At 39.4% G+C, this 51,150-nt stretch overlaps 1 protein-coding gene across 12 annotated transcripts; it reads left to right on the top strand.

Annotated features, from left to right (window-relative positions):
* The first annotated feature begins 6,820 nt into the window (after positions 1-6,820).
* On the top strand, positions 6,821-38,125 carry LOC107783287 (OVARIAN TUMOR DOMAIN-containing deubiquitinating enzyme 12). Of its 12 annotated transcripts, XM_075222041.1 has the most exons (13): positions 7,016-7,200; positions 10,320-10,544; positions 10,756-11,115; positions 11,194-11,366; positions 12,488-12,561; positions 13,148-13,202; positions 14,085-14,159; positions 14,243-14,316; positions 14,399-14,447; positions 14,980-15,064; positions 15,848-15,904; positions 17,370-17,456; positions 17,550-17,886. In XM_075222041.1, the coding sequence occupies exons 3-12, from the start codon at positions 10,788-10,790 to the stop codon at positions 17,447-17,449; spliced, it is 1,050 nt and encodes a 349-aa protein (XP_075078142.1). In that variant the 5' UTR covers positions 7,016-7,200; positions 10,320-10,544; positions 10,756-10,787; the 3' UTR covers positions 17,450-17,456; positions 17,550-17,886. The 12 variants fall into 12 exon arrangements, 8 of the variants coding, with proteins under 8 accessions (XP_075078145.1, XP_075078144.1, XP_075078146.1 ...); XM_075222043.1 differs by lacking the exon at positions 10,320-10,544 and having other exon boundaries at positions 6,822-7,200; positions 17,547-17,886; XM_016604263.2 differs by lacking the exon at positions 10,320-10,544 and having other exon boundaries at positions 6,823-7,200.
* Positions 38,126-51,150: the final 13,025 nt, after the last annotated feature.

Below are 51,150 nucleotides of genomic sequence, written 5' to 3'. Positions count from 1 at the left end.
GCTGCTTCTATAGAGTCGAGAACCAAAATGACGTTTCTTATGTGCTTGGTGTCACATAAATCCTGTAATTGTGCCACCTCCCAATCTTATTTAAGAGCCATCAAAGGGGTAAAAGGGGTGTTGCCACGTTATCCCAAGTCTTTAATTAATCGCCCATAAATTCTTAATTAACTAGTTAATTCCCCCATTAACCAATTATCTCAACTTACTTAAAATACTACTCACTTTTAACACACTTTATATAACTTACTATCATAGTCATGTGGTACCATATAAAATAAATACATACACTATTATTTCATTAAAATATCCATATAAAAATACATATATTTTCTCAACTTCAATTTTTCCTAATCTCATATAAAGAATAAATATTTTCGTATGCTTAATTCTTAAAATGGTAAAAAGATATCCTTCTTTTCTTGTGAGAAAATAATTTCTACCCTTACAATAAAGAAAATCTCATAAACTTTCTCATATTATATATGTGTAAAATTTAAAACATATTCGAAAGTAGTAATAACTATATAAAATCATAATTTTCAAACTTTTTCGGACCCTTGAACTCCCAGACCCCTCAGAAGTTCCTGTACTAGCTGATGCCCTAGCCTGTTGCTGGGTAGCTACCAACTGTGTCAACAAATGCACCGCACTCCTCAAGTCCTGATCTGATGGAAGTGGAGGGGGAACTGGATGTGCGATATCCCTAGGAATCTCCTCAGGTGGTGGAGGAGCAGGTAATGGTTGAGTAGGCATCTTGCCCTGGGTCTCAGACTGAGACCCATCTACTGGGGTACCCTACTGGTCCCCTCACCTACTGTTGTATCTCCCCTCTGGCTAGTCGTAGTCTTCCTAGTCACCGTCATCTGTGTATGCAATACGAACACATAAGTTTAACTCAAATTTTCTATAACTCAGTTCTACATCACGATTTAGATTTGAAAGAAGGGTAACCAACTCCTAAATGCCCTGTAGTTCCCTGTTTATATAATGTGGCGCACACCATATCTATAAAATAAGACCCTACTAGACACAACTTGTAGACTCCCTAGAATAGAACTGCTCTTATACCAAGTTTGTCACGCCCCGAACCTGGGGGGCGAGACTGACACATGATGCCTCACCTAACCTAGCGTACCAACTTGCGACTAAGAGACTCTGAACATATAATGTCATAATTTGACCATGGGGCCACATTGCAAGACACTTTGCGAAGCAAAATATAAAACTGAATGGAACTAGCGCTGACTAAACATCAATATAAAGCTTGGACGATAAGGCTGTTATGACTACTATAGCTGACAAACCAACAAATTATACATACCAGCTCTACAAGCCCAACATATTGCACTAGCTGACAGGATATGTCTACAAGCCTCTACTGATGGATGTATTGTGATCGGAATAAGATCCCGACCTACTCATAACATATATACATACATACAGAAAATGTACATAAAACCCTAGACCCGTCAACTCCGAAGGACGTGGAGCTTACCGATCAGGCTGAACTCGGGAAACACCTACCGAGGAGGTCTACCTGTCTGTCTATCTAAACCTGCACGCATGAAATGTAGCATCCCCAGAAAAGGGACGTCAATACGAAATAATGTACCGAGTATGTAAGGCAATAACATAACTGAAACTGAACTGATAATATAATAACTGGGAGTCAAAGATGATTTGGAGATATACTTACCTGCTGATACTGACTCAACTCCTTCAATATAGTAAGTAAAATAAATGTCCAGCCTTATAAGGCTCGGTACGTGTAACTGCTCGGTCGTAGTAGGCTCACTCATAGGCGCTCAGCCATACTAGACTATGTATCTCGGCCATCCTGGGCTCGCTTATAGGCGCTCGGCCACAGTAGGCTCGGTATATAACTTACCATCTGATCAGAGGTTGCCCAATAGAGGTCTGCCCATCGATTATAGCTCGATGGTAATGAAAATACTTTAATATTGTATATATATATATATATATATATATATAGACCCTCTACTATCTTGACTGGAAGAAGACAATACTCAATTGAATATAAAGTCCCGATAAGGGAGAATACTATAACTTCTAAGACTAGCATAATGTGAATAAATTCATGAATACGAACTTCTCTTTATGTCTCGTTGTCAAATATATGTAGTTACAGGATCATGCCATAATGAAGGAAAGGTTTAGCCTTAACATTCCTTATCACAATCTTTCCAATCACCAAGTTGAACTCGCCTCTTCGCACTTTAATCTACAACAACGATAATAATACTATCATTAAGTTACGTAAGGTACAAATATCGCACAACGAACGACAAGCTTATTTTGTATTAAAACGAGGAGCATCTCCCCTATAATCCTTACTTCCTCCAAATTTAAGATAACACCAACAACACAAGAACGCAACAATAGCAACCTATATACATTATTTTTCATCCTTATATACACCACAAAATACTACAAAATAGCCCAACACACCCCAATCTCTTCATACACAAAACGATCACCGTAGTAGTGTCAAACAACCCGAAAATGTTACGACGAGCGATCAGCCCACCACCCTGGATTTATGTGGTGTTTCTCCACACCCTCCCTCCTTCAAAACTCCACAAAATAGTAGTAAAACACGCAGCCTAACAGTAACACAAAACAATCCATAAAACAGTCCGCTACAAGTGAATAACTCGAACTCACGACTTTCGATCACCGTCACGTGAGTTCTTACAAATATAGAATGACTTACTATGCATATACAACAGAAGAAAATAGATGAAAGAGAGAAGTAAACTTACCTTATTTGTTGGATAACTCAACTCCTAACTTGGTTCTTCAAACTCTAGGCTTTACCTCCAATTAGAACTTGAAAGGGAGAGAAAATCAATTGAGGTTTGTGGGCAATTTTTGGAATTTTTTTTCCTGAGATTATGTCTGGTTATTTTGCTCTATTATAAGTCTAATATATGAAGGGGATATGCCTTTAAAAAGGCCTCTTTGGACGAGCCGAACTGGCCCATATTTGGATTCTCGTTTAAGCAAGTAGGTGACAGTCTGCGCAGTCTCGCAAAAATGCCCATATCTCTCTACTCCGATATCGTATTGACAAACGGTTTAATGCGTTAGAAAATAGACTCATAGATCTTTAATTTGATGGGTGGAATACCCCATAACTATAAGTATATTGGGAAAAAATTTCAGTTATATTTGACCCAAAGTTTCAGTAAAACTTATGAATGTAACTTGTGATGACTTTCATCGATTTTTGTTCCACCACTCGCTTGACTTCAAAACATAACACACGACTATCATACGACTAACATAACCTCCTTATCATGTTAAACACCTTGGTCTCACCCCAAAAGTACATGCTATAACATTCCCAACTTGTCGACTTTCGATGAAAAATTATTTTCTTCAATTCCTTTAGCTTCTGAACCTTCCAACCCTCTTTGTACTTGTTGTTCATGATCTTCAATATTTGTAACCTCCGAGGTAATATGATTAACTTACTTTATATATTTTCAAAGATGATCTCACTTTTGGTCCTACATTAATTTGCTCACGATGTAATTTTACATACGAAAATATTGGATGTAACACTACCGCAGTGGACTTGAATATTTTCTTAAAAAGAGCGAGATATTTACGCTTCAACTTGAAAAATATTTATTTATTTATTCCTCTTTCAAAATTGTTCTCTGGTAAGAACGCTTATTTAGCACCCTTATGGGAAAGAAAAATAAATAAAAAGGATAAGAAAAGAAAGAAAAAGGAAACAATAAAGAGGATGGTGCTTCTACTGTCAACTCAGCTTATATTTTTTTGTCTACATCGTCCATGTTTGGGCAAGATAAGATGGTCCACTTAGCCAATTGTTGACGTTTACTACATTTTTCATAGTACATAAATGACATGACAAGTGAAGCAAAAAATCACGTAGGAAGGAATCTATTGGGCCATACAGTTTTTTAATTGCTAAACTATTCAAAAAGAATTTAGTGCATGAGTTGACAGATTCCATTATATATCACATGTAAAAATAGGATGGCCAACTAGTTTTCGTACTTGTCCTTACAAAATAGTCAATGTTTGTCAAGTCATTAAAAAATAATCAATTTTTGTCAAGTCATTAAAAAATAACTATTATTTTGTTGTAATAGAGACCGATCCAGCATAATATACTGGAGATCGGTACACCTGTGTATGAACTTCCAACATATTATGCTGGAACTCCAACACGCGGAAAGTTCCAGCATAATATACTAGAGATTCGAGCACTTATGTATGAACTTCCAGCATATTATACTAGACCGGTATACTTTGCTGGAACTCCAGTATATTATGCTGAAACTCCAGTATAATATGCTGGAGTTCCATCCAGTATACTTATGCTGGAACTCCAGTATAATATACTGGAGTATTTTCCGGATTTTGAACAGTGTTTTCGTTCAGATTTATCTTTACATGAAAAGTGGCTAAATTTCGATTACTTTGAAATTGTGGATATTTTTGAATGACCACTCGTAAATCTGGCTATTTTTTAATTTCTCCCATATCACATTGGACAAATCCAACGGCGAGCCAGAGATTTTGTGAAGAGTTTTCAAGGTCTAATATTTTATGACAAGTAATTTTTGACATGTATATGTAGTATAATTTTTTATATATTCACTATAATTTTTTGACGAAAGATATTCAACTAAATACTCTTTATTCAATGTGGCTACGCCACTGGTCAAACTAAATAATGATCATATTGATTAATTTGTAAAATAATGAATTTAAAAGGTTCCTATTAAACTAGTAGAAAGACTAGAATTGCGTTAAGCAATCGAGTGATCTGATTAGTCTATGTCTTTTTGTCTGATATCGAAGTTCAAGTAATATAACCATCCAGAGATTTTGGCAATGGAAAGTATCATTTATTAGCTAAAGGTTTTGAGTTTGAGGCCTATAAAAGAAAAATCTCTAATATGGAGCGATTTCCCATATTAAAGTTCTACACGTGAATTTGAATTAATCAATGGAGTTAAATATGCATAGTTTGCACAACTTGAGACTAACACCAAAAAGGAAGAATGTATAAATGTGTGATCAATAATAATATGTGGACTTTAAGCGAAGATTGCAATATCAAATCAAGAAGTAACTTATCTTGGTATATTTGCATTGGTATTTTATATTTTATCACCTATAAAAAAATCATAAAATCTACATAAATAAAACTTATGCATGGTACGAATAGAAAAGATTTATAATAGACCATTTTTTTTAAGGAATAATTGAACATCTTATTAGCAATACATGGAGTAGCATTTTTTTTGGTTTTCCACTCGGTATTCGTATTCGGTACCCACATTGGAGTCCGATTAAATCCGGATTCGAGCCGGGAAATCCCACATTGGGGGTTAAAACGTTCCATAACAAAGATGACTCCATATCCAAGAACTCGAATCCGAAATATCTAGTTAACGATGAAGGAGTACTTACCACTCCGCAACAACCCTTGTTGGTACGGAGCAGCGTTAATATAACAAATCAAGCAAGTCTAATTCAAAATGGTACTAGTATTATGCTTCCTTGAAAAGGGGAAAAAAGGAGGAAAAAAGAGAAAACTTAGCGGCAGCCAAGGCATCTAGCATTTGAAGATCCGACAATATCATGATGATACGCGGTTATCCGTACCCGTAAACAGGAAATGAAAAACAGGAGAGAGAGAGAGAGATAAGGAAAAAATATCATAAGAAAAAGGATTTAATGCTCACTTTGTTCCGATTTAAGTTGCGCCATGACTGAACGCAAAGTTTTATAAAAACAAAATCTAAACGATGTAATATCAAACAAGTAATATTATAAATTATCTCATCAATTTAATTAAAATTTTTTATTATTAAATATTCTTAAATAAAAAGGTATGATAAAATTTTTTAATAGACTAAAAAGAAAAATATGGCCTACAAATTAGGATATATTAAGTAGTATTCAATTTTAATATAAAAGTTTTACTAACAATTTACTCAATTATACTTCTTCTGTCTCATATTTTCTTTGTGAATAACAGTGATAGCTCCAACATATCTTTTTTATGGATATGAGTTGAACTTTATATATATATATATATATATATATACTCCCTCTGTTTTAATTTATGTGAATCTATTTACTTTTTAGTCCGTGCCAAAAAGAATGACTTCTTTCCTTATTTGGAAACAATTTACCTTTATGCAATGATTTATAGCCACACAAAATATATGTGCTTCATTCTACACCACAAGTTCAAAAGTCTTCTATCTTTTTTAAACTCCGGACCCAGTCAAATGGGTTCACATAAATTGAAACGGAGGAGTACTAAAGTTGTCTTGTTCAAAATATAAAATTGGTCACTCGACGAAACTTATATATATATAGATAGATAGATAGATATATATATATATATTCCTGTAGGCATATAAATTTTAAATTCATAAAAGAATATAGTTTTCAAAAGTAAAATGTGTCATTCTTTTAAAACATATTAAGATAAAAAAAATAGTATGTCATATAAAATAAGACAATGGATATGAAAAAGTTAAAAGTACTCCATTTGACTCAAGTTATGTGGCATACTTTCATTTTTAATCTATACTAAAAAAAAATCATATTCTTATATTTAAAAAATTTAACTTTAAAATTTTTATGCTTAATAAAATAATTTGCAGTCATAAAATCATAGATTTGAAAAGTTATTTTTCTTAAGTTCTGTACATAAACGATTGTGCCGCATAAATTAAAAATAGCGTCAAACTTTCTTAATTCTTACAATATAAAAAGAGAGAATGAAATAAACGTCGAGGAAGCGGCCATAGTGCTGCAAAAAACTCCAAAGAAGGGGACTGAGGACTGAGAGAAGTCAGAAAGGGGTGCATTTGCAGAGTTTTGATTCCATTTCCATTGTCCATTTCCTCTCTCTCTCTCTCTCTCACACACACACACACACAGCCCTCGTGACATCCGTCCTTCTCCACTTTCCCCCAATCACCAAACACACACACACACAGCCCTCGTGACATCCGTCCTTCTCCACTTTCCCCCAATCACCAAGCATTTTACCATCCATATATTATTTGTGGCTTCTCGAATACGGTTTTCTTTTGTTTTACCGGCATTTTATTCTTTCTACTTTCTTCCTCACAAGTACGAGCTATTGCTTTCGGATCGGCGAAATTCACTGTAAGTTTAACGCGCATTTTGTGATTTCTCATTGTTTTCGCTAATGCCGTACTTGTAAGAGATGAAGCTACTGCTTCTCCGCTTCATTCAGTATCCGTGATTTTGAGTATTTTTTTTTTTTGTGTGTGTTGCTTTTAAGTGTATAATGAGGTGATAAATCTGTTTGAAATGGATCGCGTTGATCAAAATTCTCTGTGATTGATTTGGATAGCGGCTTTGCTCTATGTATGTTGTGTGTATATATTTGTTCTGCTTTGCGTGCATTTGTTGTTAGAAGTGCGTAATCGCCAAATCTAAAAATAAAAATATAGGGTATTTGTTGGTGATAAACTTGTGAAAATGGATTGAGGTGATCATAGTCTGTTGTAATTGATTCAGATGGTGTTATGTGCTGTTTTTGCTTTACCATAATCTTTAATTTGCTTATTGTCAGTACTTTCTTCTGCTTAATCTGAAAGATCCATTGGCATCAGTGATATCTGGCACGTCATAGCCAAAAATCTGTGTGTATTTTGCATTTGATCACTTAATAATTGAAAAGCTATCTAGAAGTAAATACAAGTAACTAGGCGTCAGTGTCAAAGGAAAAGAAAAGAAATGATGGTCCAGTGGAACTGGAGCTTGCTCTATGTATTTCTTTCTGTGTCTGTGTTATAAATGGTCTAAAATGTATTTGATCATTTAATTATTGAAAAGTTATCAAGAAGTAAATAGTAATTACACGTCACTGTAAAAGGGAAAGAAAAAGAATGATGGTACACTGAACTGGAGCTTGCTCTATGTATTTCTCTGTGTGTGTGTGTGTGTGTGTGTTAAATGATCTGAAATGGAATCAACTAATATTAATGTCCTCGGAATTCATAAGCTAGCTTAGAGGTTTTGGGAAGTTTATGTGAATTGCATGACCGTCTCATCTAAAAGCTTAAGTTGTTAAAAAGGGTACTTTTTAAATCAATTTATTTTAGGTCCGAATGAGTTTGTTAGGTTAAAAGCATAAGAGTTAATTCCCCCAAATCCCCTTAAACTATCACTTTTTTGTCAGTTTCCTACTTAAATTATTCGGTGTCCCCAAAACTCCCGAACTATATTGCCCTTCATATCTAAACTCCCTCGTTGCTTACGTGGCATAACGTGTATGTGCACACACTTGGGAGCGCGTGGTGGCGGAAAAAAGCCATCAAAATGGCCCACCTGACAGAATGTAATGGCTAATTAGTCTAACCCTCTTTCAACTTTGTTTTTGTTTTAAATATTCTCCTTATTTCCTTTATATCCACACTTCTTCCTTATTTTTCACCTTTATTTTTTTTTCACCTTCTCTTTCATTCTTTTCACCTTTTTTCTTCATATATCCATACGGGTTCCCTATGAAAAAAATTCTCCTTCTCTTGTTTCCTCTGAAATAATTTTTTTTCTTTGTTTTTAGTCTTTTTTCATGTCTTTGACACATATTGTTGAATGAACACCCATTTAAATCTTCTTATTAAACAAACACCTTGTTGTAGAGAATAAAGTTGAATCTATTAAACCTTGTTTGTGTAATTTAGAATTAGAAAATGTGGTTGTTGGCCGATTAGTTTCTTATTTGTAAAATTTTGTTTTGTGTAATCTTGTTTATATAATATAAGATGATTTTCATAAATGCAACACTATATGCCTTTTTTTATTGTGCTGTAAAGTGAATGTAAATAAGGAATTATTCAATTGGAGTCTAGTATAAAGCACAACCATAGTTAAACCTAAAATTAACTCATTACATTAGATACTATTTTGGCCAAATTAAACTCCTAGAATTAATCAGTCATCCGAGAGACCGAGAGTAATACATCATGAGTAAACTACATAAAAAATTTAGTACAAACAGTTAATAAAGTTAGACAGAAGCACCTCTAAGAATCCAACATATGATTTTAATATATAGGAGAATATAGTTTAGGGTTTTTTGGGGGCACTAGATAGTTTAAGTAGGTAACTAACAAAAAAGTTATAGTTTATGTGGGTTTTAGGTTGGGCTAAATAGTCACGTGTAGTGCCACATTGCATGTATTTTAGATAATTTGGAGCATGTACTAGATGCAGGGGCGGATTTACATTGAGTGAAGTGGTGTCACGTGACACCGCTTTGTCGGATAAATTAACTAAATAGATGTGTCAAAATGATGTCTTAGCATTTAAAGTTAAAATTAATGTGGGTGGCACCACTGGACAAAGACGCCTCTCTAGTGTAGCGGTTTGAGATGAAGCTTTATATCATGAAGGTCGCGGGTTCGATTCTCCGTGCTAATAATTCAGTTATTCTTTTTTTTCTTTTCATTTTAGCAAATCAATTTAAAAATGACTGGACTGGTCACCTCTCTGCAATGTACTACCCTAGCCTGAAAATAAACATATCTTGCTAAGTTCATCTTTACTTATTTGTGACAAAGGTAGCTTTTGTTTTTAGCCTTTTTTCTGAAATATTTTTTTCACTTTTTAGCTTCCGTTTGGACATAAAATTTGGGAGTTTTTTTTCAAATTTTATTTTTAATATCTGTTTGTTTATAGATTTTAATTATTTTTTGGCAGACTTTGAAAACAAAATTTTCAAATCCCCAAAACAGTTATAGAGTAGTTTTTGAAGTTTTCTACTCACAAAACTTCAAATTCTTTTCATGTAAAATGCATGTCCAAACAAAATTTCAACTTTCAAAAGTCATCTTCATCTCATCTTCAAAAATTTATTATTTCAAGTTTCAACCTAATCTATGTCCAAACACTAGCTTAGTGTCTTTCTTTTTTGAACAATGACAATTACATCAATGCATTTAAATTGCGATGATTTATTTGTGTGTTCATCTATTTAAATGTGTTGCGAAAAATTCTGCGTATGCCACTGACTAGATGCACCTTTAAGAATGCAACGAGGGGTTTTTAGTATGAAGGACGATATAGTTCAGGGGGGTTTTGGAGGAACCGGATAGTTTAAGTAGGAAACTGACAAAAATGTGATAGTTTAGGGGGATTTTATGGTATTAAATCAAAGCATAAATGTGCAAGGATTTATTCAAGGTACACTGAAACTCCTTGCATTGCATTATTTTAGTAGAGTAACATTTGTCATTTTCCCTTTTCTTCAAAAGTGTTGTCTATAGGTGCTGGTGTTCTGGATGATTTTCCAAGAGGGGTTGCCCTTCTGAATTGTAGTACTTTACTAAAGAATGTTGTTGAGGGCCCACATGAATATAGCAGAAAAAGTAGGTACACCTAATTCATGGTTGCCAGTCCCTTCAGAAAGCTTGATAGTTGATTCTCGAGCTGTACCTATGAAGCTGATCCAGTTTTGCTATTATAATCTTGAGGCATTTGTAAGCAATTGTCTGTGTAACCTTTTAATATTAGTTGATTCCATTTTAGACCATTTAAAAAAGAAAACACAGATGTATTAGCTATCTGCAGTGTTCTTGTAAGAAAGTTGGATATTCTGCTTCTGGCAGAGCACAGATAGTTGCTGTGTTTTTCTCTTGTTATCATTACTAACTACGAGGCAGCACTAATCTTCAGCATTCATTGTTGCAGGCATTTATCTGATAAAAATTAAAATTTCTCAGATGATTACGAGTGAGCAAGATCCAGATGTTGTCCGGTGGGGTCTCCAGTTGTTTGACAGTGATCCCTATTCTAATTATGCCTATAGTGGTGTCATACCCCAAAACAGTGTAGATTACTATCAGGACCACTACTTCAAGGATGATCATTTTAATACGGGATCTAGCAATGAGGAAAATCACAACTTCAGTGCACAGTGTCTCCAGGAAGAACTGTCTCAACTTTCAGTCGCTGAACCTCCCTCAAATCTCCATCCAATGGTAGAACATACACAAACACATTTTTATCCACAAGACTGGTTTAGTCAACCTATGGGAAACTACATTATTGGTATTGGAAATGCTTGATATTTCCAACCTTAATGCTCTTGGATTAATTTATTCTGACTATTCATACTATAATTTCCAGGAGAAAACAATTGTGATGAAGAAGAAACTAGTAATGGACCTTCCACTTCATGCTCTAGTCCGGGAGAAGAGTCATACACAGGGGAGGATTGGTCGTATTCACTTGAATTGATGGATGAATACGATCTTGATGGTGAAGTAGGGAAAAGATTGAACCAGATGATTCCAATTCCCGTAAGTATTCCATGTTCATATGTATAGTGAGTTAGCCGCTAAGGTTGTGAATTTTTCTACTTTCCTGGATCAACACAAGCATCTGAAAAATGTTCATTTATGTGCCCGAAGTTGTTGGAGACATGTCTTAACAACCAAAAAAAAAAAAAAAAAAAAAACCCAGTGTAATCCCACAAGTGGGGTCTGGGGAGGGTAATGTGTACGCCGACCTTACCTCTACCTTGTGAAGGTAGAGAGGCTGTTTCCGATAGACCCTCGACTTAAGAAACACTAAACAGGAAGAAAAAACTAAGACACTACGTGTAATAACAAAGATCTAAAAATAAGAAATACAAGAATAATACTTACAATACTGGTAAGAATGACACAACATGGAATAACAAAGATCTAGGTACACGAAAATGTAAGAAAATTACTAATACTTCTGGTAAGATTAAGAGAAATTCTCGACTACGTATCAACTTTCAACCCTAATTCTCGACCTCAACACCTTCCTATCGAGGGTCATGTCCTCGGTAAGCTGAAACAATGTCATGTCCTGCCTAATCACTTCTCCCTAATACTTCTTTGGCCTACCTCTACCCTTCCTCATACCCGCCATGGTCAACCTCTCACACCTCCTAACTGGGGCATCGATGTCTCTCCTTATCACATGCCTGAACTATCTCAGCCTCGATTCTCGCAACTTATCTTCCACCCGTGCCATTCCGGCCTTGTACCTAATAACTTCATTCCTAATCTTATCTTTCCTGGTATGTCCATCTCAACATCCTCATTTCTGCTTCTTATCTTCTGGACATCGGATTTCTTTACTGGCCAACACTCAGCACCATACAACATAGTACGGTATAATTACCACTCTCTAGAACTTGCCCAGACGCGAGCCTCCATTTCATCCACCCCGCTCCAATACGATGTGTAACATCCTCGTCAATCTCCCCGTTGCCTTGGATAACAGACCCAAGGTACTTGAAACTATAGCCGGAGACACGTCTTATTGTAGTTAATCTTCATTCTTCGTAAATGCTTGAGTAATATTCTTATTTATGTCTTCTAACCTATTTGTGTCTCTTGAAATCTTTGCCTTGATGCTCATGCAGTTTCTATGCCTACTTTTGCAGCATATTCCTAGAATCAATGGTGAAATACCATCAATTGATGAGGCAACCTTAGATCATCAAAGACTTCTTGACAGGTACTTTATAAGTTCTTTCGTAAAAGATGTTAAAATCCAGTCCAAATATAAACACACCTTTCACAGTTATTTTGATTTGAATTTATCTGCTACTTTTGATAAAATACTGATCAACAAATTATATTTTGGTAAAACATAAATATCATGTTGTTTTGCATCTTTTTAAAGGATTCGTCATTATTTCACCATCTTTTCACATGTTTTTCTATTAATTGAAAATTTTTGTCTTAATATTTGATGATAGAAATACTTCTTTGAACTCTTAAGTTCTGTTTACGAATTAAACAATGCGTGATATCTATCAAAAATGAAAAGAAAATAATAGGAAAGGAACAGATAAAAAACAAGTACTCCTTTCCTGTGCTGGTTGCTCTCTTTTTTCAACCGCAATTTTAGTATTTTCTTCCATCATCACTATTATATTTTATAAGTCAAATTAATATCTTAAACTCCGTGCCAGTTAAACACCTTCACATAAAATGAAACCGAGGGAGTACATGTGAAGACTCTGTGAGTGTATTTCTTATTTGATTCTCTTCTGTATCATTCTTTTGTTTAAGGTACCGAAGTTTGTTTATTTCTACAGATTACAGGTCTATGAACTAGTCGAATTTAAAGTTCAAGGTGATGGGAATTGTCAGGTTAGCTCTCTTACATTCTTACCCTCTTCTCTTCTAATTGGAAGTCTCAATTTTTTTCTGGAACAACTATTTGAAGGAGAGTTGAGCACATTTTATCGATTCTGTAAAGGAGGGTAGCTTATTATTTTAAATTCTTTAGGCATAAGGAAGTAATAAATCAAGTTAACGAAGTGTGGGTGTCTGGTAATTTTCTTGTTTTAAATGTTTGAGTTATGCAGTGTAGATAAGATAGATGGAACAACAAAATATTCAATTTTAGGAAACAAGACACTATTTTGAGATTGTCCAGTAGGGGAACTAACCGCCATTATGAAAATGGGAATAGCTGCTGTGTCGGAGTTACTAACTGCTACACCCAATTTTTGCAAGCTATGCAATGATAATATCATGTAAGCACACACTGTAAGATACACAATGGAAGGAATATATGCTGGAAGAAGACTGCATTTAACATTTGCTTCAGAAGCTCTGACCAAGAAAGCCATCTCATACAATTTTAGGATGCTATGCAGTTGTAATATGGAATTTCAATTTTAGAAGTCGAAACCAAAAGTAAGTGTATTAGCTAAATGTGCCCTATGAAGTGGAGGGGGGAAGGGAGATGGTGGGAATTGAACCCCTAATTATTGTGTAGAGATTTTTACTGGTACCACTAGATTACAAGCCTTTATAGTGTTTCACCATTTTCTTTAGGGTCTGGCTTTTTTTTCTTTTTTTGATACTACATCATATATGAATCTCAAGAATATATGTTTAAAAAAGTTCAGTTGGGCTTGAAGGCATATCTTCTTAATCAGGGTCTTATTCCCACCTAACTATTTCATCTATTATGACACGACACGCGATGTTCAATTCTGACTGGTATAACATGTATTTTTCTAGTTTCGTGCTTTGTCCGATCAATTTTACCGCACCCCTGAGCATCACAAATTTGTCAGACAGCAAGTTGTGAATCAGGTCAGTAAAGCTTTACTTCATAACATAAACAATCTCGTCTTATCATTCTTGTACTGTGACAATGATATCTTTTGGATTATCAGCTCAAGTCATGCCCAGAGATGTACGATGGATATGTTCCCATGGCCTATCATGATTACCTGAACAAGATGTCGAAGTATTTCTTCAACCTTTAGTTTTGAATTGATATCTTTGCATGGATTGCTTGTAAGACGCCACTTTTATGTAAATGAAATCAGGGATGGAGAGTGGGGTGATCATGTAACTCTACAAGCAGCTTCAGATTCAGTAAGTTTCTGGTCTTTGCTCTCTTCCACACCATGGGCTCTTCTTTCTTTTTCATTTTCCTTTCTCTTTTTTTTTTGTCGGTGAGGGAGGATTGGAGGTGGGGAGGAGAGGCATTCTAAGCGTCTTTCTCTTTTAATATTGTGATATGTCATGTCCAAGAATAAGGACAGGTGGGGTTGGAGCTGGTCAAAAAACTTGTACCCAAAAACTAAAATAGCCAACAACTGCAAATCCTCTTACACTGTCGACTCATTCTTGTTTAACCAACAACATGAGAATGATCATCAAATATCAGCTGAACGTTCAGAACAATATCATTTCTTTTTGCATGTTTGTGAACATCAAGCTAGAGTGCTGCGAGAAAGAGTTTGGAGTCTATTAGTGTTTCACTACTGATGCTCAAACTTAATATTCTAGCACCATAATCTTAATGAATTCAATTTAGTGTTGTTAAAACTCTCTATTCAATTGCAGTTTTCTAGAAGAGTCAAGAAATTTGTAAAATCTGACCTTTCTCAACGATTCACTGCAGTATGGTGTAAAAATATTGGTGATAACATCTTTCAGAGATACCTGCTACATTGAGATACTTCCCACCATTCAAAAGTCTGAACGAGGTACAAGATGTATTCTCGTTCATAAATTTGTTGTGTTCCTTATGTTGTTACTAGATTTAGCTGCAGCTTTTAAACATATTACTTATCATCTAATTAATCCTATAAAGTCCCACTAGCACTATGAAATTGTCAGTGTTGTTACTCATTGATTCCTCAGCCAAAAAAAATAATTATTTATTCGTCATACATCTGCTTTTTCAATCCATATATATTCTGTCGTCTACCCATACTATTGGATCGTACTTTGAAACTTCCGTAATTTCTCTAGGCGGAGCAACTATTTACATTGAGTGCATAAAATGGACAAAGCATCGATTAGTTATCTTGACCTTAGCTCTAATATTAACCTTGCCTTGTATTCAGAGCTATGTGTTAGCTATATCAAAATATTAAATGTAGGAGTAATGGCTCTACTGGCCTCCGTTGTCTACGGATAAGTCAAGATCCTTGGACTTTTGCCTACAATAACAAAACAGTCTGTTTTCGCTAGGCTTTTCTCTTCATTTTTTTCTTGTTTTGGTTTTGAAATATTAGTTTCAAGCACCTGAAGAAGTGCATTTTCTCCTTTTGGCGGTGGGTGGAATCATTTATTCCCTTTGTGCAATTTGAAAGGAGATCATCCTTTTCCCTTTGTAACATACCAAACTATTCTGAGGGGCCTGTCATTATTACTTGGCCAAATATCATGAAAAGGAGTTTACGTGAGATTGGGTTTAATTGTTGTTTCTCTTCAATTTTAACAAAGTTGGTATGACTATTTTATATGAACTTGCATTGTTGCAGTTATCTTCTTGAGTTTTTGGGCCGAGGTTCACTACAACTCAATATATCCTGAACGAGGTGAGATCATAATGTTATAATTTTGAATTAGTTATTTGTCTCTCAAGTCCACCTCATTTTCCACTTTTATCTATCTTAACTCTTGCACATATTGAGGCTGTGATGATAAACATCAGATGTAAGTTTAATAGTTATAATATTGAAAAAAAAACTCTTACACATATTCAATTTTCCAGTTGATAATTTATTTTGCCAATTTCCGCTATTTTCCAGAGTAGTCAAGTAGAGGTTGGTATAGGAATTTTTGGATAACTACGTGGCAATTGAAAGAGAAAAAGCTCCCACTAACATGAAGGAAAGCAAACAAGTCTGAGGTGGTTGTGCTGATTGACATAAAACAAAAATTATCCATTATCTCACCATTCACCACAGCCATCTTATATCGAGTGATGTATTAGATGTTGTTCAATGTCATTTCAATCGCCTTCTTCTAGCCCTCATTTGAAACCTGAATTTAACCAAAGAAAATGAATAGTATAATTTCATGGAATTTCTGTTCACATGTGTGGAAGTGAAAGAAAATATGAAGGAAAATAGAAGGGGTAAAATGGTAGGACAACATGGTTATATTTTGAAGAAGGTGAGGAAATTGAACGAAATTGATCCCACTTTTTACTCTCTTCTTTTTTCCAGGACATAGAGAGTTGTAAAGTTTGCTTCTTCTTTTCACTCTTCTTCTGCTTTTCACATCCACTTTACCCAGTTAGTGCTCAATCCTTAGAGAGTTGTACCTTTACTTTTCTTCTTCCCTTCATCCAAATCAGGGTGTCCAAAACTTAGAGAGTTCTACTTTCTGACTTATTCCTTTTTTCTTATTAAGAAAAAGAGAGTTGTACTTTCTAGCTTCTTAGTGCCTAAAGCTTACAGAGTTGTAACTTTACTTTTCTTCGCTACTCTTTTCCACTTGCACACCTCACCCAATTGATACCTAACAATTTTCCTTCCCTTCACCCATTAGCACCTAAAGCTTAGAGGTTATACATTTGTTTTTTCATTTTTGTCCTCTTTCAATTTTTCCGTTTCTTCCTTCCTCTATACCTCACCCAATTGATACACAAGAATAAAATGTATCAAAGATCATGATGAAAGTGGAGATGACATAAACAGGTAGGAGAATGGAAATTCAACAATGATATAAGTTGATAGTACATTAGTTCTTCTCTGTGTGCTTGTTCAGCGGACATTTCCTTACCTTTTTCCTTCTCCCCAATGATCCAAACAGAATCAGGAAATCTTGTTCCAAAAATATATGTACTCCTTTATTTTCATGCTATGGTGTACCTTGATACTTTGTTATTAATGAAATTACCTTACCATTATTAAAACTATATATTTCTTTCTTTCACATTCTTTCCTTAACACTAGGATCCAAACCGGGTGTAAATGTGTCTTCTTATTCCTGGATGTATCTATGTTCTCTTGGGTCGTTGTATAACAGCTGAAATTGTTTGTTTCCGCCTTCCAGATATCACAGCTATTGAGATGAAAAAGAAGTACTTAGCCATTTCAGATGAACAATTAGTATCTCAAGATGGTTACAGTTGATAGATTGGTATTAGACACTAAACGTATTCTGTTCCAATTCTTGATATTTCAGTCTTAAATTATTCTAAGACTTCTAATTATTTATTCCATTGCTTAGCAGTTAACACGTGATGTTTGCCACAATGCTTCTGCAAGTTACTGATAACCAGCTCTGTTCTGGGTGCTGCTCAGGGTGCAGCCAATTTTTTCATGACATTCTTTCCCTAGATCACTATGTGTTTTGGGGTTAAACTTGCACTCTTCATCTTTGCTAATCCAGCAGCAAGTCTAATATTACTCTTCCTTCAGTATGTCTACCTTGAATAATCTGTGATGCATACTCAGATGCATCATTTCTTCTCTTCTTTTCTTAACCTTTAATAGCCAGGTGTACAGGTGAATATTTGATTTGAGACGTATCATATTTATCTGATCCAAGTTAATAGCGATTATTACTATCTTCATTCCATTTCATTTGGTGGAGTTTGTATGGATGGTGAATTTGATGTTAATTTGACTAATGTACCATCATAGAGTTAGTAGATGAAAATATGGAGAAATAGTTATAATTTTTTTGATAGATAAAACTTCATATAAAATTAATGCTAATGAATTTGAATCTTGAAACTTGTGAAAGATGCATAATGTAATATTTTTTAGTCAGCTGGAGTTAAAGTATGAGTATTATGGTTTCCAAAGAAATGGTAGAAGTCGACCAATGAAGTCCTCATAGTTTGTTCTTTGGGTAGGACGAAGCATAAGGTTAGAGCTTCACCCAAAGAAGTACTATGCTTTTGAAATAAAAGGTAGAAGTCTGTTATTTTCAACTACTTGCTCCAGAAAAGTATCTCTGCGCGAAATCCTAATGCTTTACTCTTTGGGTAGCATGAAGCCAAGTAAAAATTATTTCCTGGTTCCCAATCGGCATCAGCATGGGTGGTCCTAAGATCTCCCACTTGTTGCCTCACTCTGTTAGCGAGGGCAAACAAAAAGAACTGCCATGCTATTTTAAGTGCACCCATGGGTGGTCCTAAGATCTCCCACTTGTTGCCTCACTCTGTTTGCTAGGGCAAACAAAAAGAACTGCCATGCTATTTTAAGTGCACCGGGGATTTCAACAATGCCTCGGGTCAAAAGGTCAACTTCCTTAAGTCTAAGGTCATTTTCTCGCCAACTGTAAAGTGCAACTCTATCATGGGTATCAAGACTGGCTTAGCCTTTGACAAATACCTAGATTTTTCCATTTTCCACAAAAGGCAAAACAAAGTTTCTCAACATGGCTGGTCGTACTACTCTAGCTAAAGCTAGTCTAAGTAGCATCCCCAGCCATGTAATGTGATACATTAAGCTGCCCTCTAAAATAACCAACTATATTGATAAGGTTCAAAGGGATTTTATTTGGGGCACTACTGATGAAAAAAGGAAACTTCACATGGTAAAATAGGACACATGACCTATACAAAAGAACATTTGGGGGGGGGGGGGGAGGGGGGGGGGAGAGGGTGGGTTTTCTGAGCCAATATGAAGAATAAATACAGTCATACTAGCCTAGTATGGAGAATGTACAACAACACCAACTCTATCTGGGCTAGAGTTCTCATGGAAAAACATTGTAGTGGGACTGAAAACAGGGGAAAGCCCAAGACAAAGGAGACACGATCAACTTTCTAGAATGCAGCTGGTTACCCAACTTGCAACCTCTTAACTCTATCCTAAGTGAGCCTTGGCAACAGACTGACTTGAATAGGAAAGTCAATATTATACACTGTAATGGGATCTGGGACCTCAACTCAATCAGCTACCTATCCCCCATGATATCATCACCATTATCTAAAGCACTTTCATCTCTCTTATTGCAAGGGCCAATGATAAACTAATTTGGAATCTCACAATCACCGGGATATTCTCCTCTAGGTCAGCCTATAATTTCATTGCCTCTAACTTGACCATCAATCCTGGTCAAGAGGACCTTTATGGTTGTATATGGAAATTGAAGGTTCCAAATAAGATCAAGTTCTTCACATGGTTGATGCATCAGAATAGACTTCCCCCTGAAAGTTACCTACATCACATTGGCTTGAATATTAACCCAAATTGCTCATATTGTAGAGTATAGGTGGAAGACATCAGCCACATTTTCTTTGAGTGTCTTAATTCCAAGGTATTCTGGCTCAACCTGGTAATGACTAGCACTAACAGTCAAGCCATTCCACCTGCTGCCTTCACTATGCAAAACTGGGAGGATGCTTAGCACATGCTCCAACATGAACCTTTTAATGCTTGTATTGATTGGAAGATGCTACTCCCCTTCTGTTTTTGAAGCATCTGAAAAACTAGAAACACCAACGTGTTTGAGAGGAGAAAGACCCACATCTCTATCCACCAAATAATTTCTATGGGATTTGAGTACTGTCATGTAGCTGTCAGTCAAAAACTAACTCCTGAAAAAGTAATCCTCCACCTCAAGTGGCAACCACCGGAGGCTGGGACTTTCAAACTTAACATTGATGGGGTTGCTTGTGCTTCAATTGGGCAAGGGGGAATAAGTGGCGTATTTAGGAACAATAGATGAGACTGGGTTATGGTTTACATGAAAGGGATGCCCTACACAAATAGCATTAAAGCTGAGCTTCAAGCTCTATGGCAGGGCCGAAGAATTGCTATTGATCAAATGCTTACTCCACTAGTGATAGATACAGACTACGCAAAGGTAATAAACATGATAAGAAATGGTAACTTGACTCACATCCTCATAATCTATGATTGCAGGTCAATGATGGAGCAGCTGGGGAATCCAGCCATAGGACATAGCTACAGGAAACAGAACCAAGTAGTGGATCTCCTCGCAAAGGAAGGAGCTAAAAAGGGAAGCTTTGAAAGAATACACTTTTGGCAGTTCCTCCGGTGTTTGCTAACGAAGCAGCGTGAGCAGACATCTTAGGAACTATTTTCAAAAGAAAAATCAATGTTTGTAATATTGATACACTGTCTGTTAATGTTATATACGGGTAAAACCGAGCCCACTGAACACCTCAATTTCCCGGTAAGCCAAACAGAGTAGGAACGTGACCTTAATGAATTGGAGTCAGAGCGAGGAGCCCTCGTATCGAGTCTCAGGCAAAACATCTGCCCTCGGGGGTATCGGGTCCATGTCCTCCGGGGCCAGTTTGAGGATTAAGACTTTAGAGGGCATTATCAACAACTACACACGACTAACAAAGGGCCGTGAAGTTCGTGCTCAACCGGATATCACAGCGTGAATCTCGGCCCGTATCGGCAGAAAATCAGTGATTAGAGAAACAAAAGATTTTTACCTTTCTTAGAATTATACTTAGGGTAAAACTCCTCTAGTATATATGAGGGGAGAGATTATTATTCAGGGGACACAATGTAACACACATATTATGGCAATTTATTTCTATTCTCTTTGTTGTTCAAAGTTCTTATTCTTGTTCCTAAGTTCTTCATAATCATAATCTTGGAATCGAGGGCATGTTCTTCATCGAGCCATCAACCGAGCTCAAAATCACTCTTATCATTGGTTTGGTCATCTGTTACGTTTTTCATTTGCTTAATCTAACATCATTAATAGTGGTAATTTGATACAAATTTTTATAACGCACTCTATTTTATACTTGTTCTTTGAGATTTTAATTTCAGGTCAAATTAAAAATGTTGAACTCTCAATCTGCTCATTTGAACGTTGATGCTGAGTCTAGCAACCATGGCGAGAACAACAATGTAGTGCCCAACAACGAGATGCCCCATATTGACCCCAACGGAGTTCCAGACACGGACCCGATTGATGCTACTCATATGTAGCTATCGACGTACACTTGCCTACCGACCTCGAAAATAGTGTTCATGGGGGAGCCCGATCGATAGCCCAGAGTACACACGGTGACGAAGGTGATGTGATCAATTTACGGGTGATCTTCGAAATGTTACAGGCTCAACAAGCAGCGATAGCCCAGTTGTAGAACCAAAGCCGCCCCCAGCAGAGTTGAGCCCGAACCATCTCGGGAAAACACTTGTAGAAATGAACCGCCACAGAAAGGCCAGGTGAAGTTGAACCCAGGACCAACCCCGAGATAATAAAGATGCTTGATGAACTGACAAAACGGGTGGATTCAGGAGAAAAGAAAATCGAAGCCAACGACAAAAAAATAGATACCTATAACTCCAGGGTTAATCAAATCCCATGAGCAACCTCAATATTGAAAGACTTGGATTCCAAGAAGTTTGTCCAAAAACCTTTTCCTCCGAGCGCAGCTCCGAAATCGATCCCAAAGAAGTTCCGTATGCCCGAAATTCTAAAGTATAACGGGACCACGGATCCGAATGAACACGTGACCTCCTACACGTGTGCCATCAAGGGAAATGACTTGGAAGATGACGAAATCGAGTCTATTTTACTGAAAAAGTTTGGGGAAACCCTGTCTAAAGGAACAATGATATGGTATCACAACCTGCCCCCTAATTGATTCGTTTGCTATGCTTGTGGATGCCTTCGTAAAAGCTCATGCTGGGGCAATAAAAGTTGAGACCAGAAAATCAGACCTCTTTAAAGTCAAGCAAAGAGATAACGAAATGCTCAGGGAGTTCGTGTCGAGGTTCCAAATGGAAAGATGGATCTGCCCCCTATTGCGGACGATTGGGTTGTTCAAGCATTCACTCAAGGACTCAATCCCCAAAGCTCTTTGGCTTCACAACAGCTGAAACAAAATTTGATAGAGTACTCGGCGGTAACTTGGGTTGACATCCATAATAGGTACCAATTGAAAATCAGAGTGGAGGATGATTAGCTCGGGGCCCCCTCTGGGTCCGTATATTCCATCAGAACTAATGACATGTCTAAAAGAGCCATCGATCATGAACCAAGACCGAGCAAAGATCGATACCAACCGTATAGTAGAGATCGAAGGGGCAATGGATCCGGACGTAACCTAGCGAGGAATGAAAAAAGAAGCGATCGAGGTTATAATAACAGTGACTCATGAGCAAAAACGACTTTGACAGGCCAATCGGGGCCAGGGAGGCACCGAGGTTATCAGAGTACAATTTTAGCGTCGATGATGCCGCCATCGTATCAGCCATCGGACACATCAAAGATACCAAATGGCCTTGGCCATTGCAGTCCGATCCTGCCCAAAGAGATCCTAACCTGATGTGTAAGTATCATTGCACCCATAGCCACAAAACCGAAGACTGTCGACAGCTAAGAGAAGAAGTGGCCCTTTATTGAATTGTGATTCAGAACACTTCTTTTTAAGTTGGATTTCATCATGGGAGACCAAACTTCCAACAATTCCTATAATTTGCATATTTTTATTAGTTTTGGGAACATAAATCAATACTATCGGACTAAAACAAAAGCAAAAAGGTGCTAATAAGTAGTCAAAATCTACACTTATCAACTCCCCCAAACTTAAGTCTTTGTTTGTCCTCAAGCAAATAAATTAGTTTCAACCTTCTAGAGTTAAAGGTCATTTCAGCGAGTCAAAGGTGAGCCATTCACACATAAGTTGGGACCGATAATTACCCACAATACTCATGCATTATCAACAAGATGACAAGTCAAATATTCATGCACATATAGTTCTAATGTGACATTTGAGCTTCAAGAATTGACTTTACTCATCAAGGACTCTTGTTCTATCATGTAGGTTATAGTGTAATCCAAACTCTTTCTCCTCTACTTTCCATTTGCCAAGTTCACTTAAGAAATTAGCACTCAATCTTAAGATTTATAAAAAGGTTCACTCGTCTCTCACAAGAAAATGTCACAAGTACGGCTTCAAGTACGATAGGCTTGCCCTTCATGTAGATCACCACTAATGTAAGTTCACTGGTTTTGAAATCAAGTAGGACTTCTTTCGGGTTGTAATGAAGGCTTTTGGATTAGGGTAGGATATCATATGGGTAAGTGGTTACACCTTTCCTTAAGCACTCCACACTTTCATTTCTCGGCTCACAATTGCCAATTCTTAAAGGCATTTTCTTTTCATTGGGGATTAGAGAGACTTAACATCACTCTTTCTTGTTCATTTCATTCTTTTTCTCCCCTTTTTTGCTTGCCCATGCTAGGGGTCATTACCTCTTTTTGAGCCCATCAACCCTTCCACTTATTCACATTTTGCATTTTCCTTTTTGTTCTTTTCTTTTCTTGCCTTCTCTTTTCATAGAGATCCTTTCTTTTCTCTTTTTGTGTCTTGATACCTTTTTCAAATTTCTCATCTCTCCCCCAAACTTATATTTTAAGCCACTTGTTTCACAAGAATGTTAAGGAAAGTTCGGGGGCCAAGAGAGGGTCACAACAAAACATGTAAAGGCTTACAACATAGTTATCAAATGAGAAAGGCTAGAAGCTCAAAGGGTTTGACTAGGGATAATGACATTGGTTGGAAATAAAAGGCTCAAACGAGCCAAGGAAAGCCTACAATCACTTCTCAAACCAAGCAAAACTTAGGATTTCGCCTTGAAACACATTCGGGGTAAGTTCTAGACCCTTCGCACGGATACTTGGACTAGCAACAATTCATCTCACCCCTCACGCAACTAGATTGTAAAAGAGGATAGAGTCGGGGGCCTACAACAACCACATTCAAGTTTAAAGATCACTATGGTCCAATTAAACCACGCGATGATTTCCAAAGTCAACTCAAGAGTCACAAAGTCACTAACTAGAGCTATTTCTTTCAAAAATCTTGTCTCTAACCATAAGCACGTAGTTAAGTGTATTGGTACCAATTGAAACATGGTTGACTCTTCGCGCATGACTTAATTAGGTATTTTTATTCATTACTACTACTACTGCTACTACTACTACTACTACCTAATTATAAAGACAGACTCATTCCCTTAAGAAGGTTGTCACGCCATCCATCGTTGGGACGAGTCACCCGGTTCACACAACTACTTTTGGAAAGAACCATGACGTTAAGAAAATCAAAGGCTTATTATCTACTAAAGCATAAAAAAAGCTACTTAACAAAACAAGAACTAATATGGAAAAGATAAAGAAGCTAATAAGCAAAAACAAAGATAAAGAAGCTAATGAGCAAAAACTACTAAAGATAGAATGAATATACATAATAAGAGAGAGAGAGAAGATAGATAAATACAAATAAGAAAAGAATGCATATCATCAAGTTATTGTAGACCAAATGTATTAAAGCATACCAATGTGTCAACCACCCCCCCCCCCCCCGAATAAAAGTAAGCATTGTCCCCAATGCTTAGCAAAATAAGAGTAAAAGAGGAGAGGGTAAAGAAAAATCCCTATATATCCTTGGATATCTCACTGTGCCCAGCAATGTCATCTCACTCAGGATCAACCAACTGAATCTCATCATCGTCAAATCTAGGTGTGGATGGGTTGGCAAACATCTCACGCAATGCCTCAGCAGTGTCGGCAGCAAGGTCTGGCTCGTCAGACTAGCCAGCTGGTGCTACCGGTATAGATGGTGCTGAAGGATCTGGGGCGGATTGGTGCGGGTCAAGCAGCATGACTAAGGGAAGGTCGCCAGCTGTAGCAAGTCTAGTCACCTCCCTTCGGAGCTTGTCTATTGATTTCTTTCTCGCTTGGGATTTCCTCATCTTTTTTACTTCCTTTCCCAGCTTCTCAATCACTGACCCGTGCTGTACCAAAGTGTCCACGATAGTCTTCTAGTTCTCCAGAATCTTCTTCAGTGTCTCCTCAATGTTAGAAGGATCCTGTGATGCCTGTGAAGTGGACTGCACTGCAACAGTACTGGATAAGTCAAACATCTTTGCAGTAGCTGTTTGTATCCAGTTGTTGAGACTCGCAATGTCTGGGAGACTCGCAATGCAAAATGTGGGGTAGTGGGCATGGGCACTGGCCTCAGAGCTGTAGTAGGACCTGTGAATGATGGCGGAGGCATAGCAGTGGCACTGGTGGAAGGCTCAGCAGAAGTGGATGGAAGATCAGCTGCCTCAGAAGCTACCACTGTCGGCTTATCAGACTGCATGTGGTGGTAGAAGGCTAAACTTTCTTCTTTGGGTTGCTCGCATCCATGAGAGAATGCTAATCGAAGGGCTTATTTGCCTTCACCTTAGTGTCAAAGTCCCTCAGCTCTACCTTTGCATCAATGAGATATTATGTAATAGTGTTGGGATAATGGTAGGCCAAGCTGTCCTGACGTGCAATCATTGAAATGTTGGCCGACATCACGACACCCACATTGATTGGGTAACCAGCCATGATGGAAGCCACAAGAACTGTCCGAGCAAGAGGAAGGTGAGTTTTGTTCTGGCATGGATCCAACCTGCTATAAATAAAGGTCTGCCACTCTTTTGCCTCAAAACTCAGAGTGTTCCGGTTGATGGGAACCCCAACGGCAATCCATGGTGGTGGTGGCCATGGTGGTGCCAGAATCTCAGCTAGCCAAGGACGGACTTCCTCCTTCAGTTCGCACTTCTCCAAATACTCCGTCGGCTCAACATCCTCAAAGCCCAAGTATGTGTTTAGTGTATGCTGATCAAACCTCACCTTGAGGTTGCGTACTTTGGTCACATTTGTCCCTTTATTTATATGAGCCACATTGGCATATAATTCATGAACGGGGTATTCTTTGGCATCCTCTACACTTTGGGTGAACCATATCCACCCCTTTCGTGCCCTGAACTGTCTCAATTTAGCTGGGTTATACTTCTCCAAATCTTTCAACATAAACTGTCACTCAAGAGTTAGCTACCTCACTAGCCACCACATACAGAAGCTAGTGAAGGCGGCCAGACTGACAAAGTGATCCTCCCAAACAACTTTCTTCTTTGATCTTTCAAGCCTTGAGGCTGTAGCATCGCCACCTATGCCATCATCGGGGATATCATATGTGACATGTGCCTCAAGGACTGGTGTAGCTGATAGCTCAGAAACCTAACTAGCACTCTCCGATCCGTCGGAAGTGCTCTGAGATGAAGACGTCTCATCCCTGAGCTGGTATCTCCCCTACAACCTTGACTTTGTGGCCGGATGCTCCTCTTGAACAGAGGCTGAGTTGCCCTCTGACACTTCCCTAAACGGGAAATATGAGCTAGCCTCGGAGAGGTCTGTACCTCTCCTTCTGCCGGCTGTTGCTTTCTTTCTTATCGTCTTTGGCTGGCCAAGGGGCAAGGCACTTTTGCCTCGACCGCGAGAAGATTCACCTCTCCCTTTTGATGTGTTGCCTCGTCCTCTTGATCGAACCATTGTCTGTATCGAATAGAGGAAATTCTTAGTTGCAATTTGATGTTCAAACACATACGGGAGATATGTAAGTAAAGGAGAAACCATAGGACACAGTGGGTGTTGTACAGTTTAGTCATGCCTATAGGGAAAGGGATCTGCGATCCACATAATTTAACCTGCGGTCGCAGATGGGGACTTGTGGTCCGCAAATATCTGGTGTGCGGCCGCAGAATGGAAGTACGGTCCGCACATTTTGACTTGCGGCGACACTTCTGAGTCCTAAAAATGGTGACTCTCTAATGACAGAGAATGGGTTGATCTGCGACTGCAAAGGGAATTTTGCGGCCCGCACATTTTAACTTGCGGCCACAGATTCCTTCTTCATTGAGTTGCCCAAATTCAACATCTGTGGACCGCACAAATTCAAGTGCGGCCGCAGATTTCAAAAGTTACGTACATACCAAATTTTTCTACTTAGGTTTTTCAATTTCTCGCATAATTAGACATGGCAACATTGTAAAAATATGAAATTGTACTAACCCAACCCCATTAGAGCATGTATCAAGTTTACCCAGTTCAGATCTACCCCACATGGACACACAATTAAACTCTAATAACAAATGGCCTAAGAACTAAAAGTCTAAAAATTATACTAACACAAAATATTTAACATGAAATTGAAGCATACCAGACAGAATGAGTGTAATGATTGAATGATCAAGGTGGTGGTGTGTGAGGACAGTCAGAAATCTTCAAGAAAATTCAACAGGGTGCATTGTTTTGTTCAGAGAGGGAACAGTGTAAAATGAGCCCTACTATTCTATTTATACCATTCAAAAAGACAAGGGGTTAGAGACAAGTGCGGCCGCATATTTTCATGTGCGGTCCGCACTTTTTAACCTGGAGATCACTTTTGGGAAACCAATCTGCGGTCCGCACGTTTTTGGGTGCGAACGCATATTTCTCGTGCGATCGGATCGACCTCCGCACTCACAAGCTTAAACTTCAAAGATTTGGTGTTTTTGACACTTCAATTCTACGGTCCGCAAGATAAATGTACGACCGCAATGCTCATCTGCTATGCCACCTAAAAATGTGCGGTCCGCACTCTTTTGAACATTTAGCCACATTTTCATACACAACTCCTGTAAGTCACACTCAACACTGTAGCACAATTCAAATCAAGTTAGAATAAAAATAGCACCTAACCACAAAAGAAAAAGGAAAGAAACATGGGTTGCTTCCCACGAAGCGCCTGATTTAACGTCGCGACATGACGCAAAATACCCTCAAGTGATATGAATGAGTGCCACCACGTGGCCATCTCTAACCTTTCCCAAGTAGTGCTTTACCTGGTGACCATTGACTCGGAATACTTCATTGTTTTTGTTTTTCAAGTCTAATGCACCAAAATTTGTCACACCCACAATTTCAAAAGGACCACTCCATTTGGATTTTAGCTTCCTGGGAAACATCCGCAACCTTGAGTTAAACAACAATAGAAGATCGCCCACCTTGAACTCTTTGTTCCAAATGTATTTGTCATGAAGATATTTCATCTTTTCTTTGTACAAGGACGAACTCGCATAAGCATGGTACCAGAACTCATCCAATTCGTTCTAATGTGCAACCCTCTAGTTAGCAGCTACATCCCAATCAAGATTCAACTTCTTTAGAGCCCACATTGCCTTGAGCTCTAGTTCTACCGGAAGATGACAAGCTTTCCCAAACATCAACCGGTATGGCGACATTCCGATAAGTGTTTTGTAAGTCATCTGATAGGCCCATAATGCATCATCAAGTTTCTTGGACCAATTCGTTTGATTAACATTCATCATTTTGGACAAGATACTCTTTATCTCCCGGTAGGAGACTTTCACTTGCCCACTAGCTTGTGTGTGATAGGGAGTCGTGACCTTGTGAGTAATACCATACTTGCTAAGTAAAGTGTCAAAAGCCTTGTTGCAAAAATATGACCCCCCATCGGTTATGATAGCCCGCGAAGTACCAAACCTTTTGAAGATATTCTTCTTTAAGAAAGCCACCACATTTCTCGCCTCATTATTGGGTAAAGAAACAACCTCAACCCATTTGGACACATAATCCACTGCGACCAAGATGTAGGTGTTTCCACAAGAACTCACAATAGGGCCCATGAAGTCAATACCCCACACATCGAAAATATCAATCTCCAAAATGGTTGTGAGAGGCATTTCATTTTTCTTTGAGATTCCACCGACCCGTTGACATTCATCACATCTTCCCCCTAACTCACTAGCATCTTTTTAAAGAGTAGGCCAATATAAACCGCAACTAAGCACTTTGACCGCCATTCTTGCTCCACCATAATGACCACCATATGGCAAAGAATGACAAGAACCAAGAATTTCACCTTGCTCTTCTTCCGGTACAAATCTTCTAATTACCCCATCTGTACGAATCCGGAAAAGGTATGGTTCATCCAAATAATAATCTTGATAATCCCGTTTGAGCTTCTTCCATTGGCTTGAAGAGAACTCATCCGGAATGATTCCACACACAAGAAAATTTGCTAGATCCATGAACCACGACACCTCTTTCATTGAAATTGCCAAGAGTTGCTCATCGGGGAAGGACTCATTGGTTTCTAGGCCATCATGCGGCCTCCCCTCCTCATCCAAACGAGAAAAGTGGTCCACCACTTAGTTTTCACTACCTTTACTATCTTGGATGTCAATATCAAATTCTTGCAACAAGAGCACCCATCTCATCAACCGAGCTTTGGATTCTTTTTTGCTCATAAGATAACGAAGCACCACATGATCCGTGTGGACAATGACCTTTGCACCCATCAAGTACAAGCGGAACCTCTCAATTTCAAACACAATAGAAAGGAGCTCTTTCTCCGTAACAGTATAGTTGACTTGGGCACTATTCATGGTCTTACTAGCGTGGTAGACCGGATGAAAGATTTTGTTGATGCGTTGCCCCAAAACAGCCTCAACCACTACATCACTTGCATCACACATGATTTCAAAAGAGACGCTCCAAGAAACTTCGCACACCCTTCACTGAAATTGGAGGTGGAAGCTTAGAAATCACCTTAATCTTTGTCTTGTCAACTCCATTCCATTCTTTGAGATTTTATGGCCAAGGACAATACCTTCCCCGACCATGAAATGGCATTTCTCCCAATTAAGCACCAAGTTTGTTTCTTCACATCTAGCCAATACTTTGTCCAAATTTGCAAGACAATCATCAAAAGAATCTCCAACCACCGAGAAGTCATCCATTAAAACTTCAAGGTAGTCCTCCACCATGTCCGTGAAAATAGCCATCATACACCTTTGAAAAGTCGTCGAAGCATTACACAAACTAAATATTATCCGTTTGAAAGAAAAAGTATCATAGGGACATGTAAAGGTTATTTTCTCTTGATCTTCCGGAGCAATGAGAATTTGGTTGTAGCCCGAGTACCCATCAAGAAATCAATAGAAAGCACGACCGACCAATCTATCGAGCATTTGATCTAAGAAAGAAAGTAGAAAGTGATCCTTCATTGTGACTTTGTTGAGCTTGCGATAGTCCATACACACCCTCCAACCGGTCACCGTTTTTGTAGGAATCAACTCATTCTTGTCACTGGTGACCACCGTCATGCCCCCTTCTTTGGGAAACATTAAATCGAAGAAGTCCACGAACTATCAAAGATAGGGTAGACAACCCCTGCATCCAACCACTTGATAATCTTCTTCTTGACAACTTCTTGCATAGCCTCATTAAGTCTCCTTTGATGTCCAATAGATGGTTTGGCACCATCCTCCAACTTGATCTTTTGTATGCAACAATCGGGGCTTATCCCTCGAATATCCGCCAAGGTCCACCCAATAGCCTTCTTCCTCTTTTGTAGCCCCGCCAATGTGGAAACTACCTGCACGTTAGTCAAATAAGAGGAAAGAATAACCGATAAAGTAGAACAAGGACCAAGAAATTCATGCCGAAGTTGTGGAGGCAATGGATTCAACTTCAAGTTATGAGGCTCTTCAAAAGAAGGCTTTGTCGGAGGAGTTGTTCTATTTTCAAGATCCAAGGACAATTTCCGGGGTGCATAGTTGTACGACCCCATTCCTTGCAAAGAATTCACACATTTCATGAAGCCATCCATCTCGTCATCATCAAAGTTGAGCAAGACGACCTCCAACATATCACCAACATTGATTGTCGCACTTGTTTCATCAATAATAACATCGATTACCAAGTCCACAAAAGAACACACCTCATTGCTATTTGGTTGCCGCATGGACTTACACATATGAAATATCACTTTTTCATCACCCATCCGGAAAGTGAGTTCTCCGGCTTCAATATCACACAGATCCTTACTCGTAGCAAGGAAAGTTCTCCCAAGAATAATTGGTACTTCATAATCAACCTCGCAATCTAGAATGACAAAATCCGCCGAAAGAATGAATTTATCAACACCAACCAAAACATCTTCAATCACTCCCAAGGGCCTCTTCATGGTACGGTCGGCCATTTGCAATCTCATATAGGTGGGTTATGGTTTCCCAATTCCCAAAGTCTTAAAAACTGAATAGGGCATCAAATTAATACTTGCCCCAAGATCACAAAGAGCTTTAGCAAAATTGACACTTCCAATTGTACAAGGAATGGTGAAAGCACCGGGATCCTCCAACTTAGGAGCCATTGAATACACAATTTCACTCACTTGATGAGTGACCTTGATGGTCTCAAAGTTCATTGACTGCTTCTTTGTCACAAGATCCTTCATAAACTTTGCATAACCGGACATTTGTTCCAAAGTTTCAAGTAATGGCATATTGATTAAGAGACTCTTCATTGTTTGAATGAACTTCTTGAATTGATTCTCACCATTTTTCTTGGCAAGTCTTTGAGGGTATGGGGGTGGAGGCTTAGGCAATGGTGCCTTAGCCTTTTGCTCTACCGGCTCTGGTATGTCAATAATGTATTCCCTAGACGGGTTCACCTCCTCTTGAGTCTCTTCCACACTATTATCAATATCAATCCTAACTCATCATTAGGTTGTACCACATTGTTCGGGATCTCTTCTTCATGCATCACTTGATCATCATCAACAAGTTGCCTTCCACTTGAGGTGGGTGCATTCCCGCTTCTTTCACTTCTTGTGATAGCCGCCATGGCATGCCTCGTGTTGTTACCACCCTTTGGGTTTACCACCGTGTCACTTGGTAGTGCCCCCTTAGGACTAGAATTTAAGGCTTGAGAGATTTTCCCCATTTGAACTTCTAGGTTGCGGATTGATATGTTGTGTGAGGCAAGTTGGGCATCCGAATTAGCATTCTTTTCCATCATTTGCTTGAACATATTTTCAATAAGCCCCATCTCATTGTTTGAAGAACTCGAACCATGGGAAGGATAAGGAGGTGAGTTGCTTGGTTGTTGGTACATTGGGGGACTTTGAAAAACCGACCCCCGATTGCCTTGATTCTTGTTCCATCCACCTTGATTGTTACCTCCCCAATTTCCTTGGTCGTTTCCATTCCAATTTTCTTGGTTGTTTCCATTCCAATTTCCTTGATTGTTGTTGTTATGCCAATTCCCTTGATTGTTGCCTCCACTCCAATTTCCTTGATTGTTAGAATTCTAATTGCCTTGATTATTTTGAGGTCGCCATTATTGTTGGATTGAGTCTTGAAAGTTGTTTCTTTGCCCTTGAAAATTATTCACATATTGCACCTCCTCTTCTTGTTCATTATAGGAATCATCTTGCTCAAAACTACCATATTCTTGTGCATAGTTCTCCACTCGATTTTGCACTTATGGACCCTTAGTCCTCCTTTTGTTCATCATCATATTTACTCCTTCCATAGCATTGACTTGCTTAGGATTTTGTACTTGATTTAGTTGGGCCTTCACTAGTTGAGTCATGGTAGTTGTCAATTCGGCAATGGTTTGCCTATTGTCTTGCAATTCTTTGTGAAGGTGGATCATATTCGGGTCACATTGTGGAACATTGGCCCGGGATTGCCAAGTTGATGACGTTTCCGCCATCTCATCCAAAATCTCACACGCCTCCGCATAAGGCGTAGTCATAAAGTTCCCACCGGCTAGTTGATTCACTACACATTGGTTGGTTGTGTTAATCACACGATAGCAGATTTGTTGAATCATGTTTTCCATCATATAATTGTTGGGACATTCCTTGACTATAGTTCTATAGCATTCCCATATCTCGTGTAGTGGTTCATTCGGCCCTTGCCTGAATGCTAAGATCTCATCTTGAAGTGTAGCCATGTGTCCGGGAGAGAAGAACTTAGCAATGAACTTTTCCGCCAACTCATCCCAAGTGTGAATTCAATGGTTCGGCAATCATTCTAACCAATCTAAAGCTTTCCCCCATAGAGAGAAGGGAAAAAGTCTTAGCCTCAATGCATCTTCGGAGACATTTGTTTGCTTGCTCTCCCAACAAGTGTCCACAAATCCCTTGAAATGTTTATAAGCATTTTATGTTGGAGCACCGGTGAAAAATCCCCATTGCTTAAGAAAAGTGAGCACTACATTGGTGATTTGGAAGTTGCCCGTCCTAATACGGGGAGGGACTATTGCACTAGCATATCTTTCGTTGGGCAATATCCGGTGTGGAGCCGCTCGTGGTGGAGGTGGGGGTGGAACGGACACATTGTCATGAGGTACCCGACCTCTCCGATTGGCTTGTGGCTCATGAGGTACCTCCTCTACTTGCTCATCCTCCGCATCCCAATCCCCTAAAGGCAAATTTCCGAGCTCATTGTTCGCCATGGTTATACCTAAGATTTCTCACACAAGTTAGTAACATGGAAGAAAAAGAAGATATTTCAAAAACAAACCCAAATATATAGCTAACACTGTTTTAAATCCCCGGCAACGACACCAAACATTGATCTACGTCCAATCCGCACTCAATATTGAGTGAAAACGATCGTTGGAAGAATAGTACCCAACAAGAGTCGTGGTCGATTTCCACAGGGAGTTACAATGGATGATAGGAGTATACACTTGATGAGAGTGAATGGATTAACTAAATTTGCACTTCCACAAAAGGTTTTGATTTCTAATTCTACTTTTATTCTAACAATTGTAAGCTAAGATAAGAATCTAGAAGCGAATGATTGTTTTAGGTGTTTTTTCTAATAGTTACAATTTAGAAGCGAATCATTGTTCGCCATGATTCTTAGATTTTATCATAGGAGACCAAACTTCCAACAATTCCTACAATTTACATATTTTCATTAGTTGTGGGAACATAAATCAATACTATCGGACTAAAATAAAAGCAAAAAGGTGTTAATAAGTAGTCAAAATCCCCACTTATCATAAACACTTAAGTACCCCTCCACGTGGGCAGTAACGACGTCCTCAGGTCCGGGGAATACTACGTTCTTGCCTTCCCAATTGCAGTCCTTACGAACTATGGGAAGAACGTCTTCGGTCACAGAACATATATATCTCGAGACTCCTTTGCCCAGGTCCTGTTTGCGCGAAGGCTTCTCGACTTTAAAGTCATCTGCAATCGAGCAGCCCTCGGGATGAACGCTGACAAGAGAGGCTAGGCGGCCGGTTCGTTAGCAGCCACAACGGGGGAAGCCGTTTTGAGGGCAACCACCTCAGGGTTAGCCGCTTCAGTACCAGCGGCCGGTTGAAAAGATGAAGAGGCAACATGTTGAGGAACGATTTTCGATATTTTTTCCATTTTCATCTAGGGGAGTGTTTGAAAATTTGAGAAATGAACACGAAGTTTTGGAAAAATGGGTTTTGAAGATGAAGAACAAAGTATGAAGATTTGAAGGAAATCTGGGCAGAAATCTGGAGATTGCTATGGAAATTGAAGAACATGGATGGGGATATGAAGGTTTGAAGAAGGTTTGATGATGGATGGAAAGCTCGAAGGTAGTGATTTGTTCGAAAAGTAGAAAAAGGCCAAAAGGAGGAAGCTTTCATAGGAAAACAGCTGATGCTTCGCATTCGAATGCAACCTGTCGGTGAGTGACACATGTTTGAAGTCAGAATGATGCGACTGATGGGACATTTTGGCTCCCACGTCGTAACGTACGAACGAAGGAATCGGAGTTATCTGTCGTTTCCCATCGTTTCGACAAACCTACTCTCTGAGGAACCGGGCCCACTAAACATCTCGATTTCCTGGTAAGCCAAATGGAGCAGGAACGTGACCGTAATGAATCATAGTTAGAGCGAGGAGCCCTCGTATCGGGTCTCGGGCAAAACATCTGCCCTCGGGGGTATCAGGGCCATGTCCTCCGGGTCCGGTTCAAGGATTAAGACTTCGGAGGGTATTATCAAACATCTACACACGACTAACAGAGGGCCGTGATGTCCGTGCCCAATCAAATATCACGGCGTGAATCTCGTCCTGTATCGGTAGAAAATCAGTGATTAGAGAAACAAAATATTTTTACCTTTCTTAGAATTGTACTTAGGGTAAAGCTCCCCTACTATATAAAGGGGGAAGCTTATTATTCATGGGACACATTGTATCACGCATATCAAAGCAATTTATTTCAATTCTCTTTGTTGTTCAAAGTTCTTATTTTTATTCTTAAAGTTCTTCATAAGCATAAGCTAGGAATCGAGGGCAGTGTAACGACCCGATCGCTCATTTTGAGCTCTAGCGTGTCATTCAGCGGTTTGAGACCCTGAGCAGTTTCACTTCAGGTATTATGATTTGTGTGTGTGGTCGAAATTTAATTTTGGGAAGTTCGGAGTTGATTTAGAAAGAAAAAATTTAATTTCGGAAGCTTTAAGTTGGGGGAATTGACTAAAGGGTGGTTTTTGAGTAAATAACCTCAGAATCAGGATTTAAAGGTTCTAATTGATTCGTATGATGATTTTGGAATTGGACGTATGTCCGAATCGGGTTTTGGATGACCTGGGAACGTTTTGGCGCCTATTATGAAAGTTGGCATTTTGGAAGGATTTCATAAATTTGAGTTGAAGTACATTTCAATGATATCGACATCCGTTTGGGATTCTGAGTCTGGGAATAGCTCCATATGATGATTCCAGTCGTAGGAGCGCGTCCGGATGTGGATTTGGAGGTCCGTAGGCCATTTTGGGGTTCATTTGAGCGAAAGTTGGAAATTTGGATAATTTTGAGAAGTTTGACCGGGAGTGAACTTTTTGATATCTGGGTCGGATTTCGATTTTCGGAAGTTGGAGTAGCTCCGTACTGTCAATTATGACTTGTGTGCAAAATTTGAGGTCAATCAGACGTGATTTGTTAGGTTTCGGCATCGATTGTAGAAGTTTAGAATTTCAAAGTTCATTAAGTTTAAATTGGAGGGTGATTCATAGTTTCGATGTTATTGGGCATGATTTGAGGCCTCGACTAAGTTCGTAATGTATTTTGGAACGTGTTGGTATATTTGGTTGAGGTCCCGAGGGCTCGGGTGTATTCCGGGCGGTAAACGGATCGAGTTTGGACTTGGGAGGAACAGCTGAAGCTTCCAGCTTCTGGTGTAACCGCACCTGCACAGAGGTACCCGCAGGTGCGAGCTATGAGCTGTAGAAGCGAAAGAGTGAGGGCAGGCCAGCCACCGCAGGTGCGGAAGTTTTGGCGCACCTGCGTGATCGCAGGTGCGAGGGAAGTAGTCGCAGAGGCGGATGGGCTCGCAAAAGAAGCCCCTTTTTGTCCGCAGGTGCGAAGCTTAGCCAGGTAGGGGAAATGCGCACCAACGAGGGTTTTGTCGCAGGTACGGGACCGCAAATGCGGCCAAGGCACCACAGGTGCGAAAATAACCTGGGCAATGAGGTTTTTAAAGACGGGATTTGGCCATTTTCCTCCACTTTTCATTTGGTTGGGCGATGTTTGGAGCTCTTGGAAGGGAGATTTTCATCATCTATGTCAAGGTAAGTGATTCCCACCTATAGCAAATTAAATACTTGGATTATATATGGATTTAGACTTGAAAATTTGTAGAAAATTTGGGATTTTGGTATAAAATCTAAAAATTGATATTTTTGGATTTTGACCACGAAATTGGACATGGGATTTGGAATAAATTATATATTTGAGTTCGTGGTATTATGGGTAAAGTTTTTATTCGAAAATTTTCAGAATCCGAGCACGTGGGACCAAGGGTAATTTTTATCGACTTTTCAAGCGGAGTTAGGAATTGTTGTGAATTGAATTATTGAATTATAATGAGTATTCGAGTACATTTTGATTGGGTTGCATCTTAATTGACTAGTTTTGGAGCGTTGGGCATCAGTTTGAGTTATTGGAAGGGCTTGGGAGCCGGTTATGAAATTTCGGAGCGAGGTAAGTCTCTTTTCTAACCTTGTAAGAGGGAATTTACCCCATAGGTGAAGTTAATTAATATGTGTTGTTATTTGTGGGGGCTACGTACGCACGAAGTGACGAGAGTCCGTACGTAGCTACTATCCCTGTTTATGTCCGGGTAGTTTTAGGTTTACACCATGCTTTGTGGACACCGCTATTTGATTATATTTGTTAATTGCATCAAATGAAATTAAGTCGAGGATTTTAAGGATTTAAAAGCTTCAAGTTGAATTGGCTTTATTTTAAAAAGAATTAAGAAAGAGTTATGATTTATTGATAATTTAAATTTGATTGCGTCGCAAGTATGATCCGCGAGCGGGGTTATCAAATAAAACTAAGTCGAGGATTTTAAAGATTTAAAAGCTTCAAGTTGAATTGTCTTTATCTTTAAAAGAATCAGGAAAGAGTTATGATTTTTTGATAATTTATATTTGACAGCGTCGCAAGTATGATCCGCGATCGGGGTTATCAAATGAAACTAAGTCGAGGATTTTAAAGATTTGAAGGCTTCAAGTTGACTTATCTTTATTTTGAAAAGAATCAAGAAAGAGTTATGATTTATTGATAATTTATATTTGACCGCATCGCATGTATGATCCGCGAGCAGGGTAATAGATGCATCTATGGTTCGCGTCGTTCGACCCTCGGTAGTGCACAATTTACATTTATGTTGGATCGGGCCGAACGCCCTCGGTGGTATTCGTGTGTGATAATAGGATTGGAAGTTCCTTATATAATTGGTATAAATTCATTATTTGAAAGATTGTTTGTTTTAAATGAAGGAAGTGATTTGGGTCCTTAAATAGGGTGATGAATTGTTCAGTTATTTCTTGTTATGAGTTTTATTGTTATATATATCCTCCTTAATTAGAATTTCATATTATCATATTGTTGGCCCTTAGTAAGTGTCGAAGTCGACCCCTCGTCACTATTTCTTCGGGGTTAGGCGGGATGCTTATTGGGTACGCGTTGATTTACGTACTCATGCTACACTTGCTGCACGTTTTTGTGCAGGTGCATATATATCTAGTGGCCTCGTGGGCGCAGAGGCGCGATTATTACGGGGACTTAGGTGAGCTGCAGTCCACGTTACGAGTCCGTAGCCAGTAGAGTCTCATTCAGAGTATTTATATTTTCATGTCCAATTTGTATTCCGGACAGATGTTGTATTTTATTTTATATTCCTAGTTGATGCTCATGCACTTGTGACGCCGGATTTTGGGCGATTATGGGTTGCATTGTGTTGGAATTTTTAAAGATATTATTATTTATTTTGTAAACTCCATCTTTTACTATTTAATTGAAGGAAATATGATTTTTGAAATATTAAAAATGAGAACCAAATTCAGTATTTATTTATTTTTTTGCTTGCCTGACCGCGGTGTCCAGCGCAATCCCGACCTTTAATGGATTTTGGGTAGTGACAATGCGGTATCAGAGCACTAGGTTCACTTAGATCTCACGAGTCATGAGCGAGTCTAGTAGACTCTTGCGGATCGATACAGAGACGTCTGTACTTATCTTCGAGAGGTTACATGACTGTTAGGAGCACTTCCCTTCTTGATTTCTCATCGTGCGATTCGATTCCTTTGAGGCTTATGCATTCATTTCATTCCTACTCAATCATGTGCGACATGAAGCGCTTGTTATAAATTGAGAATCGAGGAATTTTAATGGTACTGCAGATGTGGTGCAGGATGTTTCTTCCTGCGTATTTGATTGGGCTATTGTCATCGCCTTGCGGGAGGCCGTTCTATCGTTTCAGCTCGGTATCAGTATTACCTAAGGTTTTGAGGTTTGGCATTGATTGTTATGACGATTCGTACGTTGCTATTGCACCGTGTTTGTGTAATTGAAGGATGCTTGTCTATGCATCGAAGCAGTGAATGACTTGGAAGGAGATTTACTCAGCGCATGATTTAGAGATCCATTATTTTATTTTCGGTGAATGAAAGTCAATCGGACTATGAATGGTCAGGTTTGGGTTGACGGAGTAACGAGACTTGGTATTTCAAGCATGGTGGAATTTTCATCTGTGATGTGGTGTCGTCGCTCTGGATTGAATGTGTTAAGTTCGCCGATGTTATGGTCTTCATCAATTTTCCTTCGGGGCAGAGTAGTGTGAGATAGTGCCGGAGAAGCGACTGTCAGAGATCGCAGTATGCGGTGGTTTAGGACTTAATCAGTGGTACGGGTGTTGAGGGCTCAAGGAAGATGATCTTCTAAAAGGTTTAAAGTTGGTAGCGATCAATTGGTTCAAGTGCTACAGAGATAGATATTGAGTTAAGGCAACAACTGGGCAGCAAAGGATAAGGAAGGACATGTGGGGGGTGTCTTGCGGTGGTTAAATTCTGGAAGGTCAAGTGTGAGAAATAGAAGTCGGGTAGTTGCTTAAAGGAGAGGGTTGACCAAAGTGGGAGAGTGGCAGAGTTACATATGGGTTCTGTGGTAGGATGACTATACACCTTAGGGGAAGTTTAGAGTGATTTGGAACTCGGGGTGGACAGTGACTAAGTCTACGAACTTGATTTGGAATATTGGCTGCTATACGAAAGAGGGTTGGGTACGACGGAAAAGAGTTGCATGATATGAAGAAGGATACAACATGACTTTGGATTAGAATATATCGTCACACATTTAATTGATGTTAATGGGGAGTGAACGGGCTTGTATGGCTAGTGAATGAGCACGGGCTCAGGATGGTTTAAGGATTTCATAGTAATTATACTCGGTGCAGCGTCGTTGGAAGATGTCGGTATGGTATTTCCACATATAGGTTATTTCTAGTGAGCAAGTTAACTGTTGTGTGGTGTTGATGAAACTCCTACAAAGAATTTTACTGGCTATCCGGTAAAAGGTCGAATATGTAAATATGGCTAGTGATTCAAGGCGTTCATGAAATGGTTAACAGGAAGATTTCGAGGAATTTTGCGGGTCGATTGCGCAAGGTCATGTCAGTAAGGAAGAAGGAATCTTTGTAGGTTCCAGAGTTATGCAATGGTAGCTTCAAGCTAAGTGTGAGAGCCCCACCATCTATGATTGGATTGCATTGTTATCTACTTGTAAGGTTTCTGGTTATCGGCATGTTTGTGCGTTATTACGACTAAACAACGAGGACATCAGTGGTGATTTGAGCCAAGGATTTGAGGAATGTGTGCTATAATTGGTCTTATCGATTCATTTTCAGGCTTTGGGAAGACTCGGAGTTTATGCTTTGCATAAATGTGATTTACAAGGAAAGTGATTCAGCTGAGTGCTTCTTTGAGAGGGTGTTCATGTGCTAGCAGAGCCTTGGGGTTTGATTATATTCGGGACCAAGTCTGAGTGGGTGACTCTCAACAACAGTCCTAGTGGATTCAAAAGTTAAAGTGTGGTGCCTAAGGATTTCGAATCCGTAGCATGGTTAAGTATAGATCTTTTGTAGTGGATTATGAAAAGTGGCTTGGAGTGTTCTACGTTATCTTCGGTCTGCGGTGTGGCATTTGAGGAATGGGAGAAAATAACTTCGTATTCATAGAGGGATTTTCAGAATGGGTGTACCAGTTGAAGATGCGAATATGCGCATAAGGAGGGTATGAGATGGTTTGTGGGTTTTGGAGACAACGTGGTCTTGTGAAATGAGGTCACTCGAGATGAGTGCGAATTTGGGTTCATGATGTTCTGAATGAAGCTATTAGTATTCCTAAGGCAAGTCTAGAGTAAATTAGAAGAAGTCGGATTCGGTTAGCAATGGATGAATTGGCATGATGGTGGCAATGATCAGTTCCTTCAGCGTGTTGATTATACCTGTGATTTGTGGTGGTACGTGCGAGGTTTGACGGCCGCCGTAATTGATCTTATTTGGAGGCATGCGAGTATTATGGCCTGTTATGTGTAGATGGGGCCCGGAGGAATTATGGTGGTTTAAACCACCACTCGAGGTTCGTACTTTCTGCGGTTATGGGAATTCAGTCACGTGTGGAAATGGTTCTCCTAAAGCGAGTTAAGTGAAAAGTTTCTATATGATGAAGTATGTACCCTATTGGTTGTTCGGGAGTTATGATGAAATTCCTGTACTCTCGTGTATTGGTATGATAGGTGCAGTGAGCGGAATGGGAATTAGAAGTTGAGGATCAAGGTTACGGTTCGGTGTTGACAAGAATATCATGAGCTCGGATGATCAGGGAAGAATTTGGATGTTTAGAGTAAGCTGGTATTGTCTTTAGCGTCACCTGAGATCGATGTCTTGTGTAAGAGGCTTTGTGTACTGATTGCGGATTCTTGATTTGCTTTATAGCATCAGTGTGACTGGTGGTATGGATGTGAAGACTTGTTACCTGGTGCGGAGGGTCATGGGAGTGTATTCCATGGAAGATTGTATAAGTGTGACATGTAGTCACTTGATTGATTAAAGATTTAAAACCAAGTATGGAGATTGTAGTACTATTTTATGCCTGAAGGGTGCTCGGTTCATTTAGTTGTGGAATGTGGAAGTTTGTTCCAGATTTAATGGTTGTTCTTATGTATCATGAATAGGTCGTTGTGGGTCCTTGAGAGGCTATTTAGCCAAGCATGGTATGATCAGAATTGGTTGAGGTCCGTGGATGGATCTAGACATGAATATGGGCTCTATATCAGGCCGGATATGCTCATCTCAGCATAGCATTGTTTTCAGGAGAGTCTTCAGGCCTTGGATGTTATTCCTGTCGTCAGCTACCCCGTGTAATCTATATTATACCAAGTGGGTGGTGAGGTGGTTTGATTATTCGCACTCGTATTGAGATCCTGTATGGGTTGTGGTATTATGTGAGCAGGGTGGCTCTCGAGATGCAGATCATATATCGCACCTTAGTCGTGCTTGAGTTTTATAGCGTATGATGCTACCCGTCTCCCCAAGATTTGTATTATGCACTTAGCGTGCTTATGGTTGATATTCGGGCATTTCGTGAGTATAAGCATTATGGGTCGATGTGTGTTTTCCTTAGATTATTATGCGTGGATCGGGTGGCACGCCGCCACGGGTATATGGTTGAATCGGGTGGTACGCCGCCACAGATATGTTGATTGGATCGGGTGGCATACCGACACGAATATCATGGTAGGATCGGGTTGCACGCCGCAACGGTATCATGTGTGGATCGGGTTGCATGCCGCAACAATGTGTTATTGAGTACAGTTTCCTATATCTATTATTGCGTGTTTTACTTCTCATTCCCTTAGGAAGGTTCAAAACATCCTTTTGGTTGTTTAAATAGTTACGTGGGTTGAGTAGTTCTTTCCAGAGTTCATTTTTTTTCTTATGTATCGCCTTCGAGCCTGTAGCTTGTTGGCAGATTGTGGCATCATATGAGATTTTTGGCAGTGTTTGAGGTGGCTTATTGCCTGAGCAGCTTGTAATGGGTGACACAAGATTATTGAACCTGGGATCAGTGCGTTCAGATTTATATGAAGCATATTAAAGAGTAAATATTGTTATTCAGTCCAGAATGAGGTAGTGGTTCTTGTCGGGAGGAGAGACTCCATAAATTGTGATTCGGCAGGTGGTTATGAGTTCTACACATCTTCTTTGTCATGGAAGTATTGCAAGAGTTGGAGCAGGACCTTTACGGGTCATGAGGTGTGTTGCGAGCATCGAATTCGGGGGATTTCGGCTATTATTATCAGGGGATGTTATTATGGTCATGTATATTATGCGGTGCATGGTAAGAATTCAGTAAGGGTATACAAATATAATCATGTGTTGGTAAATCAGGTAGTGATGGATATGGTGTTCGTATGTTGGAACAAACCTGGTAGAGAATTTCAGATGTTGGAATTCAGTTCTATGGAAGGATTTTCAGGTTTGCTCGAGCAAATGTGCTCAAATGGGTAGTGGTAGCACGGGTAGGTGCACGAGGTGTTAAACAACGATTTCAGACAACTCCAGAGCAGTTCTTAGCACGTTCGCGGACGAACGTATGTTTAAGCGGGAGAGAATATAACGACCCGACCTGTCGTTTTGAACTCTAGTGCGTCATTCAGCGGTTTGAGACCCTGAGCAGTTTTACTTCAGGTATTATGACTTGTGCGTGTGGTCGGAAATTTAATTTTGGGAAGTTCGGAGTTGATTTGGAAAGAAAAATTTTAATTTCAAAAGTTTTATGTTGGGGGAATTGACTAAAGGGTGATTTTTGAGTAAACGACCTCAGAATCAGGATTTGAAGGTTCCAATAGGTTCGTATGATGATTTTGGACTTGGAGGATGTATGTCCGGATTGGGTTTTGGATGACCCGGGAGCGTTTTGGCGCCTATTGTGGAAGTTGACATTTTGGAAGGATTTCATAAATTTGAGTTGAAGTACATTTCGTTGATATCGACATCCATTTGGGATTCCGAGTCTGGGAATAGCTCCGTATGATGATTCCGGTCTTAGGAGCGCGCCCGGATGTGGATTTGGAGGTCCGTAGGCTATTTTGGGGTCATTTGGGCGAAAGTTGGAAATTTGGATAGTTTTGAGAAGTTTGACCAGGAGTGGACTTTTTGATATTTGGGTCGGATTCCGATTTTCGGAAGTTAGAGTAGGTCTGTAATGTCAATTATGACTTGTGTGCAAAATTTGAGGTCAATCGGATGTGATTTGATAGGTTTCAACATCGATTGCAGAAGTTTGGAATTTCAAAGTTTATTAAGATTGAATTGGAGGGTGATTCATAGTTTCGATGTTATTGGGCGTGATTTGAGGCCTCGACTAAGTTTGTAATGTGTTTTGGAACGTGTTGGTATATTTGGTTGAGGTCCTGAGGGCCTCGGGTGGATTTCGGGCGGTAAACGGATCGAGTTTGGACTTGGGAGGAATAGCTGAAGCTTCCAGCTTCTGGTGTAACCGCTCCTGCGCAGAGGTAGCCGCAGGTGCGATCTCGCAGGTACGAGTTATGAGCCGCATAAGCGAAAGAGTGAGGGCAGGCCAGCCACCGCAGGTGCAGAAGGTTTGGCGCACTTGCGTGACCGCAGGTGCGAGGGAAATAGTCGCAGAGGCGGATGGTCTCGCAGAGGTGACCCTTTTATGTCCTAGGTGCGGAGCTTGGCCGGGTAGGGGAAATGTGCACCTGCGAGGGTTTTGTAGCAGGTTTGGGACCGTAGATGCGGCCAAGGCACCGCAGGTGCAAAAATCGCCTGGGCAGTGGGGGTTTTAAAGATGGGATTTGGCCATTTTCCTCCACTTTTCATTTGGTTGGGCGATGTTTGGAGCTCTTGGAAGGGAGATTTTCATCATCTATGTCAAGGTAAGTGATTCCCACCTATAGCAAGTTAAATACTTGGATTATATATGGATTTAGATTTGAAAATTTGGAATTTTGGTAGAAAACCTAGAAATTGATATTTTTGGATTTTGACCATGAAATTGGACATGGGATTTGGAATAAATTATATATTTGAGTTCGTGGTGTCATGGGTAAAGTTTATATTCAAATATTTTCAGAATCCGGGCACGTGGGCCCGAGGGTGACTTTTATCGACTTTTCAAATGGAGTTAGGAATTGTTGTGAATTGAATTATAATGAGTATCTTAATTGACTAGTTTTGGAGTGTTGGGCATCAGTTTGAGTTATTGGAAGGTCTTGGGAGCCGCTTATGGAATTTTGGAGCGAGGTAAGTCTCTTTTCTAACCTTGTAAGAGGGAATTTACCCTATAGGTGAAGTTAATTAATATGTGTTGTTATTTGTGGGGGCTACATACGCACGAAGTGACGAGAGTCCGTAGGTAGCTACTATCCCTGTTTATATCCCCGTATGTGTTGTTATTTCTTATGATTGTTGTGGTGATACTAATATTTACTAATATTGTCTCCCTTTGCTTTGCATCTTTCTTCTGGATTTCATGGTGTTCCTATTTATCCTATGATTGTTGTTGTGATACTAATATTGTCTCCTTTTTGTCATTTTATCTTTTTACTTTTTTGAGCCGAGTGCCTTTCGGAAACAGTCTCTCTACTCATTCGGGGTAGGGGTAAGGTCTGCGTACACACTACCCTCCCCAGACCCCATTAATGAGATTTTACTGGGTTGTTATTGGTGTAGTAGTTTTAGGTTTACACCATGCTTTGTGGACACCGTTATTTGATTATATTTGTTAATTGCATCAAATGAAATTAAGTCGAGGATTTTCAGGATTTAAAAGCTTCAAGTTGCATCAAATGAAATTTATCAACATATTTATCGACTAGTTAAGATAGCTTTTAATTTCTATCATGCAATTTGCAAATTGCGTTTTAATCTAATGATGTAAATATTTTCCTTGTTAAATGCAATATTATTACCATTAGGGTTGATGACGAAGTGTAATAGAATAACCAAATCATCTTTTATTGGATACTCTTCTTCGTTTCTGTCACGAAAAAAGAAGTCACTGAATATTTGATATGTTCTTACTTTATTATCAGTAGAATCTTTTTCATTTGAGGACATAAATATAACAAGCTAGCTTTTACGATCTCTACTTTTGTCGATTTTGGAGCTACTGGTGAAATCACCTCCCAAACCAATAATTTTCCACCAAACGATTCATTGATATCCAATATATCTCTATAATTTCGAGCAATTGTTTTGATCGTCTGACATTTAGTCATAAACGCTTCATCCCATATTATCAATTTATTTTTCTTATAAATTTAGCACAATTTCTCTGCTTTGATATATTTGTGATGGTTATTTTAGTTATTTTATGAGGTATATCAAATCTAAAGTGTGTGGCCTCGTAATAAAATTATTTCTGGTACACCACTTGCTATTATTACTAACAGTGTCATGCCTCTTGATCTGACATTTGCAAGTAATGCATGACATAAAAATATTATTTCGATTCTGCTGGAGGCATCTACAAAGGATAATCCCACAATACCAGAATTGACTCTTTATAATATAGTATTGAAAGCTTGTTCTTGTTCAGGATCTAGCTTTGATTGTGCTTCCTCATACTAAACTTTTTTACTTTGTGTTCTAATTTTTTAATCTCTAACGCTCTTTTTATGGGATAAATTTATGTACCTTAAGATTCTTTTTAACTTGAAAAATAATTTTATTCATATGATGATAAAAAATAGTTAAATTAAATTTTCTTGCTAAATAATTAATTGAAAGATTTAATTGTTTGGTCTTAACATAAAAAATAATTTATTTTATGTTAATTCAGATCTTAATATTTGTTCATCTTTTGTTTTGCATATTTAATCTTAATTATAATTTAATGCATCATAAATTTTATTTTCAAAAAATAAAAAAAATCGATCTGACATTTCACTTTTAGATCTTTATGTTTGCAGAATCATTAGTGGTAGTTTCTTTCTCTTTCTCACATATTTATATTCTTAAATATTTTTTTAGTTATTATTTAATAATTGGGTATATTTTTCAATATTACTTGAAAAATAGATAATATTTTTTATTTGAGTAGTAATGTATTGCCAATACGGAGGATTCTTATGAAATTGATTTTATTATACCTTCCTACATATTTTTAATAAGAATTTAATAGACAAAATTTTATTAATGGTAGAATCTTAAATATTAAAAAATTAACATAGAAGGTATTGTAGTCCAAAAATAAATTATTACAATTATATCCTTTCCCTATGAGTTCTTCTGTTTACTATTTTAGGGCTATTTTGGTCTATCAATATTATGTTTTTACTTTAATAATAATAATAATAATAATAATAATAATAATAATAATAATAATAATAATAAATAATATAGTCTCTCCTTTTTCTAAATAGATTTGGAGAATTTAATATATTCTCAAATTAAATTAGTAATTGTAACGACCAGGCCGGTCGTTTCGAGAGTTGTAGCCACATTCCCCTTTTCTGCTCATTTTTGTGCTTCATTGTTGTTTTATGACTTACCGGGTTAGTTAGTTCGGGTCCGAAATGAATTCAAAGTGAATTGAAACACTTAATCTCTTAATTGAAATTTTAAACTGAAAAAATTGACCGGATGTCGACTTATGTGTAAACGACCTCAGATTGGAATTTTGATGGTTCTGTTAGCTCCGTTGGGTGATTCTGGACTTAGGAGCGTGTCCGGATTGTGATTTAGAGGTTGGGAGTAGAATTAGGCTTGAAATGGCGAAAGTCGAATTTTTGGGATGTTTGACCTAGGGGTTGAATTTTTGATATCGGGGTCAGATTCCGATTCTGGAATTACGGTAGGTTCGTGGGGTCATTTGTGACTTGTGTACAAATTTTGAGGTCAATCGGACGTGATTTGATAGGTTTCGGCGTCATTTGTAGAATTTGGAAATTTCAAAGTTCATTAGGCTTGAATCCGTGTGTAATTCGTGTTTTGATGTTGTTTGAGGTGATTTGAGGGTTCGACTAAGTTCGTATGATGTTTTGGGACTTGATGGTATGTTTGGTTGAGGTCCCGGGGGGCCTCGGATGAGTTTCAGGTGGTTAATGGATCATTTTTGGACCTTGGTTAATGGCTGATGTCTGCTGCTGTGTTTTTCTGGTTTTTCGTTCGCGTTCGCAAGAGGAGCCTCGCGTTCGCTAAGGGTGTTTGTGAGGTGGGAATTTTTTTTTCCGCATTCACGAAGAAAACGACGCGAACGCGAAGGTGTGGTCTGTGTGTGCATCGCGAACATAGGAGCGGTGTCGCGTTCGCGAAGAGGAGTGAGGCAGCTGGGGACCCCAGTCTTTTGGTCTACACGTTCGCGAGGCATGGGTCGCGTTCGCGAAGGTCAGAATTGGTAAAGCACCGCGTTCGCGAAGAGTTAAACTGAGAGGCAGTCAAATTGGTTTACGCGAATGCGATAAGACGGTAGCGTTCGCGAAGAAAGAAATCTGGGCAATAGTATTTAATTTCAAAAATGAGGGTTTGAACCTATTCTTCATATTTAGATCTAGAGACCACGGATTTGGGCGATTCTTGAAGAAATTTTTGTGGAGTTGATTGGGGTAAGTGATTCTTACTTGGTTTTGGCTGAATTCCATAACTATGTCTTTAATTCCATCATCTAATTTGTGATTTAGGGTGGAAAATTGGGAAAAGAGAGGAAGTGTTCTTGAGTTAGATTTTTGAATATCGGATTTGAGTAAATTTGGTATGGTTAGACTCGTGAGTGAATGGGCTTACGGGTTTTGTGACTTTTGTCGGATTTAGAGACGTGGGCACGGGGGCCGGGTTTGGGCTGATTTCGGATTTTTGGCTATAATATAGTACTTTTCTTGTGGAATTGGTGTAACGACCCAGCCGGTCGTTTTGAGAGTTATAGCTCCGTTTCCCCCATTTTTGCTTCTTTATGTGTTATTTAGCTGCATTGTGATGTATCGAGTTGGTTGGGTGATTGCGTACGCCTCGCGCCAGTTGAAGACCCATGAGAAGAACTATCTTGTCCATGATCTTGAGTTAGCAGCCATTGTTCACGCCTTGAAGATTTGGCGCCATTATTTGTATGGGCTTCATTGTGAGATCTATATTGATCACCGGAGTCTGCAGTATCTGTTGAAGCAGAAGGATCTTAATTTGCGTCACCAGAGATGGTTGGAGCTTTTTAAGGACTATGATATCATTATTTTGTACCATCCGGGGAAGGCCAATGTGGTGGCCGATGCTTTGAGTCGCCGAGCGGAGAGTTTGGGGAGTTTAGCATACGTTCCAGGAGCAGAGAGACCTTTGGCATTGGATGTTCAGGCCTTAGCGGGCTAGCTTGTGAGATTGGATATTTCAGAGCCTAGTCGGGTATTGGCTTGTGTGGTCTCCAGGTCTTCTCTTTATGACCGTATCAGGGAGCGTCAGTATGATGACCCCCACTTACTCGTTCTTCAGGATATGGTTCGGAGAGGTGATGCTAGGGATGTGACTATTGGTAGTGACGGTGTGTTGAAGATGTAGGGCCGGATATGTGTGCCTAATGTAGATGGGCTTCGGGAGTTGATTCTTGAGGAGGCCCACAGCTCGCGGTATTCCATCCATCCGGGTGCCGCGAAGATGTATCAGGATTTGAGACAACACTATTAGTGGAGACGGATGACGAAGGATATTGTTGGGTTTGTAGCTCGGTGTCTCAACTGTCAGCAGGTTAAGTATGAGCATCAGAGGCCGAGTGGCTTGCTTCAGAAGTTAGAGATCCCAGAGTGGAAGCAGGAGCGGATCACCATGGACTTTGTAGTTGGGCTTCCACGGACTTCGAGGAAGTTCGATGCTATTTGGGTTATTGTAGATCGGCTGACCAAGTCCGCGCACTTTGTTCCTATTGGTACTACTTATACTTCAGAGCGGTTGGCTGAGATTTATATTCGAGAGATTGTTCGCCTGCATGGTGTCCTAGTTTCCATCATTTCAAATAGGGGTACTTAGTTCACATCACAGTTTTGGAGGGCAGTGCAGCGAGAGTTGGGTACTCAGGTTGAGTTAAGCACAGCTTTTCACCCTCAGATGGACTGGCAGTCCGAGTGCACTATTCAGATATTGGAGGATATGTTGCTTGCTTATGTCATTGACTTTGGGGGTTCATGGGACCAGTTTCTGCCACTCGCGGAGTTTGCATATAACAACAGTTATCAGTCGAGTATTCAGATGGCTCCATACGAGGCTTTATATGGGAGGAGGTGTAGATCTCTGGTAGGATGGTTTGAGCCAGGTGAGGCTAGGTTCTTAGGTACAGACTTGGCCCAGGATGCATTAGACAAGGTGAAATTGATTCAAGAGCGGCTTAGCACGACGTATTCTAGGCAGAAGAGCTATGCGGATAGGAAGGTCCGTGATGTGTCTTTTATGGTTAGGGAGAAGGTTTTGCTGAAGGTATCACACATGAAAGGTGTTATGAGGTTTGGGAAGAGGGGCAAGTTGAGCCCCCGGTTCATTGGGCCTTTTGAAGTGCTTCAGAGGATAGGAGAGGTGGCTTATAAGCTTGCCTTTCCACCCAGCTTGTCAAGTGTGCACCCAGTGTTTTATGTTTCCATGCTCCGGAAGTATATTGGAGATCTGTCCCATGTTTTGGATTTCAGCACGGTTCAGTTGGAGGGTGATATGACTTATGATGTGGAGCCGGTGGCTATTTTAGATCGGCAGGTTCGAAGGTTGAGGTCAAAGGACATAGCTTCAGTGAAGGTGCAGTGGAGAGGGCAGCCGGTGTAGGAGGCCACCTGGGAGACTGAGCGGGAGATGCGGAGCAGATATCCATGCCTATTCGAGACTCCAGGTATGTTTCTAGACCCGTTAGAGAACGAACGATTGTTTAAGAGGGGGAGGATGTAATGACCCGGCCGGTCGTTTCGAGAGTTATAGCCCCGTTTTCCCCATTTCTGCTTCTTTATGTGTTATTTAGCTGCATTGTGATGTATCAGATTGGTTGGTTCGGGTCGAGAGTGGTTTCGGAGTGGAATGAAACACTTAGTCTCTTATTTAGAACCTTAAGTTGGAAAAGTCAATCGGATGTTGACCTATGTGTAAACGATCTCGGATTTGAATTCTGATGGTTCCGTTAGCTCCGTTAGGCGATTTTTGACTTAGGAGTGCGTCCAGAATGTGATTTGGAAGTCCGTGGTGGAATTAGGCTTGAATTGGCGAAGTTGGAAATTTGGCGATTTTGGTCGACAGTGGAAAAGTTTGATATCGGGGTCGGAATGAAATTCCGAAAGTTGGAGTAGGTTCGTAGTGTCATTTGTGATGTGTGTGCACAATTTGAGGTCATTCGGACGTGGTTTGGTTGGTTTCGGCATCGATTGTCGAATTTGGAAGTTTAGAAGTTATTAGGCTTGAATCCGAGGGTAATTTGGTGCTTTGATATTCTTTTGAGTGATTCGAAGGTTCGACTAAGTTTGTATGTTGATATAAGACTTGTTGGTATTTTTGGTTGAGGTCCCGAGGGCCTCGGGGTGATTCCAGGTGGTTAACAGAATTGTTGAAGTTAGAAAATGCAACTGAAGCTGCTGCTACTGCTATTTTAGCACCTGCGGAAGGAGGAGTCGCAGGTGCTAGGTCGCTGGTGCGCAAGGGGAGTCCGCAGGAGAAAGCGGTGTTGGGATACACAAGATGCGCAGGTGCGAAGAATTGGCCGCATCTGCGAGCCCGCAGGTGCGAGACCCGGGACGCAGATGCGTAAAGGAGGGCGCTGGCAGGCTTCGCAGAAGTGGAGGAAACGCGCAGGTGCGCCTTCGCAGGCGCGTGATTTTGGGCCGCAGATGCGGAACCTGGGCTCCTAAGTGAGTTTCGCACCTGCGATGGATTTTCCGCAGGTGCGGTTGTGCAGAAGC

The sequence above is a fragment of the Nicotiana tabacum genome, chromosome 9, assembly GCF_000715075.1.
Source record: "Nicotiana tabacum cultivar K326 chromosome 9, ASM71507v2, whole genome shotgun sequence".
Taxonomy (NCBI): Eukaryota; Viridiplantae; Streptophyta; class Magnoliopsida; order Solanales; family Solanaceae; genus Nicotiana; species Nicotiana tabacum.
Note: the sequence above shows the minus strand (reverse complement) of the source record. Positions and strands in the feature narration are given on the sequence as shown.

Coding starts and splice junctions, on each gene's coding strand:
- LOC107783287 (XM_075222043.1), top strand. CDS start 10,788: ATGATTACGAGTGAGCAAGATCCAGATGTTGTCCGGTGGGGTCTCCAG. Junction 13,203..14,084: donor AAGGTGATGGGAATTGTCAG/GTTAGCTCTCTT, acceptor GTATTTTTCTAG/TTTCGTGCTTTGTCCGATCA. Junction 14,448..14,979: donor TACAAGCAGCTTCAGATTCA/GTAAGTTTCTGG, acceptor GATTCACTGCAG/TATGGTGTAAAAATATTGGT.